A 60,433-nucleotide genomic window follows, 5' to 3' on the forward strand; every position below is an offset into this window, starting at 1 on the left:
TTTATGTATAGTTTAACGTGTCCTAGGCGGCTACAATTCACTGGATCTCTACCGCAATTTGCTATTTGAAGACGTTTGAGTAAACGGCCATGTAATGTACGCTACATTCTTGTTGGTGCTTAGAGTTCGGTCTTTTCAATATACTGCACTATGTATAGTTAAACGCATGCTGGCTTGCTAGAATTCCTTGGATCTCTGCTGCGATTTTATTTGACTGTCAACTGTATTTGGAGACGCCTCACCTAGTCTTGTTGATTTGATTTGCAAATTACACGCCATGGCACGGATCCTTCGATGAAATCGATGTCTGGGGCTCATTCCAATCGCTAGATTTATTCATCTTTCACCCAGGACAATGATTCAAAACGTTCATTGGAATTTAAGCATGCACATTAATTTTATTTAAATAAACATATTTTGAAAAGTTATTTATGCACGTGTATTACCATGAATATAAATCAGCCAATTCTCAAACAAACTAGATTCAATCGGTTAAAAATCTATGAGAATGAGAATGGTATACATACGATTAATTCTGAAACAAATTGATGTAAATCGTTTAAATCTATGGAAATGGTCCACATATGGATTCTTCATAATAACTGCATAAATATTATTTATGTATTTAAAACACATTGAATTTATTTATAATGCACAAACCTTGTTATTGGTTTAATTCATTTTTGAATTATAAATATGCATCACATGAAGTTTATAGTTTGGCATAAATCATTAAAAAAAAAAACATTAGGCCTAAATATTTCTTTGACTGTTGTCTCCTCTTTGCCTGGCCTGGAAGTCAATTGAGGTCCACCATCTTTAATCCCAATCCGTCTAATGCTCCTTGAAGGAGCGAGGAGCAAACGGGCTAAGAAGCTCCCGAAGGATGCATGAGCAAGGAAACACGAGCGTATCCTTTGCGCAAGTACTACTTCGTAACACGTATGTTACGTATGAATGAATCCACCTCTCCCCGTTCGCCACGTCTGTAATTGCAGTGGCTTCAAGGAAGCGCCATTTGCCTAATGCACTCCAGCAGCGCCGATTTGCCTACTGACAAACTCTGTTGATGAATGATTTTTATATTGCGCGGAGGACCGCCCTTGAAACCGTTTGTACCTCTCAAAAGAAAACAAAAATGTTGCCTGAGGAGACTAGATCCTGGTGAAAACCGTACAGGAAAAAAACAAGCCTCCGGGATCTTAGAACCTAAGTGGCGCAAAAAACAGACTTGAGGTCTGCCGTCTAGCCTGGAATGACAGTTTTACTGTCTACAAGCAAGTCCTCTCTAATGCTAGATCTGCATTGCCTGTCTAAGCTGATTGGCAACGATAAAAACAACCCCAAATTTCTCTTTAAAATCACTGCGAAGCTCACAAAAAGTTCCTCCATTTCTAGTGTTACTTTATGCGTGTTTTGGCATTTTCGATAAATGGCCTTGTTTTATAGCCTATAGGTCAAGGGCAGACTATTACAGTGCAATCTGTGAATAACTTTATTTAATCCCAGCAACAGCATACAACTACTTCTGTTTGATATTCAATATTGGACTTGTTTTAACAGGAAAACTGCAAAAATATATTTTCATGATTAAAATTATTTTATTTCAGTGTATGGGGTATGTATTTTATTTCAAAGGGAGCTGCTGGATGGCTCACTTGGCAAAACTTCCACTTGTGGCACACAAATGAGCACACAAATGTCTTCTGGGCTCATTCCAATAGTTTATTTTATCCATCCTTGTCTCCTCGGTCCTTGACTGAACTGGAAATCGGTGGAGTTCAAGCACCTTTAAGGACATTCCAATCTGTTAAATGCGCAAGGATCGAGGAGCTAGGAAGGCTCCTGAAGTAGGCCTGGGCAAGGATACACGGTTGCCTGTACAAACCTGTCATTCAGGTTTGTTTCGTAGCCTCAGGTTGTGCCCTGGTGGAAATGGGGGGGGGGGGGGGGGGGGGGGACGATGCCCATACAGTATTGATTCATCTCTGTCTGTATTTTGATCAGTTAAAACTTTTTGTTACCTCTTTTTATGTAACTGTTTGCTACATAGCACACTAAGCAGAATTTGAACATAGGATTTTTATTCTTCATGTGTTCATGGCATACATAGATATTTCTGACATGGTGTGGCTTAGAAGTGTAAACAATTCATCTTGTCATGAAAAGCACCTAATTAGGAAAAACGAACAGCTTGTTAAACATTTTGGGATTGAATATGTGGTTGGAATGAAAACCTATCCTACACAGGGGTCCTGCGGGACTGAGGTTGGGAACTACTGCAGAAGGACATAAGCTTGATGCCCCTGGTTTAAATCAAGTATCTGCAGCCCAGGTGGTGAAGAGCCACAGGATCTTCTGGTGTTTGTTCACACCATAGCAAGAACAGGCAGGCAGGTAATACATACCCAATAATCTGTGTGATGTGACTTACTGCTGTACGTCCCTGTAAGTTGGGGGTACAAACTTCTGGGTTAAATCAACACATATTGTATTGCTTCCTATTGTACCCATATGTACTCTATTAGGACTTGAATGAACATTGGACATTTTATTATGTACGCATAGCCTGCTCTGGAAGTGAATTTGTGAAATTATGTGAATTTGAAAGTTAATTCATGACTTTCTGTTATATACTTACTATTTTGAAGGAACTACAACTAAGAATGAACACACAAGAGGAGAGAGAACACTTCATCATTTTACTGAGGAACGGAGTTTGAACTACCACAACACACCTAATGTGCATAATGCCCAACCACAAGCCTTGAGGGACAAACTTAATGCAAATGGAAATACAAAAGAAAAAAAAATTCCCTCACCCTTTACCTTGAATGCCCCATTTCTTTAAAAACAAACATTAGACTGTTCTAGTGGTTCCCTGAAGTGTTCAAAACAGCAGGAACGCACTGTGATCTGTTCCAGGAACCATTACTCTGGGAAGATTTTACATTACATTACAGGCATTTAGCAGACACTCTTATCCAGAGCGACTTACACAACTTTTTTTTAACATAGCATTTTACATTGTATCCATTTATACAGCTGGATATATACTGAAGCAATGCAGGTTAAGTACCTTGCTCAAGGGTACAACGGCAGTGTCCTTACCCGGGAATCAAACCTGCGACCTTTTGGTTACAAGCCCAGTTCCTTACCCACTGTGCTACAGACCTAGCTTCAGGGTCTGTACGAACCTTTCAGCTGACTCATTGGTAGATGGGTGATATGGTGCTGACGTAATGTGCTGGATCCCATTTCTTCCAAGTCTAGTTCCTTACCCACTGTGCTACACTCCGTCCTTAAGCTGTCCAAGCTGTGACCATTGTTCTGGATTTATTGACGTTTGTGGTCCGAAGTTCATTGGTGAGCTACTTGCTGTAAAAAGTAATAAATAAATAAATAAATAAACGATTTATCCCTTTTTTATACTCAAATTATGTAGGCCTAGTGTGGTGATGACTGCACGTGTTCACTGAGACTAAACAAAAAAAATGAATGCTGTTTTGTAAATGGTTTACTCTTGTGATCAAAGCGTTGATGTGAGACAGAGTTCTGATGCTGTTCTGTAGTAGGCTACTGTTACTGTGACCAGCAAAATAACAAAACATCGAGGTTGGCTATGATAGTTAAACAGCTGGGCCCCGCCCACCCCTTCAGACGGCCCTGCTCATAGTTCAGCATCGCGAAGACAAACGCGCTCTAATAGCCTGCACGCAGTGGCGCAACAAGGGGGGGTGCAATGCACCCGAGCGCCACATCAGCGGGGGCGCCAAAGAGCGTATGAAAAAACTGACACTCTCAGGACTAACGTTAGGAGAATAACGATAGTTAACGAACGCTACCATCATGGATGGGAGAAAGAAGCCTTCGGGCGCCCAAAACCGAAAAAGAAAAATGAAAAGACAGGATACAGAAAGAAAGATGAGAACATCACTGTCAAACTGGATAACCAAACCAACATTACAGGAGGAGCAGGGTGATCAGAGCAGTTCAGAGTCGAGTCAGAGCTTAGCAAATGGAGGCGGGAATACTAACGTTAGGTAAGCAAGCTGACTAAAGTTAGCTAAGGTTAGCTAGCAACTGAAAGATAGTTTGAAAGAAAGTTTTCATACTAATAAATAATAGGTTGCTGTGGATATAGCTGAAGTAACGTTAACATCTGGCGGTGATAAACAGGCTAACTGAATGCAGGACTGGTGGAAAGAAGTTAGCTAGCTAACTTAACCCGCTCTTTCCTCCAGTCCTGCATTCAGTTGACTTTAGCCTGTTTATCACATGGCTAGCTAACGTTAGCTATCGATAGCTAAATGTGAATAATGCTCTGCTGATAACAAACCAGCGATTACTAACTAACGTTAGTGTATCACATGATGACACATAGGTTGCATTGCGTGTTTTTAAAGAGGTGTTAATTCGCTTAATTTATCAATATCCCCAGCGAGGAACAGATCAGAGAGTGTGTTGATGCCAGCATTAACAGTGACGGAGTGACAAGTAATGCTAGTGGAGACTCGGACGAGGCTGGCAGGTAGGCTGTTACCAGGGACATAAGGTGGTGGGGACATGTCCCCAGCGTCCCCAGTGTAAATGACACCTATGGCTGTTACCTAAAAAGCTGATTACATAATCGATTTACTTTCACTTTCATTCCTATTTTGATAGTGAATGCAAGCGCAATTGCATTTGATCCTATAATGATTGTGATGTATTAAAAATAAAAAAGTAAATAAATCTGTTTCATATTAATCAACACTGTTTTTTTCGGGGGGTGGGGCGCCAAGTTGCGTCTTAGGTTGTTGCGCCCCTGCCTAAACGCGCGAAGTTGGCGGTTCCTTCTTTTTCCTTCGAAGTCAATCGGTTAATTTCAGACTTGAGACTGGCCAGGAGAACACTTTACCTGTATTTTAAAGGCAAACTGGGCGCGTGCTGCTTTTCCTTTAGATGTCCCGATAGCTGAAATTCCAGGTAACGCTGTGGCTAATGACACACAGGTACTGGCCGCATGATCTATATCTGTGAAAAGGTTTCAGGGTCGATTCCCGGGTAGGACACTGCCGTTGTACCCTTCAGCAAGGTACTTAACCTGCATTGCTTCAGTGTATATCCAGCTGTACAAATGGGATGCAATGTAAATGCTATGTAAGAAGTTGTGTAAGTTGCTCTGGATAAGAGCGTCTGCTAAATGCCTGTAATGTAATATCTGATGAAAAACATGTTTTAAACATACAAAAATGCCAAATTACTCACACATGTTGAGTCATTAATTCAAACTGGCAAAATCTACATTACATTACATTACAGGTATTTAGCAGACGCTCTTATCCAGAGCGACTTACACAACTTTTTACATTGTATTCATTTATACAGCTGGATATATACTGGAGCAATTTCGGTTAAGTACCTTGCTCAAGGGTACAACGGCAGTGTCCTACCCGGGAATCGAACCTGCGACCTTTTGGTTACAAGCCCAGTTCCTTACCCACTGTAAAAAAAAAAAAAAAAAAAATCTATGCCTGCCATTAAAAGTATTGATCTCAAAATTCCGCCACGTTACAAGAAACAATATTAGCCATTTTACCTCACACAAATTAAACATGCTGTGTTCCAAAGCATTGCTAACCAATGTTTCCTAAACTGTTTCAAGTAACTTGGCCCTATGTGTACAAGCATGCGGTACATTAATGGGGCAAACATGTGTGGATAGGTTTGCAGGAGTCAAGATTGATTTAAGAGGCATCAATATGTTGAATTTTTATCTGTATTAATTAGTTAAAAAGCTGGTTGAAATGGCAACCATGCTGCCACGACCGCACGTCGGTGTGCCAGCTTAGTACGGGAAATGACCAGACCTTTGCCAAATTCCAGACGGTATCTGTTCTGGATTCCTCTCACTCTCACTCTCACTGGCTCTTAGTAAGTATTAGCGTTGATTAGCACTTCTACTCGTCCACAGAGGTCCTAATGGATTCAGCACCTTTGTGCATTTCGGATTGTCTGTCAGCATACTGTATGTCCCGAGCTGAACACTTTGATCATCGGCTGCTGGATTACTTAATGCTCCACGGATGAAGCTTGAGAAATCTGAGCAGGTGCACACCTGATTCCACTAATCGACTACAACAGTCTTTGCCGAGCATGCACCTTCAATTGGTAGAATCAGGTGCAGTTACGGCTTGGTTGGAACAAAAGCCTGCACCAACACCGAACCTTTCTGGATAAGACTGAGGTCTCCTGCTTATTAGAACGTTATTGCACGTTCCAGGATAACAGTTTGAGAAATTTGATCCTTAAAGAGAAAAAAAAAACATACTTTTTTTTTTGTTTTTAACATACATCCACTGTACCTTTATTTTGGAGTGTACAAAATAAATGTTCCTTTTGAAACAAGTTTTGATGTTATATGACTATTCTTTCTCAAATAAATTGCTTATTTTACTTCTAAAAAACTGAGGTCTGTAGACTACATCAGAAAGAAGTGTAAAACTTGTGATGACTATAAATGAAGCTGGTTTAACGCAACATTAGGTGAAAATATATGCTTTATTATTGTTTATAAATAGTTAAAACGGACTGCCCGATTTAGGAGCAGAACAAAAAGAACAGAAACGGCACAAAACACAACCCAAGGATTAATTTACTTCAGTCTTTCTTGTGTAGCATTTTTTTTTTTGGAGAAATGCAAATGGAAAGTCTAATGTTCCAGGGAAGTGTCTTCAAGGATTCCCTAGAACAATAGCAGCACTTCTGTCAGTTTTTCCAACTGCTGTCAGTCATGACGAAAGAGGGGCTGGACCACAGAGGTGGGGGAGACCAGACGACTCTCAAAGTACTCTCGAGGGTTGGGGCAAGAGCCCCGCCGGCAGCATGGGGAAGAGGGTAGAAACGGCAATTAGTATAGCAGACAGTGGGTAAAGTGGCAGTAGTACGTATTGGGGGCATCTTGGGATCGGAGTGACCTTGTGGACTTATAAGGTAGAAGCAGGTTAGATATGTACACAGGTGCACGTCCATGCAGGGCTTTAAAGGTCAGGAGCAAAACCTTGAAGTCTATCCTATGCTTAATGGGTAGCCAGTGAAGCAACGCTAGTACTGGTGTAATGTGCTCATACTTCTTAGTTCTGGTCAAGACACGAGCAGCTGCATTCTGCACAAGCTGGAGACTCTTCAACGAGTTATTAGGGCAGCCAGAAAGCAGGGCGTTACAGTAATCTAACCTATACGTAACAAACGCATGGATAAATTTTTCAGCATCCCCAACTGACAGGAAATGTCTAATTTTAGCTATGTTGCGTAGCTGAAAGGCGGCAATTCTGGATATGTTTTTTATATGGGTGTCAAACGATGGATCAGGATCAATGGTGACACCAAGGTCTTTAACGACCATATTAGGTTCAGCCAAACAACCATCACAGTTTAATATTATGGGACCTAAAACCAACATTTCAGTCTTATCTGAATTTAGGAGCAGAAAATTTGAAAGCATCCAAACCTTGATATCTACAATACAGGCCTCTAACCGTGAAAGTGGCAGTGCTTCGCCAAGTTTCATTGAAATATAAATCTGAGTATCGTCCGCATAACAGTGGAACTGCCATGCCATGTGCCCGGATAATATCGCCAAGAGGTAGCATATATAGCAAGAAGAGTACTGGTCCTAGTACTGATCCTTGTGGAATACCGTATTTCATTATTGAGGAGCTGGACTCTCCTTTTAATTTGACAAACTGTTTCCTGTCACATAGGTATGATCCAAACCATGCAAGTGCCTGTCCATGAAGTCCAACACAGGCCTGGAGTCCAGTAGAATTCCATGATCAATTGTGTCAAAAGCTGCACTCAGGTCAAGGAGTACAAGAACCAACACAGAGTTACGTACGGCTGACAGTAGTGAATCATTTGTAACCTTGATAAGTGCAGTTTCTGTGCTGTGGTGGGGTCTAAACCCTGATTGGAATACTTCAAGGATACCGTTAGAGCTAAGGTATGCACTTAGTTGCTTAGCAACAGTTTTCTACAATAATTTTGATGGAAATGGAAGGTTTGAAATAGGTCTATAATGTTCCAATTTATCAGGTTCTAGGTTTGGTTTCTTCAATAATGGCTTAATAACTACCACTTTTAGTGACTCAGGTACGTATCCTGTGACTAGGGATGTGCTAATGATTTTTAGTATATGCTGGCCTAGTACTGGAAATTGTTCTTTAATCCAATTTGAAGGAATAGGATCGAGTAGACAGGTCATCGGTTTTGAAGACATAACTAATTCCAATAACTCGACCATGCTAATGGGCGTAAAACAGTTTAGTACCGCTGTCTGTAAATCTTCCTGTTTTAACCAGGTGCGGGGCTGATTATGAACATGAACAGAAATAGTGCACGATGGAGACAGTTTGGAAATCTGGTCTCTAATAGCCTCAATTTTCTGATCGAAAAAGTTCAGGAAGTCAATGCTGCTAAGATTGGAGGGATAAGTTGAAAACTCTGATGATTGTTTTTTAGTTAATTCATCCACAGTACTAAATAGAAATTTGGGGTTATGTCTGTTTTGTTGAATTAGTTTTGGTCTAGATCTAGCAGAAGCAAGAGCTTGCTTATACTGAAGAAAGCTGTTTTTCCATGCAAGATGAAATACTTCTAGCTTTGTTGACCGCCATTTTCGTTCTAATTTTCTAGTAGACTGCTTCAGGGCCCGGGTGGTATCGTTGTACCATGGAGTGCAGTTTTTCGGACTAGGGTTTCTTCTTTTAAGGGGGGCAACAGCATCAAGAGTGTTCCTGAGGATAAGGGTTAGCTGGTTAGTCAACTGGTCCAGTGCAACTTCATCAGCATTTTCATCAGCCTTTTCTTCTGTGGAGAGGAATGACCCCAGAAGCATATTTATAAACTTTGGAATAACCCCAGGATTTACTGATCGGCTGTAGTAATGTCTAGGCTCGGATACAGGAGGATTGGATGCCTTAATATTAAGCGTAATGAGGAAATGATCTGATAGTACAGGGTTATGAGGTGCGACGGTAAGATTTACCACACTAATACCATGGGACAGAACTATGTCTAAGGTATGGCCACGGTAGTGAGTAGGGCTCACAAACATTCTGTACAAAACCAATGGAATCAATAATAGAGGCAAAAGCTGTTCCTAGGGGGTCACCGTTTTTATCCACGTTGCCTTCCGATCCTCTTGCGTTGGACGCACAGGATGGCCGCCAGTACCAGACACAGCAGGCAGAGAACGCAAATGACCGGGATGGTCACTCTGGTCCCATTTACAGGGTCACAGGGAGCTGAAACACACACACCAAGGCAGCTCAACTGTAACAAGGCGAGGCCGTTCAAATGTAACTGACACACACACCAAGGCAGTTCAAATGTAACTGACACACATACCAAGGCCGTTCAAACTGAACTGAAAACACGCCATTGTTCTCACTCTCTCTGCTCAACTGCCATTATCTTATTAAACAAAATAATGAACCAAAACACCTAACCCAGCTGTATTTATGTGCTGATATGGCACAGATAGAAGCTTTCCCAAGGTATTCTGTGTTCAAAATTCAAGGATGCTGTCGCCAGTTTTCAAGAAGCTTGTGAGTAATGGAATGATCTCAAAACAATCATTAGATAGCGAAGAGGAACAAACATGTTTTTGCGTGGGAAACTAGTAATTTAAAACTTCCTGGATTCTTGTTGTTTGGAGCAGGAACAGCAATAAAAACTGGGCAGTTTCATAGCACACAAGCTCCACACTGAGTCACACAGCGTCAAAGTAAAAAAGCCCAAATGCGTGTGTCCGACATTAAATATTGCACAACACTGTTCTTTTGTGGAAAACTGCAGGTAGAAGCATCAGAAAAGACTCGGACAAACACAGCCTTTATCTCTTTACTTTCTGCAGGGCAGCGATTTCTCCATTCTTCACTCCACATTCCCACAGTTCAGTTGCCTAACGAATATGCTGCTCCAAGGTCTAACCGGTTACGCTGAACTATACGTGCACAGACATTTTGAGGGGCTGTTGCTCTAACCTAAAAAAAAAAGGGCAGCCGGTGTAGCTAAGTAGACTATTTAATATATACCCCCCCCCCCCCCCCCCCTACTTGGTTACACCTACACCTACTCTCTACTTGGCTACACCTGGCTGTACCTGGTTGTGCTCATCTCTACTTGGCTACACCCCCAGAGAGACCCTGGCCAGATATAAGCGGGTTAGATAACAGATGGATGGGCGGGATTTAAAATTCAATTCAATTCACTTTTATTTGTATAGCGCTTTTAACAAAGGAGCTTTACAGAGAACCGGCCCCCAAAGAGTAAGCCTAGGGCAGTGGTGTCAAACTCGTTGCCATGGAGGGCCGTGTGTATGCAGGTTTTCATTCCAACCAATTAATGCTGCCTTAATTGAGTCCAATTACTCATTCAGCCATATGCGTTTAACTGCATTGAAGCACAGAATATAAGAAAATTTTTATTTAGACAATGCGGGTCACCATAGACGTCGGGTCACCATTGTGCACAAACCTGCATCCCTAATTCAGCAAATAATTTAACTAATTATATAATCAAGATCTGAGGCTGGAATGAAAACCTGCATACACACGGCCCTCCATGGCAACGAGTTTGACACCACTGGCCTAGGGCAAGAGTGGCAAGGAAAAACTCCCTGACTGATAGCAGGAAGAAACCTTGAGCAGAACCAGACTCAGAGGGGGAACCCATCTGCCGCAGGCAGGCACCTGTTTGTTATGGAAAATCAACAGTGGCAGGAGGCAGGGGTGCCCAGCTGGTCTAGCTGGTCTAGGGCTGGAGCTCCGGGCCAGGGGGGGTGCTCAGCAAACTCGGGCTAGAGCTCCGGGCAGGTGCCCAGAGCCGAGGAAAACGAGAAAGAAAAAAAACCCTGGTAGGGGGTTCAAAAGGAAGATTAGCAAGCAGAGCAGAAGAGACAGAGGTGCCTGCGTGCAATAAGGAAAGCCCTGGCAGAATAAGGCTATGGCAGCATAGGGAAACAGAGGCGGGGGCCAACGCAGCCATGAGGGCAGGCTTGAGACAGTCATCACCAGACCATGACCGATTCAGCTTAACACAGCACTACCAATGATGATCCAGTGACAGCACTAATCGCTCAGTCCACCAGAGACTCTATAGCTATGCCCACCACCCACTCCTGTCCCTCAAATATAGGAGAGACTAAAAAGATATGTTTTGAGCCTAGCTTTAAATAAGGTGATAGTGTCTGCCCCCCAAATATGGGCAGGCAACTTGTTCCACAGGAGGGGAGCATGATAGGAGAAGGCTCTACCACCTATGGTACTTTTAGCTATTCTAGGAATAACAAGGAGGCCTGCACCCTGCGAACGGAGTGTTCGTGAGGGAATATAAGGAAGAAGTAAATCATTTAAGTACAAAGGGGCAAGCCCATGTAAGGCTTTAAAGGTAAGAAGTAGTATCTTATAGTCTATTTGGAATTTAACTGGCAGCCAGTGAAGTGATGCTAGCACTGGGCTGATGTGCTCGAATCTCCTTGTTCTAGTGAGAATACGAGCTGCTGCATTTTGAATTAGCTGGAGCCCTTTCAGAGAGGAATTTGCACATGCAGACAAAAGAGCATTGCAGTAATCTAATCTTGAAGTAACAAAAGCATGAACTAGATTTTCTGCATCATGCAAGGACAATATTTTCTGAATTTTTGAGATATTTCTCAAGTGATAAAAAGCAACCCTAGAGATGTTTTAATATGTATATCAAATGCAAGATCTGGATGAAAGGTAACACCAAAATCTTTGATTACAGCACTTGAAGTAATGGAGATTCCATCAATGTTAAGCATATAGTCAGATAGTTTGCATCTCAGGGACTTGGGCCCCACTACCATTATCTCGGTCTTATCGGAGTTTAGCAAGAGAAAGTTTTGGGTCATACATTCCTTTATGTCTATAAGACAGGCTTTGATCTTTGACAGCTGGACAACTTCATCAGGTTTAACTGATAGATACAACTGGGTGTCATCTGCATAGCAGTGGAAATGAATGCCATGTTTGCGAATAACTTGTCCCAGGGGGAGCATATAAAGAGAGAAGAGCAAAGGCCCAAGCACAGATCCTTGTGGTACTCCATATCTAACCCTGGAATGATAAGAGGTATCATTATTAAAATGCACAAATTATCGGTCTGATAGGTATGATCTGAACAAAGAGAGTGCGTGTCCACGGAAGCGTACAAGATTTTCAAGTCTATCCAGAAGGATGAGGTGATCAACTGTGTCAAATGCTGCACTTAAGTCTAAAAGCACAGAGATGCAGCCATTGTCTGAAGCGAGGAGTAGGTCATTGAGTACTTTGACCAGGGCTATGAAATGGTCTAAAACCAGATTGAAAAACTTCCAATATATGATTGGAGTGCAAAAATGAACCAAGCTGTTTTGAAATGACCTTTTCTAGTATTTTAGAAAGGAACGGAAGGGCCGAGATAGGCCTGTAGTTAGACAGGTCAGTCACATCCAAGTTTGGCTTCTTAAGAAGGGGTTTGATGACTGCAAGTTTAAGAGTCTGTGGTATGTGTCCAGATGCTAAAGATGCATTGACAATATGTAACATTGGTGTTCCAATCACTGGTAGTAGCTCCTTGAAAAGCTTCGTAGGGATAGGGTCTAGAAGACAAGTAGAAGATTTTGAGGAATTAACTATGGCATTAAACTCCATGAGGTCTATTGGAGCAAAAGAGTTCAGATAGGCCGCCCGTCCTTCTGAAGGTTCTGCATCTGTGCGTTGAGCGGATGGAAGGGCAGACCCTATATGAGGGGTGGTAAACTCCCTGACTGATAACAGGAAGAAACCTTGAGCAGAACCGGACTCAGAGGGGTAACCCATCTGCCGCGGGCGGGCAGGCACTGGTTTGCTATAAAATGTGAGCAGGTTTTACCCAGACTGAGGCAGACGGGCCTCTCCAGCACCTGTCCCAGGGCGGCGTTCCTCAGGGTGAAGCTCAGGTTGACTCCGGGACCGGGGTCCTTCAGCGTCACGCTGGTCCTCAGGGACAGGAGCCCGTCCTCCCCGGGCCCGGACAGCTCCTCCCGGGCAGTCAGGTTGCGGCCCACGGAGTCGATCCACTGGACCTGGGGCGCGGGGTACCCCTCGCTCTGATACTGCAGGCTGATGTTGCTGGGGTGGACCTGGATGTTGAGCTTGGGCTCGGTGTAGAACGCTGGGGGGCGGAAAGCACCTGAAGTTAGTGGCATTTACCTGGGGAGGATCATGTGCATTTAATGCAGTGACATGTTGCAGTGAGTCATAGAGGGCATCTGAGGGTAATTAAACTGTTGCTGCAATACTGGGAGAAGTCTGTTAAATTTCCATGAATATTGACAGAATACTTTCACTTTGCCAGATATGTCTGTCTGTGCATGGCTACACCTGATTGTGCTCATCTCTACTTGGCTACACCTGGCTGTACCTGGCTGTGCTCATCTCTACTTGGCTACACCTGGCTGTGCTCATTTCTACTTGGGTGCACCTGGCTGTACCTGGTTGTACTCATCTTTACTTGGCTGCACCTGGCTGTATTCATCTTAACTTGGCTGCACCTGGCTGTGCTCATGTCTACTTGGCTGTACCTGGCTATGCTTATCTCTACTTGGCTGCACCTGGCTGTACCTGGCTGTGCTCATCTCTACGTGGCTGCATCTGGCTGTACCTGGCTGTGCTCATCTTTACTTGGCTGTACCTGGCTGTGCTCATCTCTACTTGGATGCATCTGGCTGTACCTGGCTGTGCTCATCTCTACCTGGCTGCACCTGGCTGTCTGCCGTTCTGGGACAGGAAGTTGTCTCACCCGCGTACTCCAGCTGCACCTCTGCTTTGCCATTTCCCAGCAGGCTGTCGACGGAGCAGAGGTAGCGCCCGGAGTCCTGCGGGCCGACCCGGTCCAGCCTCAGAGAGGCGTTTCCGGCGCCGAGCAGGGGGCGGAACATCGAGGTGCGGTTCCGGTAGCGGGCGTTCTGCTTGTCCAGCTGGTCCTGCCCATGATAGAAGCTGTGCAGGACCAGGTTGTCCTCCGCTTTCTGCCACGTCACCACCAGGAACTCCAGACTACTGCCGAGGCTGGGCGCGTAGCTGCACCCCAAAACCACCGGCCGGCCTCGCACCGCCAGCACCCTCTGCTGCAGGACGCTCACCTCAAAGGCAGCGAGAGACGACCCTGCAAGCGTTTAAAAAAAAAAAAAAAAAAAAAACACATTTGAAAAAGGGGGTAGCTGGCTGGCTTTAACCTGTAACGACGTGGTTCTAGCTGCAGGGGTCTGTCTCGCGGTCTGCCACCAAATCCGTGGCAGTCCAGACTGGCCCCCACCGAGCCGTGCACCCCCAGCTACAGCGCCACTGTTGGGGGGGGGGGGGGGGGGGGGGTCTTAGGGTTTGGCAGGATGTCTGAGTCGCATCACACACCTCACACTCCCCGAGGGCGGCCCCTTACTCTGACTGCACACACTGCATTTAAGGATTCTTCAGGCCCAGGGGGTTTTGTATGACCATACTGTACTGTACTAAGTTACGGAAACACTGAGTGCAAGAAGTTCTGCAGTCCTTCTCCCCACAAACCACACAATCCGCAGGTTTTACTGTGCGCTGGTTACATACACAGACCTGCCAACCTGCACGCATTTTGTGTACCAACCACGCAATTCTTGGTCAAAATACGCAGGTATGAAATGCCAGCTGAAACTACGCAAAAAAAAAAAAAAAAATATATATATATATATATTATTGTAATTTAATTACGGAAAACAACCAATTAATACAAAACAATACCGTACATTTATTCGGTATTTAAACTACATCAAGGCTTGTGTGTGCGTGCAAAGTGAAGTGGTGTGAAAGCATGTGAACTAAGCGTTACACTGACTATTATGGTACTCAAAATATTTTCCTAAGGTTGGCAGGTCTGCATACACTCTGGTACACAAACACAGCACAACACACCCGGTAGGGGAGGGGCTTAAACGCCACGTCTGTCCCATGTGCATCTCTCGTTCTGGCGCCGCGGCCTCGCCGCAGGCAAACCAGATAAAGCGTTACTCCAGCTGCACGTTGCAGTTGTGCAAACTCCTGATCCAGAAAGGGCCAGTGGGAGTGTGTGTAAGACTCTTTTCATTCAACAGGCTTAAAACCTAAATCACTAGACTCAAATTCAACTATGAAGCGATTTAGTGAAAGGGTGCTCAGATAGTAACATATCACGAGCTGCTGAACGGATTTCATTAACTGGATATTTCCTCCCATGAAAAGTATGACGTCAATTTAATGCCAATAATCAGCGCGAGTAGATATTCACTGCGCGAGCACAGAACCACTTTCACCCGTGTAAATTCCAACGCCGCGAGTAAAACAAGCAGCCGCGCGCGCGCAGATATTCACTGCGCGAGCACAAAACCACTTTCACGCACCGAGAGTAAAAAAAAGAGCCACACTGTACGCAATGATGAGTTTTTCTATGCAGGAAAGAAACCGTAAATTATGGTTATTCGTCACACTAACACCTCTTACTCCCACACAACAGTCACAGAGAAATCCAAGTCCTAAAACGACAGCCTTAAAGCGGATTGCCTTTTTTTTCGGCTGGCCATTTTTCCCCTCAGTGTGTGTAAAAAGCAGGATTCAATGACGGTAGGTGGATTCGAAGGACAGAAGTTATCCCTTTGGGGGGGGGGGGGGGGACTATTATCTATTATTGGTTGAAATACATGATGTTCTGTCTGATACGGGACTGTCAGCAAACCCATCGCCCCTTCTCAGCATTAACCCAATACAAATGAAACCCACCACAAGGAGATAATTGCAATGTTACTGAGTGTCAGTCCCACGCAACCCAAAGCCTCTTAATCTCACCATACTCGGCAAAGGCTGGTCTAGACTGAGGCTAGCCATAAATAAGTCCGCAAATCCCTCAGCATTCTCGCAACTATTGCGCCTAAAGTAACAACAAACAAAGGGTCCTTTAAACGGTCATTACAACGTTAGCGGGGGAAAAGAACAGTAAACCTTCGTGGCTTTCGCATCAGAGCTGAAAGAGTCGTTTTACATTAAACACAACTAGGCTATTACCGATTAGATTTCCCTCGCAAATATGCACGCCTGTAGGCTACTTGTGGGAGCATGATATCAACTGCGAAATCAAACGTGCGACGACATCCATCAAGCACTTGGCCTGCCTGACCATCCACGTCTTTAAGATGCGCAAGTTAATGAACTCTTAATTCACTTGTGAATGTTACAGGCATGTACAAACATCATACAGCTATTCGAACGCTATTCCGATTTCTGTGGAGGGAGGACTGTCCAGTGGGAAAGCTTGATAAATATTTCCCTCGAATTAGCAGTCCGTTCACTCGAATTAGTAGTAGGCTAATCATGTCCCCCAAATTACTTACATCGTTCCCTCGAATTAGTCATTCACGCGCTGAAATTATTCTCATTCCCAATATAAAACGAAATTTAGCTATCATACCACAGGTAACAAAGAAACCGACAAACAGTCTACAGCTAGCCTACAGCTGTCACTATCTCGGTAAGTTTACTTGGGCAAGTTTCAGTACGTTTCATTAGTTAGCCTTGTATTTGAGTGTAGGCTACGTCTCAAAAAACATTTGTTCACCTTCCGTTAATTAGGCTTGCCACGGGAAATTTCAAGTCCAAGAAGGAAACTTACCTGTAAAACGAAGTACAAAACACACGGTTGCCAGGAGAAACATGCTGAACGAGCACAAAGAAATAGCTCATGGACGTCGGATCCAACGGCTCGAGGCTGCTAACCAAATTTTTAATGGAGCTGGAGCTGATATGATTCACCAAGTAAACAAACGTACGAAGGTTAGGAATTGTACTTAAAATAAAGTATTTGGAGAACAACGTAGGCTATAGGCATGTACATAAATATAAACTTCTTGAAAACGCGTAATTATAAGCAACACGGAGGCTATGCACAGGCGCTCGAGGTGGAAGTGCACACACACGCAAGCACACACAAAGTCGAATGTCTGTGCTTCCTCACACATGCGAGTCATTAATTCAAACTGGCAAAATCTGTGCCTTCCATTAAAAGTATTGATCTCAAAATTCCGCCACGTTACAAGATACAATATTAGCTATTTTACCTCACACAAATTAAACATGCTGTGTTCCAAAGCATTGCTAACCAATGTTTCCTAAACTGTTTGAAGTAACTTGGCCCTATGTGTACAAGCATGCGGTACATTAATGGGGCAAACATATGCGTGGATAGGTTTTCAGGAGTCAATATTGATTTAAGAAGCATCAATATGTTGAATTTTTATCTGTATTAATGAATGAAAATGCTGGTTGAGACTCCCTCAAGCAAAGAAAGAGAGAAAGAGAACAAGGGAACAGATGTAATGGTAAAGCCCTGGAGCAGTTGGTTGGGTTAAGGGCCTCGCTCAAGGGCCCAATGGCAGAGTTCTTTCTTGTAGGGCCTGAAATTCATCTCTCCAGGTAAGTCAGCATCCCTATTTTCCCACCAGGGGCTCAAACCAGCACAGCGGCCAATAGAACACCCTAAAAACTAGGCTACCCTGCCACCCAGTTATTTTAATGATCCATGCTTTTATTGCAATGTCTTACAATGTTTTATTTTGTCTGGAAAGCACCTTAACCTGCCTTTTAATGTATGAATGGTGCCATATAAATGAAGCTATTATTATTATTATTGCTCCATTAGAGAGCAGTATTTCTCCATGTTTCATCTGAATTAAAAAATAAAAATCTTAACAGTTTTAAGGAAATAAAAAGAGATGAATCTAGAGAACTTTCAAATTTTCCTCAAAGCCGTTCATTTAAATGATGGATCGTAAGGCAGAGAAGTATTTCCAATGACCAGCCAGACACCGCGAGATAAACATGACGGGTGTATTTCTGGAGAAAGAGAACGGTACACGCCCACCAGAATTTCCCGTATTGCACAGACAATGTGGACAACACCTGCGCTCTCCTTATATAGGATGGACAGGGTCTACATGCCCCTTTGCAGTCATTCTATTGGGTTAAACTGCCTATTGCATGCATCATAATAACAATAATAATAACAAGAACAACAACAACAACAACAATAATAATAATAATAATCAATCTATTGGTAACTTTAGCAGAGGTAGCATTGCTATAGACTGGTTTATAACCTCCTTCCTTTTATGGATAACAGAACATCACAGCTAAAAAATAAAATAAAAATACATTCTGGATCCTAACGTATTGCTGTGATGTTGTTTTGTTTTTTTCAGAGTGCTTTTTGGACTGTTGTTATTCTACGCCTTCTAGAAGAATGCAGGCGGGAAAGGTCGGGGATAACCGCTGCATGGAACGACCAGATAAGGACATCTGGGCTGGTCACGCTCCAAATCCCTGTCCTCACACTGCAAGTGCTTATCCAATGGAGAACAGATGTTCTAAACCAGTCTATAACAATGCTGCCTGTCAGGGCAGGGCGTGGGAATGGACCCAAGCGCAGAGTGCAAAACACAAAAACTCCAAAATGGGGAAAACAAGACTTTAATGAACAGAACGGGGAACAAAGGGAACAGAAAGCCTTGCTAGGCAGCTATAACAAAGACAAAGAAAATCCTCAAAAAACACGAGAAAACAAAAATACAAAAACCCAAAACGTGGGAAACAGAGCAGGCAGGGAACAGGCAACGGGCAGGCAAGCAACAGGTAACAGGCGACGGGCAACAAACACGCAGGCAGGTAGCAAGAACCACAAACAGGTATCAAAACCGCAAACAGGTAACAAAGCCACAAACAGGCACACAGGTAACAGAACCAAAAGAATCCAGCACCTGAGTGAGGGAAGAGGGAGACTTAAATAGAAGCGACGCAGACGAGACACAGGAGGGCACCATGAATAATCAGGCCACAGAGAGGGAAGGGAACACGAGACAATCAGTAACTAATAATGGAATAATGGGAAACGATAAAACAATTAACTGGACACAAAGCAGGGGTGCCGCCATCTGCCGGCCCAACCAGGAATAACAAGGGGGGAGGACACAGAACCCTGACAGTACCCCCCCCCCCAAGGGACGTCCCAGGAGGCCGACCCTGGGAGGGGGTGAACTGGAGGGCGGGGACAGGGCAGGGCAGGAGCACAGGGCAGGGCAGGAGACAGGAACACAGATCCCAGCTGTAGGGAACCCGGCTGGGCCGGAGACAGGAACGCGGACCCCAGCCGTAGGGAACCCGTCTAGGCAGGAGGCCTCTCCTGGGCGTGGGGCGAAGCGTGAGGCTTCTCCAGGGCGCGGGGCCAAGCAGGCGCCTGCTCCCGGGGAGCGGCGGGCCGAGCAGGCGGCGAAGGCCCCTGCTGGGCGACAGGCAGGGCAGGCGGCGAAGGCCCCTGCTGGGAGACAGGCAGGGCAGGCGGCGAAGGCCCCTGCTGGGAGACAGGCAGGGCAGGCGGCGAAGGCCCCTGCTGGGAGACAGGCAGGGCAGGCGGCGAAGGCCCCTGCTGGGAGACAGGCAGGGCAGGCGGCGAAGGCCCCTGCTGGGAGACAGGCAGGGCAGGTGTCAGAACCCTGACACTGCCTCTACTAAAGTTACGAATAGAGCTATAATTAGTACATTTTCTACCATTTTTTTCTTTTCTTATTTTTTGGTTTCGCGGATAAGTAATAAACAAGCGAAATACATATAAAAGAGCACCCATCTACGGTGTACGTGTGGTGACGTAGTTCTGCTCATTAGTGGGTGGGCACTGCGTAAAAGGCCTGTGTGTGTTTCCCGTTCGTCGTATTAACTGAGGTATCCAACGGCCCGTGCTGAGAAAAAAGCTGGAATAAAAGCCGTCTGGTCCCCTTCCCTTCTGACGCAATGTAAAACAACGAAACTTTCTCTCCTTCCTTAGAACTTTGTCTTGCAATCGTGTCCGAGGGTGGTTGTGCTTTGTGTAATAGGATTTCCAAAGGATGTCAGCGCAGTGACACGTGCCAGAACTGCTGTCATGCACGGGGCTGCCAGTAGATCTGGGTAATGTTGCTCTGGGGAGTTTGTGAAGGCATTCAAGTCTTTTGGGCGTGTGCGAACGTTGTGTAATAATGTGGCATGCGACTGGTTATGATTCAAGCAGAGTTCTGAGGAACCTTTATTGAGTGTTTTTAAAAATATATATATATTACATATCAACGGGGAGAAGACCGGAAGAATTTCCATTATGACCTTTTCACTTTTATCCCACATTTTCTGGGAAGTGATGCTTTACTCCCCAATGGCTGACGGCCAGCGTTCGGGTAAAACTACGGTGTCCAGTCTCATTAAAAAACGTCGATTCATGTTTTTGTTTTAGCCCAGCACTACGAAACCTGAATCAGCTGATTAACTAATGAAGACCTTGATGGGTAGAATCAGGTGTCGTAGTGCAGGGCTAAAACAACAACTTGCACCCACACCATCTTGGCATAAATTAACCCTCCGGTGTGGGCTTCTGTCCTAGGACACGTGTCACCTGTATGTTTGGCCCTATCAGTGCCTGGCCTGGGCATGCTGCAGCCAATCAGTGCTGGGACTGAGTGCATCCTTCTCCCGCAGTGCACACTAAGGGCTCCATCTTACACCCGGTGCAAAGTGGTGCCAAGCGCAACGCAAGTGTCTTTGCTAGTTTCGGACAACGCAGTTGTCATTTTCCTGTCCAGCGTCCACGTTGTTTAAATAGCAAATGTACTTGTGCCCATCTGAGTGAATCATCATGAATGTAAGCTTCAATACCTGTTTGTTAACAAAATTTCCAGGAAGCTCAGTTTCTGAGAAATACCTTCCAACTATGAATGAAAGCATTATATGTATCAGTTCATGCCTGGAATTTTGGTCTCATGTATATGTTACATTTAAGATGATTTGTGTTCTTTATGTTTTTTTTTTCTTCTTCTGTGCACACTGATTGATTGTGTCTCGAAAGGCCATAGGGGCTGGTCACCTTTCTGGTGTTTGACATGAGAAATAATTAAACGAAACTAAATCTACACAGAGGACTGTGGGAAAATTCACAGGGAAAATGAAGACGCACATTGTAGTGATATAATAGAATCATTGTTGAAAATCCAGACATGAATGAAACAAAACGCTGAGATTTTATTTTATTCACACACGCACACACACACTCACTCACACACGCACACACACACACACACGCACACTGGATAAGAGCATCTGCTAATTGCATAAATCTCACGAGGTCAGAGGTGTGGCCCTGTTCATTGGCCAACAAGGTGGTAAAGCAACTCAGGAATTTATGGTTCTGAAATTGGGTGATGTCTTTCGGCTGTTAGAACTACAGGCTCATATGATTCGCTTGCTTGCTTTTAGACCCCCCCCCCCCCCCCTTTTATCCGCCAGCCCAGTGATAAGTTTGAGGTCATTTGTTCTCACAAACCACCTTCTCTTTACACATACATGAAGTTACTGTGGATGGGCCCCTGGTCCCTTCCAAAGGTCTCTGCCCCTGCAGACAATTACATGCCAAGAGCCAGGGAAACACGGCATAAAAATGTGGCCAGCATGCAATGCCAGGACCAGCCATTAGGGGAGCAGGATTTTTGTCCTAGTACCAATTTTTGGTCTCCTCGCCTCCTCGAAATAATGACATCATAAACATGCAACCTCGAAGGACTGTGCTGCAATGCTTGAAGAGTACGCTCCCTAAAAATCCCGAACCTGAGGGAGGTTGGAAAGTGGGAAACTATCATCCAGTGGGGAGCTGCTGTTTGGAACCGTCCAAATGAATACGCCCAAGGCTCCCCCAGCTCTGCTATCAACAAAAGATAAGGGCTCGATTCTCCGCTGAGCGCTCTCCTTCACATAGACCACGTTCCTCAGTCGTATCCAGAAAGGGCTGGTGCAGCTGCAAGCTGCATTGTTTCAACCGAGCAGGTGCACACCTGATTCCACTGATCGACTACAACAGTCTTTGCCGAGCACGTTTGACTGGTAGAATCAGGTGCGGTTACTGCTTGGCTGGAACAAAAGCCTGCACCAACACTGAGCCTTTCTGTATAAGACTGAGGTCTCCTGCTTATTAGAACGTTATTGCACGTTCCAGGGTAACAGTTTGAGAAATTATATCCTTAAAGAGAAAAAAAAAAACCATACCTCCACTGTACCTCTATTTCTGAGTGTACAAAATGAATGTTCATTTCGAAACACGTTTTGTTGTTATGACTATTCTCTGAAATTGCTTATTTTACTTTTTAAAAATGAGGTCTGTTGAGTATAAATATCAGAAAAAAGTGTAAAGCTTGTGATAATGACTGGAAATGAAGTGGGTTAAAAGGTGTAACACAACATTAGGTGATATTCTATGCTTTATTATTTTTTTATTTAAGTAAGCAAAAACAAACAAAACAAAAGGGCAGAGGAGGTAACATAAAAGGTAAGTCATAAAATAAAATGACCTAATCAAACCAGAACAAAACAGAAAAAGAGGAAAGAAAACCAATAATCAAACAAAGAAGAGAAAGAGAGAAAAAAATAAAATAAAATAAAATAAATTTTTAAAAAAAGTAAAAAAATAAAAATAAAAAAATATATATATAGTGGTCATCAATGCTATTCACCTCCCACCCCCCCCACCCCACAGCACAACCGCCAGCCCCCCCAACACAACACCACCGGAGCTGATCGCGAACCCACCTCCAACTCCACCACCTCCAGCTGCTTAGGCTTCATTGCCTGGGGTATTCTCAAGTTGCTATGGGGGGGACCCTGGAGACTGGGAGCCTAGAGTCACTGGAGCCTGCATGATTCCTGGCTTCTCAAGGGTCGGGCGGGCCTTCACAGGGGCCTGGGTGTAGCCGGGTCCCCCAAAGGTCAGGCAGGGAGTCACGGGAGCCCGGGTGTGGCAGGGTCCCCCTAAGGTTGGGTGGGGTGACGAGGTAGTCTGGGTGTAGCAGGGTCCCCCAAAGGTCAGGTGGGGAGTCACGGGAGTGTGGGTGTGGGTCACAATCAGCCCCGAGCGGGGTGCGCCGGAGGGGGCGGGGGCCACACCGCGGAGGGGGAGGGGGAGAGGAAGGGGGAGGAAGACACCGAGCGAGCGAGCGAGAGGGAGAGGGAACGCCCGGCAGGCGCGCGCGCCTGCTGCACCCACAACCACCACTGCCATGTCCTCCAAAACTCTTGATAACAACAAAATAGTAATGAAAGTAATAACAATAATAGCAACAAAAGTAACAGCAACAACAGTACAAATCAGTCAGAACCTTTATTTAAATTCTCGGAGGTACAATTGAGGGCCAGGCCCTCATTTTCAACGTAGCCGAGATTACAAACATAATTAAAACACAATAAGTGTAATAAAAGATCACAGATTATAGCAACAGTAACTAACGTAGTAAATAATAAAATAACTAGAATACAATACCTGGGAGCGCACCAGAAAACTTTTGTTTGTGCAAAATAACTTAAGTCGGTTGTTAGCAGCTGGGGAGAAAGTAATCAGCATCCGATTTTCAGGAAGTGTATATATATATATAAACTGTTAAAGACAAACAGAAGTAATTGTAATTGTGAAAACGATTGAATCTGTGGAGCTCAAGGAGGCCTTTGTGACTTTATATAATACTGGGCATTTGCCCTGAGAAAACAAAGAACGTTGCAAAATATTTTTTAAATCCATGCCCCCGAAAAACTGCCTGAGCTTCAGACTTTGACATTTTTTGGCCGAAGGCCTTGGCGACGCCCAGCTCAGCTCGCGGTCCAAGATAAGAGGCAGAGGTCCCGCAGAACAATGCCCAAAAAGTGTCCTCTTGAGCTGGAAATGGCCTGGCTGGACAGCGACTGTTGGAAAGCAGTCTGACATCAGTCATAAATCCAGGAGCCAGAGTCTGGAACTGGATCAGGCACCACTGGGTGGAGCGGCTGGTGGGGGGGTGTGGGGTGGTGACGGGGGTGGCAGGGGGGTTGACCTCTGGAAATGAGGCACTCCCAGGCCTGGTCTGACCCTCCCAAACATCTGTGTCCCTATTTCTCTCTCCGTCTCACTTTCCCTTTCCTTCAGTGTCATTCTCTCCATCTTTATTTTTCTCTTGCACTCTTAACTTCGCTCATACACACTCAGACACTCACTCACTCACTCTCTAACCCTCTCTTTCATGCATGCACTCTTTCTCACACACTCTATTTCTTTTGCACACACACACACACACGAACGCACACACACATGCACACACAGAGAGAATCTCACATACACACACATTCTCTCTAATGTACCAACACTTCCTCTTTGTTTCTTTCTCTCCCTTATCATCCCTCCGTACTTCTCCCTAATTGTAAACCCCTCTGTTGCTCCCCCTACAGGTGGCCGAGGGCATGGCATTCATTGAGCAGAAGAACTACATCCACCGGGACCTGCGGGTGGCCAACATCCTGGTGTCTGAGGACTTCATCTGCAAGATTGCCGACTTCGGCCTTGCCCGCCTCATTGAGGACAACGAGTAGAGCCAGAGAAGGTATCAAACCCCCATCATTTAGTGAGGAAACAATATTATTAATGTAAATGGTGAAAAGGAGAGGGGGTGCTGTATATTAATTTTCAAATAAATGCCCAGCCTCGGCAAAGTGCTTGTTGAAAGCTAGGCAAACCTCATTATGATCAGAGATCAAACAGTCACCAGAAGCAATGTGTGAAGGTAGGGAAGTAGTGGGTCTGTTTTTGATGGAGTTCACTGCCTTCCAGAGTTTAGCCGGGTTAGCATAGGAGCAGGTAATTAGATCTAGGTAATATTTGGATTTGGCTACTCTTACCGAAGATGTGCATCTATTCCTGATTTGCCTGAGAGCTGCCCAATCTGAAGGGTCACCGGAGTGTCTGGCAAGAGACCAGGCTCTATTCCTTTCTTTGAGTAAAGCTGCTAGCTCAGGTGAAAACCAGGGGGTGACTCTATCTTTAATCCTAAGTTTTTTTAGTGGAGCATGTCTATCAATGACAGAAAGAAGAGTCTTTGTGAAGAAATCCAGAGCCAAGTCGACATCAGTAATCTCAGATGTGTATTGTATATTACTATGGGAAACGTCAGATAAAAAGGCTTGCTCATTAAAATGTCTTAGATTTCTCCTTATAACCTTGTGAGATTTTGTTTTCATTAGCCGAGTACTTCTAATGCAGCCAACAGGGCAATGATCACTGATTCCAAGCTCAAAGACACTCCAGGCACTGATATTATCAACCCTATTAGAAATAATAAGGTCAATTAGGGTAGATTTTGAACTGTCTTTCAGATTTTGCCTAGTGGGTTCTGTTATTAGTTGGAATAAGTTAAGGCCAGCACTAACCTCCTTGAAATTATTGGAAGTATCATTCAGCCAGTTCAAATTAAAATCACCCATAACAATCAATTCAGCATCGGAATAATGAGACAGTAGATACGCTATTGCATCAATGTAGCCTAACTCAGCAGATGGGGGTCTATAGACCCCAACCACAATTACTGAGTTAGGCCCCAGCTGAACCTTCAGTGCAAGGAATTCAAAATTTCTTGGAATTGTGACAGCTTTTAAGATTGTTACAGAGAAACCTGTTCTGACATATATACTCACCCCTCCTCCCCTACCAGTTCTATCCACACTGTATAAATTGTAACCCATTAGAGCTACATCTGAGTCACTGATGCTATTTTTAAGCCAAGTTTCACTTAAAACCAGTATATCAAGGTCAGTCTGCATGACTAGTATATTTACATCATCTAATTTCTGAAGTAAACTTCTTATATTTAAGTGAATAATTCCTAATCCTTTTCTGTTTTTGAAGGCAGTTGGATTAAATAGAGTGGGAACAGAGCTGGTGATAGGAGGCTGAAGGGGAATTGTAATTAAATTGGAAACAGTAACAGCACGGACTGGATAATGAGTCAGATATCTAGCAGAGATTGGGGTAGGAATGATGGGAGGAGAGATATACTGTTGAACATTAAGTTCAAGGATAGGAGAGTAGGGAGAGCCAGTGGTACAGACCGGAGGAGAAGGAAAGGGAAAGGCCACTGAGGACGAAGGAAAAAATTGCACTCCTAACAGATAGGGGGTGCTAGTACTGGAAACAGTGGCCTGGGGTAAAACCTGAGAAGAAGAGGGGAATTCGGGGGTGTGTGTAGGAGAGGTAAACAGTCAGTCACGTGGAGAGGACTGTACAGCGTGCTGCAAGTTAGCCGCTAGCATTCGGCTACCCTGCCTGTTTGGGTGGACTCCGTCGGACCTATAAAAGGAGAAGCGGTTCCAAAACAAATTAAAATAGTCAATAAAACCTATATTGTTCGTTCTGCAAGCGGAGAGGAGCCAAGTGTTGAGGCTGAGGATTCGGCTGAAGCGCGCTGATCCACGGGCCATCGTAGGGAGGGGACCGGAGATAAAAACAGACTTTCCACAGCTGTTTAATAAGTTTAAAAGTTTGCTAAAATCCTTCTTGGTCAGCTCAGACTCCTGACGAGCTGTATCGTTTGTTCCCACATGCACTATCACTCGTTTAATAGAGGACGGGAGTGAGTGCAGTAGCCCCGGGAGCTTTCCCAGGATGACCGGGACCGTGGCTCCAGGGAAGCAGTGCTTGGCTACGTTGAAGAAACTGATGTTTCTGATTATGGAATCCCCCACTATTAGAGTGGTCGGGGGAAAAAGGGGACAAGGAATCTGTGACCGGGCAGGCGAGTGTTGTGGCGAGGCGGCAACATCAGACCTGAGAGTAGGATTCCCTACCGGCATAAGGTACGGGAGACTTCCAGAGCGTCTGAGCACAGCCTCCTTTAGGGATCCTACGCCGGGAGGCGGAGGTCGTTTCCCGGGATGGGGGCCGTTGAAATGGCGACACAGTGGAGCGGTGACCCACCCGAACACTGCCAGCCACCAGCGGTGGGAAAGCTGCAGAGACGGCAGGCGCTATTTCTGGAGTCCAGATCGGGACGGGTCGGAGCCGCAAGAGCCACAGCTGGTTGGACCGGGGCATCAACTGGGTGGACTTGAACATCAGCTGGGCGCACCTGAGCGTCAGTTGGGTAGATCGGAGCATCTTCAGATAGGGCCGCATAGCGGGTGGAGAGGTTTAGGCGAGGGGATAAGGCGATCCCATTTGTAACCCCCCTGGGATCGCGGACCACCACCTCAGCCCAGGACGACCGGTGGTTTGGTGTCGAGCAGGATGAAGGCCGAGGACAACTGGGGGGGTCCCACAGAGCTGTGTCCTGCACGGCTAAACCAAGGGAGGAGATCTGCTTGGACTGTTCGGAAGCAAGGTCCATGTAGCTGGATAAAAGCAAATTCTTCTTTGTGCGGTTAAAAAATATAGTAAAAGATGACCAAGATTTAAAGGGTGTAATTGTTTTTACGACCGCCGTCTGATTTTCAATATCGATAAAAGGTTCATGAAAATTAAAAGATAAAAGTGAAATGTAAAAGGCTAAGAAGGCTGATAAAATAAAATAAAATTATAGTAAAGTTATAATAAAATAGCAAAACAAAAATGGATAGAATAGATAACAGATAAAACTGAAAAAAACCACGGGAGCTCATAGGAAACCGCCTCACCTTGATAATAAGTAATAATGATATTGTTACAAGAAGTGATAAAAGCAGGTTATAGGGAGAGTGCATGAGGACAACAAAACAACAAGAAAAAAAAAAAGAAAAAAAAAAGAGGGAAGTGATAGATTAGAGAATGCTGGGAGGGGTCTGAATGTGTGTATGTTTGTTGGGTGTAGGTGTGTGATGCCTGTGTGTGTGCACGTGTATGTCAGATTCTAAATTTGGTAGGGATTGTGGTGTAGGTGTAATGGCGGATATGTGTATGTGAATGACGGTGAGCATGTTTATTGTGGATGGTGGACAGTCAAAAAGGGGTGATGAGTGAAGTCAGTTCGGGAATTAAGAATGCAGGGTATTAATGAATGGATTCCAGATTATGTCACAGTCAGCGGTTTGTTTTTTAATGGAGGCAGATAATTTTTCCATTGATAAGTATTCGATTAGTAGATTTTTCCAAAGTGCAATATTGATTTTTTTCCTTGATTTCCAGTTCATGAGGATAGTTTTCCTGGCGATGATTAGGGCTATGGGGAGTATTCTACTGGATGTGTTGTTTAGGTTGATGTTGGACGTGTCTCATAGTAAGCAGAGTGGAGGGGATAGTGGGATGTGGCAGCCTAAAAGAAGAGAGAGGTTGTCAGTGATGTCCCGCCAGAATTGTTTGATTGGTGTGCAGTCCCATGTGGCATGCATATAGCCGTCTGTGGTGTTTTGTGTGCAGTGCGGACAAATTTCAGAATCTATAAAGCCCATTTTAAACATACTTTTCCCTGTGTAATGTACTCTATGAATAATCTTGTATTGTATGGGTTGTATGTTTGTGTTGGTGGGTATAGAGAAGATGTTTTTGCAGATTTGAGTCCAGAAGTCTGCACCAGGGATGATCTGTAGGTCTTGTTCCCATTTATTTGAAGGGAAGGATATTGTTAAAGCAGATGTGGAAATTGTCTTGTAGATTTTGGATAGTAGTTTTTTAGTTAGTGATGTTGATCAGATCTGATGTTAATGGGGGAAGATCTAAGTTAGATGATTTAATGTTGATTTTGGTCTGAATAGAAGATTTCTAAAAAGTGATTCTGCCCAATGCCGTACTTCTGGACCAAATGAGAGAATGAGACCAGAGTGTTATTATGGAAGATATGTTTGAGGTGTGTGATACCTTTTACTAATCTAGAAAGGGAAGTTTAGTGGTTTTCTGTTAACTAAGAAATCAGGATTGTTCCAGATGGAAGTGTGTTTGGTGGGTGAGAATGTGGTGTTAGTTATTTGGTGAAATTTCCACCAGGCTGTCAGAGTTGTAGCTATGGTAGGGTTTTTGAAACAAGGATGGTGTGCAATGGAGCGACTTATGAATGGTAAGTCTGATATATGGATTTCATTACATAATGTTTGTTCCATGTCTGTCCAGGAGTTGTCGGATTGATTTGGATTGGTCCATTTATGAATGTATTGGAGTTGGTGGGCAATTATGTAATGGAGAAAATTTGGTGCTTCCAGACCTCCCTTAGTTTTGGATTTTTGTAAAGTGGCTAGTTTGATTCTAGGTGTTTTGTTTTTCCAGTAGAATTTTGTGATGATGGAGTCTAGGGATTTGAACCAGGAGGGTGGGGGCTTGCTGGGGATCATTGAGAATAGGTAGTTTATCATCGGTAGTATGTTCATTTTGATTGTGGCAATTCTGCCTATGAGGGATAGTGGTAGATTCATCCAGCGCTGAAGGTTGTCCTCTACTGTTTTGAAAAGTGGGTTGAAGTTGAGATTAACTAACTCTGACAGCCTAGGGGAAATGTTGACTCCTAAATATGTGACATTACCAGTGTGCAGAGGAAGAGGTGGTGTTTGGACTGCCACATCCCAGCTATTAGGGCTATGCTTTATTATTGCTTTATAAACAGTTAAAACAGACCGATTTAGGACCGGAACAAAAACAACCGATGGATTAATTGAATTCAGACTTACTTGTATAGCATTTTTTTTTTAACTGAGAAAGGCAAATGGAAAGGCAATTGTTACAGGGAGGTGTCTTCAAGGAATCCAAGAACAATAGCAGCGCTTCAGTCTGTCAGTTGCATTGTTCCAACTGCTGTAGTCGCATAGCTTTGGCCACAAAAATTTAACAATAGATTATCAACAGGGGTGTGTATGTAGCTGCCAGAGAAACAATGAAACACATACAGTATAATCAGTCGATGGAACAATACCATAGGACCAGGGGGTGTCGAGCTGAATCCCACAGGGGTGTGCAGTGTCAGCAGGTTTTTGTGGGTTCCTTTCAATCGGCTGCCAATCAAGGCCTTGAGGAGAAGGTGTGCGGATCCCTTAGCCAATCAGACTGGAGTCTGACACCTGTGCTGTGATCTGGACAGTGAAGGACTACGACAAAGTTCAGTCAATCTAACTTTAAATATGTGATGCAGAGCATAAATGAGCACAATAAGGTCAGGGTAACATTAAAATCAGACGCATAACGGGCATGACGTGTACATAAATTACTAGACGAGTATAAAAAATATTAATTTAATGTATTTAGCTCCCACCCCCTGGGGTCACCGTTGCTCTTAACTGGCACCAGTGGGACGTTTTACCGCCAGCCTTTTTGCGCAGCTTGTCTCTGGTCGACCGTCTCCGTTCCTCTTGTGTCGGAAGTATGCGAAGGCCGCCAGTCCCAGACACAGCAGCAGCAGCAGCAGCAGCAGGCAGAGAAAGCAAATGAGTGGGATGGTCACTCTGGCGCAGTCTGTGCAATGCCCGGCACGGTCTAGGTTCGAACCGAGACCGCGAAAAAAACAAAATTACAAATGTATGTAAATTACATTTTAAATCAAGCGATAACAAAAACTCAATAAAAGTCAACACATAAATATAACAGGAAAAAACATAAAAGAGATGAAAAAACTTAAAACCCTCTGGTTTTCCTCCCACAGTATAAAGGCATTCAGATAAGTCTAATTAGAGGCTCTAAATTGCCCATGAGTATGAGTGTGTGAGTGAATGGTGTGTGTGCCCTGCGATGGACTGGCAACCTGACCAGGGTGTAGTCCTGCCTCTCGCCCAGTGCATGCTGGGATAGGCTCCAGACCCCCCTACCCCACCCCCACCCCCACCCCCACCCCCACCCCCACCCGAGACCCTGGCCAGATATAAGCCAGTTAGATAACGGATGGACGGGCAAGATTTTAAATGGGAACAGGTTTTTTACCCAGACTGAGGCAGACGGACCTCTCCAGCACCTGTCCCAGGGCGGCGTTCCTCAGGGTGAAGCTCAGGTTGACTCCGGGACCGGGGTCCTTCAGCGTCACGCTGGTCCTGAGGGACAGGAGCCCGTCCTCCCCGGGCCCGGACAGCTCCTCACGGGCAGTCAGGTTGCGGCCTGTGGAGTCGGCCCACTGGACCTGGGGCGCGGGGTACCCCTCGCTCTGATACTGCAGGCTGATGTTGCTGGGGTGGACCTGGATGTTGAGCCTGGGCTCGGTGTAGAACGCTGCCCGGGGGAGGGGGGGAACGCACCTGAAGTTAGTAGACCGATATATCGGTTTGGCCGATATATCGGCCATTATTTGACTTTTTTGACGACATCGGGATTGGCAGTTATGCAGCCGATGTGTCCCGATTTTTAAATAAGTATAATAAACAAAAAAACTTTGATTATGTATCTGTACTTGTCTGTTCGAACGTTGCTATTTACTAGAATTATCCAGTAGAGGAAGCTCTAATACAAGTGTGAACTGCAGCAGCTGACGCGCTACTTCTGTAATAAGACGTTTGTCACTCGTGCCTCATCCAATATTCTTCACTGCAAGACTTTTCTGCACAGATTCGATTGCCGCAATAAAGGTATGTATATTTAGTGAACGTTTTTAATTAAATGCGTTTATACGACCACTATGTTTATCAATCCTCATTATCAAGCGAGCGAGCTAGCTAAAATATTTGGTTCACTTTAGCAAGCTAGCTGGCTAGCAAGCATTTATGAAGTGGCAGTGAGGACATTTCCAGAGGACATCACTGTATTCTCAAATAAATAACCAGTCAAAATAAAATGGTGATTGAATGCATCACACATTTGTTTTTTTATCTGAGATAATGATATTAGCTACTATATGATGTTGTGTCAATAGCCAGCGCGTTATTGTAAGCGAGTGTGACATCTAGTCACGCCTCATCGTAGCAAGCTAACCAGACAGTAAAAACGCCGATAAAACACTTCTAACGTGGATCATTTTAAGCCATGTTATCTAGCTTTGTCGCGATAACGTGAGAAGGATTGCTGTTGCAGAAGTGAATCAACACTTAGCGCGGGTAACCTGCACGAAAGCGCATTGTAGTTTTTTTCACCACCGAATTCTTATGGACAAGCCTCACGTTACGTATTTCATCCAGTCAATTTAGTTTCATCTAACGTTACACTTGAGTCACTCATTAGCTCCGCTAGATAAAGTCTTACTCTTTGAGATCATGTAGTAGGAATAAAATAAGAAAATATTATTCATTTAACTTACTGAGAATAAATAATAAGAAATAATGAGGCTATGTCAACAGCTAATGCGTTAATGCAAGTGAGTGTGTGTCATCTAGTCACGCGTCAGAGCGCATTGTAGTTTTTTTCACCACCGAATTCTTATGGACGGGAAAGCTCGCTAGATAAAGTCTTACTCTTTGAGATCATGTAGGAATAAAATAAGAAAATATAATTCATTTACTGAGAATATATACTAAGAAATAATAATAACAAATTAATAACAACCACAATAACAATAATAATATTCATAAAATATTCATACATGTTTGAAACTGTAAAACTGATTTTTAAAAATATAAAAAATAAAAAAATAATCTTTATCTGGCATCGGTCGGGCTCTAGAAGTTAGTGAGATTTACTAGGGGGGGGGGGGGGGTCATGTGCATTTAATGCAGTGATATGTTGCAGTGAGTCATAGAGGGCGTCTGAGGGTAATTAAACTGTTGTTGCAATACTGGGAGAAGTCTGTTGACTAAATTTCGATGAAAATTCACAGAATACTTTCCACTTTGCCAGATATGTCTGTCTGTGCATGGCTGCACCTAGCTGTACCTGGTTGTGCTCGGCTGCACCTGGCTGTGCTCATCTCTACTTGGCTGCACCTGGCTGTACCTGGTTGTGCTCATCTCTACTTGGCTGCACCTGGCTGTACCTGGTTGTGCTCATCTCTCCTTGGCTGCATCTGGCTGTACGTGGTTGTTCTCATCTCTACTTGGCTACACCTGGCTGTACCTGGTTGTGCTCATCTCTACTTGGCTGCATCTGGCTGTACCTGGTTGTGCTCATCTCTAATTGGCTACACCTGGCTGTGCTCATCTCTACTTGGCTACACCTGGCTGTGCTCATCTCTAATTGGCTACACCTGGCTGTGCTCATCTCTAATTGGCTACACCTGGCTGTACCTGGTTGTTCTCATCTCTACTTGGCTACACCTGGCTGTACCTGGTTGTGCTCATCTCTAATTGGCTACACCTGGCTGTGCTCATCTCTACTTGGCTACACCTGGCTGTGCTCATCTCTAATTGGCTACACCTGGCTGTGCTCATCTCTAATTGGCTACACCTGGCTGTGCTCATCTCTACTTGGCTACACCTGGCTGTGCTCATTTCTACTTGGCTGCACCTGGCTGTGCTCATCTCTACTTGGCTGCACCTGGCTGTACCTGGCTGGGTCCTTTGCAATATTTTACATATGCCGATGGAGGGGGGGGGGGGGGATTCTGGGCTAAAAACAAAAACCTGCACCCACGTCATACCTCTTCAGACAAGACTGGACATCCCCGATTAACAGCAAAGTTAAGATATATGTATCTTGGCGTAAATTTGTATTTTTAGCACCGCCCTACTGCTGGCGCTGCTTACATCACTTCCTGTCTGCTGTTCTGGGACAGGAAGTTGTCTCACCCGCGTACTCCAGCTGCACCTCCGCTTTGCCATTTCCCAGCAGGCTGTCGACGGAGCAGAGGTAGCGCCCGGAGTCCTGCGGGCCGACCCGGTCCAGCCTCAGAGAGGCGTTTCCGGCGCCGAGCAGGGGACGGAACATCGAGGTGCGGTTCTGGTAGCGGGCATTCTGCTTGTCCAGCTGGTCTCGCCCGAAATAGAAGCTGTGCAGGACCAGGTTGTCCTCCGCTGTCTGCCACGTCACCACCAGGTCCTCAAGGCTGTTGCCGAGGCTGGGTGCGTAGCTGCACCCCAAAACCACCGGCCGGCCTCGCACCGCCAGCACCCTCTGCTGCGGGACGCTCACCTCAAAGGCAGCGAGAGACGACCCTGCAAGCGTTTAAAAAATAAATAAAAAAAACAACACATTTGGAAAAGGGGGTAGCTGGCTGGCTTAACCTGTAACGACGTGGTTCTAGCTGCAGGGGTCTGCCTCGCGGTCTGGCACCAAATCCGTGGCAGTCCAGACTGGCCCCCACAGAGCCGTGCACCACCAGCTACAGCGCCACTGTTGGGGGGGGGGGGGGGTTAGGGTTTGGCAGGATGTCTGAGTCGCATCACACACCACGCACTCCCCGAGGGTGGCCCCTTAATCTGAGTGCACACACTGCATTTAAGGATTCAGGGGTTTGTATGACCATACTGTACTGTACTAAGTTATGGAAACACTGAGTGTAAGAAGTTCTGCAGTCCTTCTCCCCACAAACCACACAATCCGCAGGTCCGGGACACACACGGGTTTTACTGTGCGCTGGTTACATACACAGACCTGCCAACCTGCACGCATTTTGTGTACCAACCACGCAATTCTTGGTCAAAATACGCAGGTACGAAATGCCAGCTGAAACTACGCAAAAAAAAAAAATATATATATATATATTATTGTAATTTAATTACGGAAAACAACCAATTAATACAAAACAATACCGTACATTTATTCGGTATTTAAACTACATCAAGGCTTGTGTGTGCGTGCAAAGTGAAGTGGTGTGAAAGCATGTGAACTAAGCGTTACACTGACTATTATGGTACTCAAAATGTTTTCCTAAGGTTTTGGCAGGTCTGCATACACTCTGGTACACAAACAGCACAACACACCCGGTAGGGGAGGGGCTTAAACGCCACGTCTGTCCCGTGTGCGTCTCTCGTTCTGGCGCCGCGGTCTCGCCGCAGGCAAACCAGATAAAGCGTTACTCCAGCTGCACGTGCGTAATTCACTGCAATTAGCCTACAGCTGCGGAGGCAGGCCAGCTAAACGCCTGCAGATGGCGCTCTAGCCTACACCACCCCTCCACACTGTTTCTGAATGCGGCGCATCCATAAACTGAGCCAGTGCAGTGCACCGGGCTGTCATCACGCATCGCTAAAGAGAGAGAGGGTGCACGTGTTCGTCTGCGCTCGCACCAAATCACAGAGGAGGCAGGGAGAGCGCTGGGGTGACGTAACGATGAAAAGTTTAAGGCATGAATGCAGGAACCCTGGTGTATCTTACTGGCACGCCTGGTTGAGACACGAATTTTCACAAGTGGATGTGACTGCATAAATACCTTGCAGTTGTGCAAACTCCTGATCCAGAAAGGGCCAGTGGGAGTGTGTGTAAGACTCTTTTCATTCAACAGGCTTAAAACCTAAATCACGAGACTCAAATTCAACTATGAAGCGATTTAGTGAAAGGGTGCTCAGATAGTAACATATCACGAGCTGCTGAACGGATTTCATTTACTGGATATTTCCTGCCATGAAAAGTATGGCGTCAATTTAATGCCAATGCGCGAGCACATAACCACTTTCACCCGTGTAAATTCCAACGCCGCGAGTAAAACAAGCAGCCGCGCGCGCGCAGATATTCACTGCGCGAGCACAAAACTACTTTCACGCACCGAGAGTAAAAAAATGAGCCACACTGTATGCAATGACGAGTTTTTCTATGCAGGAAAGAAACCGTAAATTATGGTTATTCATCACACTGACACCTCTTACTCCCACACAACAGTCACAGAGAAATCCAAGTCCTAAAACGACAGCCTTAAAGCGGATTGCCTTTTTTTCCGCCTGGCCATTTTCCCCCTCAGTGTGTAAAAAGCAGGATTCAATGACGGCAGGTGGATTCGAAGGACAGAAGTTATCGCTTTCGGGGGGGGGGGGGGGGGGGGGGGGCGGGAACTATTATTGGTTGAAATACATGATGTTCTGTCTGATACGCAAGATGCGCAAGTTAATGAACTCTTAATTCACTTGTGAATGTTACAGGCATGTACAAACATCATACAGCTATTCGAACGCTATTCCGATTTCTGTGGATGGGGGACTGTCCAGGGGGGACGCTTGATAAATATTTCCCTCGAATTAGCAGTCCGTTCACTAGAATTTTAAAATAATGCCCCCGAAATGACTTAAATCGTTCCCTTGATTAAGTCATTCACGCGCTGAAATTATTCGCATTCCCAATATAAAACGAAATTTAGCTATCATACCACAGGTAACAAAGAAACCGACAAACAGTCTACAGCTAGCCTACAGCTGTCGCTATCTCGGTAACTTTACTTGGGCAAGTTTCAGTACGTTTCATTAGTTAGCCTTGTATTTGAATGTAGGCTACGTCTCAAAAAAAACATTTGTTCACGTTCCGTTAATTAGGCTTGCCATGGGAAATTTCAAGAAGGAAACTTACCTGTAAAACGAAGTACAAAACACACGGTTGCCAGGAGAAACATGTTGAACGAGCACGAAGAAATAGCTCATGGACGTCGGATCCAACGGCTCGAGGCTGTTAACCAAATTTGTGTGTGTGTGTGTGTGTGTGGGGGGCGTGTTATACATTAAATTGATATAGCACTTCTCGTCACATTAACCCCTTAGCGCACAAGCCAAATCGTGCCAATCCTTGCCCATTTAAGGGGTACCCGATTTAAAGCTTTATAACTCCAGATGTGAACACCACAGAGACTTGAAAAATGGCTTAAATGAAGCAAGACATTTGTACAACTTACAATACTAACGCAGATTAGTTTATATTCATAATTTTGGAAGAAATAAAGTGCCACAAATGCAATTGTTTTGAAAAAAATCAAAAATAAATTTGCACTTTTTAAGTGAGAAATACTGAGAGACTGCATATATACAGGAGGTTAAACTATACGTGTGCTAGATCAAAAACTTCTTGACCACAAGTTCATAAAATCTAAGGGTGGATATGTAGAACTACTATAGATGTATGAAGCAAAAAGTAAGCAGTGTACCCAGCGTCTCCAAATATATCCAAAATGTCTAAATTATGCATTGCTGTAAATCACAACATATTCACGTATTTCACTACAAATCAACTGTTTTGACTCAAGAAAATCACAGTTGCATAGTTTTCAAATGGGAATTACAAGCTTTCAGTCAGTACAGTGGTCTAAAATAGCTAGGTGTCCAGAAACATATCCAAAATCTCTCCAAAATTGAATAAAATGCTTTTTGTCCATTATAAAGCATATAAATGAGCCCCTTGTGAAGGTTTAAGATGAAACATTGCTATCAGATTAAAAAAATTATGCAAAAATACTGTCACACAATGCGGTACAGTACCTAAATGTGTAATAATTAACTCTGCATTTCTATACTCTGTACTCGTATGTTTTCTTGTATGGGGATGGGACAACATGAAAATAATTTTCAACCGTCCACCACGTTTTGGCAATGTTCCAACTCTCACGTCATCACTGTTGCATGCTTCACAAAAACTATCACACTACCATCTAACGCTTACGCCGGGCACCCACCGCACGCGTAGCGTGAGCAGCGCGGCGAAGCAGCGCGGCGCGTAGCGTGTCTACACTGGTTCCGTTTGTGTCGCGCAAAGGCTTGCTTAAAGCTCTATATTCCTAGTAGCTCTCGCAGTCTGCAGTGGGATTACATCCTGTATTTCACGTTTGTTCACGTATGTTGATTATGGGTTAAGTGAATACTTGGCGAGAGACCTTTTTCAGTTTGTTAATTTGGTAATATTTCGTTAACTCATGTAAATACGTGAGAAAGTAAACGCTTTCAAGAATTACCATAAGATTAAATCGCAACGTAGCCTGCATAATAATAAATCTCAAACTGTATTAATTTATTTGCTTGGTTAACAAGCGTGCCAATTTAATGAAGAATATGTAATGATCATAATAAATAATCCGTAATCAACCATTGGGAATTCCCGTGTCGTCTTGTCATTCACGTCAAAACATTTATAGGATCAGATTTAGTAAAATCAGCTAATCATCAAAAAGATAGTGTAACAGTTTAATCTTGAAGGGATATGAACACCACAACGCCATGAACACCGGAAGCTTTGAAGTACAAGTGCAATAAAGGCTTGCTTACAACTTCATTTATAAAATAGGTGCATTTTCATCGGCAAGCCCACTAAATAATCTGATTTTTTAAAGATCTGTGGATTATCTGATTTTTATTAACAAGCCCTTTTTGAAAGCACGGCGAACGAAGACATTGGAGAAGTCAAATAGGCTGAGCAGTGGTTGGTTCCGAGCTAACAAACCGCTGCTCGGTGCATTCGCTTCTACATCATCAAATAGGCTACGTCTTTCTGTGGTGTATTTTCAAATATATTTGCAAAATAAGATAGCGAAACTAAGTTTTTATTTTATTTTTTTTCTGCAAGGACAATACAAAAACGAAAAGGCTTGTATTTTTTTAGCTGCTTATAAAATATCTGGGAGGGAACTATGGACACACCCCCAGTAGCCTAATATAAGGATGAAATATAAATCAGAGCATATATACCTAGCATTTTAGAGCATATTTCTGTGTATAAACAGGTCATCGTGACGCGCGACAAGCCGAAAAAATAGAACAGAAGCTACGAAAAACCACGCTTCAGTTCGCTTGTGTCGCACAAGCTTCGCAGCCGGTTCGCGACGCGTTCGCATCTGGTGTAGAGGACGTCGCCCGCTGCCGTTGTAATAACAGTACTTCAACTACGCTACGCGTTCGCGGTCGATACGCGTGCGGTGGGTGCCCAGCTTTAAACGCGTGCTGGCTGGTTAGAATTCCTTGGATCTCTGCTGCGATTTTATTTGACTGTCAATTGTATTTGGAGACGTCTCACCTAGTCTTGTTGATTTGATTTGCTGCAAATTACACGCCATGGCACGGATCCTTCGATGAAATCGATGTCTGGGGCTCATTCAAATCGCTAGATATATTCATCTTTCACCCAGAACAATGATTCAAGACATTTATTGGAATTTAAGCAAGCACAAACATATTTTGAAAAGTTATTTATGCAAGTGTATTACCATGAATATAAATCTGCCAATTCTCAAACAAACTAGATTCAATCGTTTAAAAAATATTAGAATGTATATATACGGCTAATTCTGAAACAAATTTATGTAATTCGTTTAAATCTATGGAAATTTTTCACATATGGATTCTTCATAATAATTGCATAAATATTATTTATGTATTTAAAACACATTGAATTAATTTATAATGCACAAACCTTGTTATTGGTTTAATTCATTTTTGCTTTATAAATATGCATCACATGAGGTTTATAGTTTGGCTTATATTAAAATTGCTTAATCTAAATGGATGGAAATTTTATATGCATCTAAAATGCAGAAATCAATAAAAAAAATTAGGCCTAAATATTTCTTTGAGTGTTGTCTCCTCTTTGCCTGGCCTGGAAGTCAATTGAGGTCCACCATCTCATTTGTATCACATATGATACATGAGTTTTTGAGACTTCTAGGTCATCAACATACTCAATACTTTCCTGAAAAACCTGTTGTAGACAACCTAATACATGTATTCTGCCCTCTGGTGGATTATCTGTGCACTGCAGGTAGTAGGGGGTCTTTCAGTTGTAATACCCAAAATGGCTAACTCCATGTAGGGAGCGGCGTGTGTTTTGCTGGGAAATCTTTTCTAATTTTGAAAAAGTTACGGTAAGAATAACATTTATTTTGTTACTAATATTTCAATATGAATATTCACTGTACTGAAGAAACTTATAATTGCTTAATATTTTGTACATTATTTTATAGTAAAATCGTGTTGAAAATGTGTGTATTAAATATGATACAGCAGGTATATAAGGTAATTTATCTGTAAATTCCTCAATCGTCATTGTATTGCATTTCATGATGCAGTATGCATTATGCCTACCACAATGTAAAATACACTATTTTGATTATTTAATTTAACTAATTAAAGATTGAAATGAAGATATATTTGGAGTGGAAATTGAGATATTTAGATGTATTTTTTATATCCAACCGGCAGTGGCTTTCTTTATGATTTTGATGTTTGTCAAGGTGCAGAAAACCCAGACAAAGAGAAATCTGATGTTGGTGTTACTGGAGATGTTGTCCTGAAAATGACATCATGACATCAACCCTTCCAGCAGGAAAAAATCACAAGGTTTTTGCTGACAACTATTTTACATCAGTTCCACTGGTGGAACACCTGAAAGAAAGAGGAATCTACTACATAGGCACAGTACGAATGAACAGGGCAGGCCTAAAAGAATGCAACATGATGGATGAAAAAGATTTCAAGAAAAGGGGAAGAGGGTCACTGGATTTTAGAGTAAACCAGGAAAACCTTGATATGCTGTCTGCACTTTACAAGTTCAGCTTCAAATCCCGAAGATGGTATTTGTACATTTGGTGGCACACTGTCACAGTGGCAGTCATCAATGCATGGAACCTCTACAGAAGAGACCAGAAGAAACTGGAGCCCCAGAAGAAACCCATGGCCCTGCGAAGGTTTCAGGCTTCTGTTGGCACTTCTCTCACAAGCGCAGGAAAGGACATAATCAAGTGTGGCAGACCACTATCCTCTCCAGTACCAGAAGCAGCACCCCCCCGCAAAAGGCCAACTGCTAGTGTACCTGCTGATGTGAGAAAGGATGGCATTGATCATTTCCCAACATGGGAATTGCACAGGCAATCACTTCTCGCATGTCTACTGTGGGAAATGTAAAGTCCATCTTTGCCTGAACAAGGACAGAAACTGTTTTGTTGCCTACCATAATGCGAAATAAAAAGGTTGTAAATGGTTCGTGTTAGAAAAAAAAAGAACAAAACCAATTGAAATGTTCCAAAGGATCCAAATGCAATGAAAAATGTATGTTTTTGTTAAAAAAAAAAAACTGAAAATCAATAAATTTCCTTAAATGCCTGGCGAATCAAATATGATACGTAAAAAATATTATATATGAAAATTAGTTTTTGAATTTTTGATTTTTGATTTTGTCAAAGGATCCAATAAACTCTTCAATTTCAAAAAATTAGAATTTTCTGGCTATTATTTGATATGTCAGGCTTTACAGGGTTAATCCCAATCCGTCTAATGCTCCCTGAAGGAGCGAGGAGCAAGCGGGCTAAGAAGCTCCCGAAGGATGCTCGAGCAAGGAAACACGAGCGTATCCTTTGCGCAAGTACTACTTCGTAACACGTATGTTACGTATGAATGAATCCACCTCTCCCCGTTCGCCACGTCTGTAATTGCATTGGCTTCAAGGAAGCGCCATTTGCCTAATGCACTCCAGCAGCGCCGATTTGCCTACTGACAAACTCTGTTGACGAGAGAACACTTCATCATTTTCCTGAGGAACAGAGTTTGAACTTCCACAACACACCTAATGTGCATAATGCCCAACCACAAGGCTTGAGGGACAAACTTAATGCAAATGTAAATACAAAAAAATTTTTTTTTTAATTTTTTTAATACAACCATTAGACTATTCTAGTGGTTCCCTGAACATACTGTTTAAAACAGCAGGAACGCACTGTGATCTGTTCCAGGAACCATTACTCTGTGAAGATTTTAAACCTAGTTTCAGGGTCTCTGCGAACCTTTCAGCTGACTCATTGGTAGATGGGTGATATGGTGCTGACGAAACGTTGTGGTAGTCCAAATTGGCTGAAGATAGCTCCTTGATGGTAATCTCTGATTAAGTATTTTTCATGATGGCTACCTCAGGCCATTTACTGTGAGCATCAACAACTAAGAACATGTGGTCTTCAAATGGCCCGGTGAAGTCTATGTGGACTCTCTGCCATGGTTCTTCCAGCCAGCTCCAGCTGTGGAACATTTCTCAGCTTCTGGAAAGACTGAAGAAGCTTTGGGTTTTTCTTCAATAGCTGCATCCAATCCTGGCCACCAGAAGTAGTTATGTGCAATCTCTTTCATTCGCACCGCACCACAAATGCCCAGACTGGAGCTCATCGACCACATTCTCTCAGAGGTGGTGGAATAATTACTCTATAACACCCAAGGAAAAACAAAACCAGGACTGAACTGTGAGCTCTTCCTCCTCATCGGATATGGCTTCAAACTCTGTTTAACCACTTCTCCCCTTCTAGAAGTGATGTTGTCCATAACCTCTGACATGACAGGCTCAAGGTGTATGTGTTTCTTCACATGCACTGAGGAGGTCACTGGAGCAGCCGCCACTTCTTTGAAATAGAAAATCTCAGCTTCTGCTGGTTCAGGGCATGCCACAGGCAATGGGAGTCTTGAGAGTCCATCCGCATTCTCATTCAGTTCAGACTTCCTGTACCTCATATCCTGTTGGTGGGCAGACTGTTGCAGAGCCCATCGTTGCATGTGACTCAAACAAATGGTTGGAGAGTCTGTTTTTGCTATATGCAAGTACATTTTTTTTTTCTGGAAGCATTTTTTGGCTACTGTATTGTGTGTGTGTATGTCAAGGAATCTAAATGTATATAATTGTAAAAAGAGTCTTTTATTGGCTAACAGATTGCTTAGTTTTGATATAGCAGAATAAATACATCTCAGCAGGCCCAGCCCTATAGTCTTATCTGAAAAGTTTCAATTCCACCGGTGAACTGGCCTGGCTGCTCTGTACCTGTACAAAGTTTGCATGATCATTCACCTGTTAATTCCTGATTTCAATTTTCATTTACATAGCTCCACACAATTGGCTGGCAGATAATTTATTTGTGCCGTCTTTAGTCAAAGAAGTTGTTCCTTCATTGATAAAACTTTGAAGTACATTAGGTTAAGCGCAGAAGTTTTATTTTCAGCATTTCTCCTTTGTCTCTGCAGGTAGTTTTGAAACCAGTTTCTTAAATAGAAGTAAAAGAACCTGCGAGACCATAAACTCTTACACTCCAGAGGAATGTGACTTCTCTTTCCTGGAGGAGGGGTTTTACGCCTGTGATGTTGTTGAGCAGAGGATCAACGAGTCGTCCATGTCGGTGAGTGAGTGTGTGCAGTGAAATCTCAAATGTTCCTCCAAAGCTGCAGTGTTTTCAGAGGTTCAGAGGTTTTATTAAGCAGTCAGTTTAGGTCTTTTAAACAATGTGTGTGGACTCTTTTGCCATTCAGTCTCTTGAAGTGAATACCTGAAACCAGCAGACAGCAAGCATACATAGATATTTCTGACATGGTGTGGCTTAAAAGTGTAAACAATTAATCTTGCCATGAATAGCACCTAATTAGGAAAAACAAACAGCTTGTTAAACATTTTGGGATCGAAAATGTGGTTGGAATGAAAACCTATCCTACACAGGGGTCCTGCGGGACTGAGGTTGGGAACTACTGCAGAAGGACATAAGCTTGATGCCCCTGGTTTAAATCAAGTATCTGCAGCCCAGGTGGTGAAGAGCCACAGGATCTTCTGGTGTTTGTTCACACCATAGCAAGAACAGGCAGGCAGGTAATACATACCCAATAATCTGTGTGATGTGATTTACTGCTGTATGTCCCTGTAAGATTATCAAAGTTGGATGTAAAAACTTCTGGATTAAATCAACACATATTGTATTGCTTCCTATGGTACCCATATGTACTCTATTAGGACTTGAATGAACATTGGACATTTTACTGTGTACACATAGCCTGCTCTGGAAGTGAAATGATGTGAATTTGAAAGTTAATTTATGACTTTCTGTTATATACTTACTATTTTGAAGGAACTACAACTAAGAATGAACACACAAGAGGAGAGAGAACACTTCATCATTTTACTGAGGAACGGAGTTTGAACTACCACAACACACCTAATGTGCGTAATGCCCAACCACAAGCCTTGAGGGACAAACTTAATGCAAATGGAAATACAAACCCTTTACCTTGAATGTCCCATTTCTTTAAAAACAAACATTAGACTGTTCTAGTGGTTCCCTGAACATACTGTTGAAAACAGCAGGAACGCACTGTGATCTGTTCCAGGAACCATTACTCTGGGAAGATTTTAGACCTAGCTTCAGGGTCTGTACGAACCTTTCAGCTGACTCATTGGTAGATGGGTGATATGGTGCTGACTTAATGTGCTGGATCCCATTTCTTCCACGAAGGTTTTGAATTTGTCAGATACCAGCTGTCGCCCATTATCACTCACTAATTGTTGTGGTAGACCAAATTGGCTGAAGATAGCTCCTTGATGGTTATCTCTGATTAAGTACTTTTCATGATGGCAACCTCAGGTCATTTACTGTGAGCATCAACAACTAAGAACATGTGGTCTTCAAATGGCCCGGTGAAGTCTATGTGGACTCTCTGCCATGGGTCTTCCAGCCAGCTCCAGGTGTGGGCCATTTCTCAGCTTCTGGAAAGACCGAAGAAGCTTTGGGTTTTTCTTCAATAGCTGCATCCAATCCTGGCCACCAGAAGTAGTTATGTGCAATCTCTTTCATTCGCACCGCACCACAAATGCCCAGACTGGAGCTCATCGACCACATTCTCTCAGAGGTGGTGGAATAATTACTCTATAACACCCAAGGAAAAACAAAACCAGGACTGAACTGTGAGCTCTTCCTCCTCATCGGATATGGCTTCAAACTCTGTTTAACCACTTCTCCCCTCTAGAAGTGATGTTGTCCATAACCTCTGACATGACAGGCTCAAGGTGTATGTGTTTCTTCACATGCACTGAGGAGGTCACTGGAGCAGCTGCCACTTCTTTGAAATAGAAAATCTCAGCTTCTGCTGGTTCAGGGCATGCCACAGGTAGTGGGAGTCTTGAGAGTCCATCCGCATTCTCATTCAGTTCAGACTTCCTGTACCTCATATCCTGTTGGTGGGCAGACTGTTGCAGAGCCCATCGTTGCATATGACTCCAACAAATGGTTGGAGAGTCTGCTTTTGCTATATGCAAGTAAAAATAATAGAAGCTTTTTTTGGCTACTGTATTGTGTGTGTGAATGTCAAGGAATCTAAATGTATATAATTGTAAAAAGAGTCTTTTATTGGCTAACAGATTGCTTAGTTTTGATATAGCAGAATAAATACATCTCGGCAGGCCCAGCCCTATAGTCTTATCTGAAAGGTTTCAATTCCACCGGTGAACCGGTCTGGCTGCTCTGTACCTGTACAAAGTTTGCATGATCATCCACCTGTTAATTCCTGATTTCAATTTGCATTTACATAGCTCCACACAATTGGCTTATCATTAGGATAATGGCAGAAGTTTTATTTTCAGCATTTCTCCTTTGTCTCTGCAGGTAGTTTTGAAACCAGTTTCTTAAATAGAAGTAAAAGAACCCGCGAGACCATGAACTCCTACACTCCAGAGGACTTTGACTTCACTGTCCTGGAGGAGGGGTCTTGTGCCTGTGACGTCCTTGAGCAGAGGATCACCGAGTCATCCATGTCGGTGAGTGAGTGTGTGCAGTGAAATCTCAAATGTTCCTCCAAAGCTGCAGTGTTTTCAGAGGTTCAGAGGTTTTATTAAGCAGTCAGTTTAGGTCTTTTAAACAATGTGTGTGGACTCTTTTGCCATTCAGTCTCTTGAAGTGAATACCTGAAACCAGCAGACAGCAAGCATACATAGATATTTCTGACATGGTGTGGCTTAAAAGTGTAAACAATTAATCTTGCCATGAATAGCACCTAATTAGGAAAAACAAACAGCTTGTTAAACATTTTGGGATTGAATTTGTGGTTGGAATGAAAACCTATCCTACACAGGGGTCCTGCGGGACTGAGGTTGGGAACTACTGCAGAAGGACATAAGCTTGATGCCCCTGGTTTAAATCAAGTATCTGCAGCCCAGGTGGTGAAGAGCCACAGGATCTTCTGGTGTTTGTTCACACCATAGCAAGAACAGGCAGGCAGGTACTACATACCCAATAATCTGTGTGATGTGACTTACTGCTGTACGTCCCTGTAAGATTATCAAAGTTGGGGGTACAAACTTCTGGGTTAAATCAACACATATTGTATTGCTTCCTATTGTACCCATATGTACTCTATTAGGACTTGAATGAACATTGGACATTTTACTGTGTACACATAGCCTGCTCTGGAAGTGAAATGATGTGAATTTGAAAGTTAATTTATGACTTTCTGTTATATACTTACTATTTTGAAGGAACTACAACTAAGAATGAACACACAAGAGGAGAGAGAGCACTTCATCATTTTACTGAGGAACGGAGTTTGAACTACCACAACACACCTAATGTGCATAATGCCCAACCACAAGCCTTGAGGGACAAACTTAATGCATTACATTACATTACATTACAGGCATTTAGCAGACGCTCTTATCCAGAGCGACTTACACAACTTTTTTACATAGCACTTTACATTGTATCCATTTATACAGCAGGATATATACTGAAGCAATGCAGGTTAAGTACCTTGCTCAAGGGTACAACGGCAGTGTCCTTACCCGGGAATCGAACCTGCGACCTTTCGGTTACAAGCGCAGTTCCTTACCCACTGTGCCACACTCCGGCAAATGGAAATACAAACCCTTTACCTTGAATGTCCCATTTCTTTAAAAACAAACATTAGACTGTTCTAGTGGTTCCCTGAACATACTGTTGAAAACAGCAGGAACACACTGTGATCTGTTCCAGGAACCATTACTCTGGGAAGATTTTAGACCTAGCTTCAGGGTCTGTACGAACCTTTCAGCTGACTCATTGGTAGATGGGTGATATGGTGCTGACTTAATGTGCTGGATCCCATTTCTTCCACGAAGGTTTTGAATTTGTCAGATACCAGCTGTCGCCCATTATCACTCACTAATTGTTGTGGTAGACCAAATTGGCTGAAGATAGCTCCTTGATGGTTATCTCTGATTAAGTACTTTTCATGATGGCAACCTCAGGCCATTTACTGTGAGCATCAACAACTAAGAACATGTGGTCTTCAAATGGCCCGGTGAAGTCTATGTGGACTCTCTGCCATGGGTCTTCCAGCCAGCTCCAGGTGTGGGCCATTTCTCAGCTTCTGGAAAGACCGAAGAAGCTTTGGGTTTTTCTTCAATAGCTGCATCCAATCCTGGCCACCAGAAGTAGTTATGTGCAATCTCTTTCATTCGCACCGCACCACAAATGCCCAGACTGGAGCTCATCGACCACATTCTCTCAGAGGTGGTGGAATAATTACTCTATAACACCCAAGGAAAAACAAAACCAGGACTGAACTGTGAGCTCTTCCTCCTCATCGGATATGGCTTCAAACTCTGTTTAACCACTTCTCCCCTTCTAGAAGTGATGTTGTCCATAACCTCTGACATGACAGGCTCAAGGTGTATGTGTTTCTTCACATGCACTGAGGAGGTCACTGGAGCAGCTGCCACTTCTTTGAAATAGAAAATCTCAGCTTCTGCTGGTTCAGGGCATGCCACAGGCAATGGGAGTCTTGAGAGTCCATCCGCATTCTCATTCAGTTCAGACTTCCTGTACCTCATATCCTGTTGGTGGGCAGACTGTTGCAGAGCCCATCGTTGCATATGACTCCAACAAATGGTTGGAGAGTCTGCTTTTGCTATATGCAAGTACATTTTTTTTTTCTGGAAGCATTTTTTGGCTACTGTATTGTGTGTGTGTATGTCAAGGAATCTAAATGTATATAATTGTAAAAAGAGTCTTTTATTGGCTAACAGATTGCTTAGTTTTGATATAGCAGAATAAATACATCTCGGCAGGCCCAGCCCTATAGTCTTATCTGAAAAGTTTCAATTCCACCGGTGAACTGGCCTGGCTGCTCTGTACCTGTACAAAGTTTGCATGATCATTCACCTGTTAATTCCTGATTTCAATTTTCATTTACATAGCTCCACACAATTGGCTGGCAGATAATTTATTTGTGCCGTCTTTAGTCAAAGAAGTTGTTCCTTCATTGATAAAACTTTGAAGTACATTAGGTTAAGCGCAGAAGTTTTATTTTCAGCATTTCTCCTTTGTCTCTGCAGGTAGTTTTGAAACCAGTTTCTTAAATAGAAGTAAAAGAACCTGCGAGACCATAAACTCTTACACTCCAGAGGAATGTGACTTCTCTTTCCTGGAGGAGGGGTTTTACGCCTGTGATGTTGTTGAGCAGAGGATCAATGAGTCGTCCATGTCGGTGAGTGAGTGTGTGCAGTGAAATCTCAAATGTTCCTCCAAAGCTGCAGTGTTTTCAGAGGTTCAGAGGTTTTATTAAGCAGTCAGTTTAGGTCTTTTAAACAATGTGTGTGGACTCTTTTGCCATTCAGTCTCTTGAAGTGAATACCTGAAACCAGCAGACAGCAAGCATACATAGATATTTCTGACATGGTGTGGCTTAAAAGTGTAAACAATTAATCTTGCCATGAATAGCACCTAATTAGGAAAAACAAACAGCTTGTTAAACATTTTGGGATTGAATTTGTGGTTGGAATGAAAACCTATCCTACACAGGGGTCCTGCGGGACTGAGGTTGGGAACTACTGCAGAAGGACATAAGCTTGATGCCCCTGGTTTAAATCAAGTATCTGCAGCCCAGGTGGTGAAGAGCCACAGGATCTTCTGGTGTTTGTTCACACCATAGCAAGAACAGGCAGGCAGGTACTACATACCCAATAATCTGTGTGATGTGACTTACTGCTGTACGTCCCTGTAAGATTATCAAAGTTGGGGGTACAAACTTCTGGGTTAAATCAACACATATTGTATTGCTTCCTATTGTACCCATATGTACTCTATTAGGACTTGAATGAACATTGGACATTTTACTGTGTACACATAGCCTGCTCTGGAAGTGAAATGATGTGAATTTGAAAGTTAATTTATGACTTTCTGTTATATACTTACTATTTTGAAGGAACTACAACTAAGAATGAACACACAAGAGGAGAGAGAGCACTTCATCATTTTACTGAGGAACGGAGTTTGAACTACCACAACACACCTAATGTGCATAATGCCCAACCACAAGCCTTGAGGGACAAACTTAATGCATTACATTACATTACAGGCATTTAGCAGACGCTCTTATCCAGAGCGACTTACACAACTTTTTTACATAGCACTTTACATTGTATCCATTTATACAGCAGGATATATACTGAAGCAATGCAGGTTAAGTACCTTGCTCAAGGGTACAACGGCAGTGTCCTTACCCGGGAATCGAACCTGCGACCTTTCGGTTACAAGCGCAGTTCCTTACCCACTGTGCCACACTCCGGCAAATGGAAATACAAACCCTTTACCTTGAATGTCCCATTTCTTTAAAAACAAACATTAGACTGTTCTAGTGGTTCCCTGAACATACTGTTGAAAACAGCAGGAACACACTGTGATCTGTTCCAGGAACCATTACTCTGGGAAGATTTTAGACCTAGCTTCAGGGTCTGTACGAACCTTTCAGCTGACTCATTGGTAGATGGGTGATATGGTGCTGACTTAATGTGCTGGATCCCATTTCTTCCACGAAGGTTTTGAATTTGTCAGATACCAGCTGTCGCCCATTATCACTCACTAATTGTTGTGGTAGACCAAATTGGCTGAAGATAGCTCCTTGATGGTTATCTCTGATTAAGTACTTTTCATGATGGCAACCTCAGGCCATTTACTGTGAGCATCAACAACTAAGAACATGTGGTCTTCAAATGGCCCGGTGAAGTCTATGTGGACTCTCTGCCATGGGTCTTCCAGCCAGCTCCAGGTGTGGGCCATTTCTCAGCTTCTGGAAAGACCGAAGAAGCTTTGGGTTTTTCTTCAATAGCTGCATCCAATCCTGGCCACCAGAAGTAGTTATGTGCAATCTCTTTCATTCGCACCGCACCACAAATGCCCAGACTGGAGCTCATCGACCACATTCTCTCAGAGGTGGTGGAATAATTACTCTATAACACCCAAGGAAAAACAAAACCAGGACTGAACTGTGAGCTCTTCCTCCTCATCGGATATGGCTTCAAACTCTGTTTAACCACTTCTCCCCTTCTAGAAGTGATGTTGTCCATAACCTCTGACATGACAGGCTCAAGGTGTATGTGTTTCTTCACATGCACTGAGGAGGTCACTGGAGCAGCTGCCACTTCTTTGAAATAGAAAATCTCAGCTTCTGCTGGTTCAGGGCATGCCACAGGCAATGGGAGTCTTGAGAGTCCATCCGCATTCTCATTCAGTTCAGACTTCCTGTACCTCATATCCTGTTGGTGGGCAGACTGTTGCAGAGCCCATCGTTGCATATGACTCCAACAAATGGTTGGAGAGTCTGCTTTTGCTATATGCAAGTAAAAATAATAGAAGCTTTTTTTGGCTACTGTATTGTGTGTGTGTATGTCAAGGAATCTAAATGTATATAATTGTAAAAAGAGTCTTTTATTGGCTAACAGATTGCTTAGTTTTGATATAGCAGAATAAATACATCTCGGCAGGCCCAGCCCTATAGTCTTATCTGAAAGGTTTCAATTCCACCGGTGAACCGGTCTGGCTGCTCTGTACCTGTACAAAGTTTGCATGATCATCCACCTGTTAATTCCTGATTTCAATTTGCATTTACATAGCTCCACACAATTGGCTTATCATTAGGATAATGGCAGAAGTTTTATTTTCAGCATTTCTCCTTTGTCTCTGCAGGTAGTTTTGAAACCAGTTTCTTAAATAGAAGTAAAAGAACCCGCGAGACCATGAACTCCTACACTCCAGAGGACTTTGACTTCACTGTCCTGGAGGAGGGGTCTTGTGCCTGTGACGTCCTTGAGCAGAGGATCACCGAGTCATCCATGTCGGTGAGTGAGTGTGTGCAGTGAAATCTCAAATTTTCCTCGAAAGCTGCAGTGTTTTCAGAGGTTCAGAGGTTTCAATAAGCAGTCAGTTTGGGTCTTTTAAACAATGTGTGCGGACTCTTTTGCCATTCAGTCTCTTGAAGTGAATACCTGAAACCAGCAGACAGCAAGCATACATAGATATTTCTGACATGGTGTGGCTTAAAAGTGTAAACAATTAATCTTGCCATGAATAGCACCTAATTAGGAAAAACAAACAGCTTCAGTGAATACCTGAAATCAGCAGACACTTGCACATCTCTCTGACAAAAATTTGAGATCTACGGTTTGGCGTCTTGCCTCACCGTTGGTGCTTTGATGATGTCGTTGAATTTTGTGCCCGTTGTGTTTCCTACTGAGTTTCTTTGATGTCACCTCTCACCCTTCCCCAGGATGACAAAGACGCCTTTTATGTGGCGGACTTGGGGGAGGTCCTGAAGAAGCACCTGAGGTGGGTGCGTGCCCTGCCCCGCGTCACGCCCTTCTACGCCGTCAAGTGCAACGACAGCCGCGCCGTTGTCATGACGCTTGCCACTCTGGGGACGGGGTTCGACTGCGCCAGCAAGGTACTGCCCTACACTAGCGACTATTTTTCTCCAGCAGGAGTTCGTGTTTGCATGCTTGTGTGCAGCAACCTTTCCAATAGGATGTTGTGATTCGAGGCTGCACTTAGACTGGGTAGGATTAGGATGCTGAGGGTGCAGCAATCAGCAGACACGAGTACATCATTCAGAGCTTTGACTAGGCCAGTTTCAGTGCTGTCATGTGGGCAGAATCCAGATTGGAGGGGTTCAAAAAGATTACAGCACAACATGAAGGCTTGAAGTTGGGATGCAACAATGTATTCCAGGGTCTTGGTGAAGAAAGAGAGGTTGGAGATATGCCTCTAACCTCTAATTGTTGAGGTAAGAGGTATCCAGTCAAGGTTTCTAGAGGGAGAGCAGCAGTTTTGTCAAACTGAGGGGACTACACCTGTCAGGTTATCTTACACGGTGAGGGTAGGAAAGACTGCATCCAGGGAAAGGCAACATTAGCCTGGGCAACACAGGTGGATGGTAGCTGGGACTGATCTGAACTAAGCTGAGGGGGAAACTGAGTGCAAGCAATGGTGCTGGTTTTTCCACAGAAGATATCGTTAGTAAATCAGTAGTCGATGGAACGAGAGAGGTAGCGGTGGTCCAGAGATTCAGTGCAGTTTCAACAATTATCAAGAAAATAGACGCGGGGAGAAGTGGCAGTCAAGCAGGATGCCAGCAGTACTCTCACCCGGAAGTGACACAGACGGGACAAAATAAATCTCAGTTTGTTGCAGAAACTGTCTGAATTCCACCAGAACTGTCTCTCTCTCATATCAAGCACGAGCAATCAAGTAAGAGCAATCATAAGTCTTTTTTTTCAACATTATTTTATTATTTTAGTGTGCAGGAATATCAGATTATGAGTCCTATATAGGAGTATTTTTCTCATGCCTGCTTATTAGTAGTGTGCCAGTTCATTTGTAGATTAGATGGCAGTTAAACATGTCTTGTCCTAATTTGAACTAATCAGGATGTCCCGTGACCCTGTTTTGCCTGCACCTGTCCCCCTTTTTCAGAATGAGATCCAGCTGGTGCAGTCTCTCGGGGTGGACCCCAGCAGGATCATCTACGCCAACCCCTGCAAGCAGGTGTCCCACATTAAGTACGCCTTTGCCCACGGGGTCCAGATGATGACCTTCGACAGCGAGGTGGAGCTCATGAAGGTCGCCCGTTACCATGAAAACGCCAAGTGAGTGACTGGCACTGACTGCCATATTCTTTCGCTCTTTTCAAGAAAGTTCTGTCCACGGACTGCAAGAAAGGGGCTGGACTTAAGAGGCATAACTTGTAGCAGGAGGCACAACTTGTTGGTTTTCTAATCACACCAAAGAATCACACGAGATGTCATGAAAGAATGAGAGCTTGGCATGATCGGCAAGAGGGCACATCATTATGAGAGTGCAGAATTAACAGCACAATTGAAGCATTGTTTTGATATTCACTGCCTTCCAGTCTTCGGGAATATAATTTGCCTGAACTCATTTGTGTAGGCCCAAACAAATATAAATGCTAATTTTGCAGCAGGGTGGGAGAGTACCCTGGTCTGTTGGTGCACCTGCAGACCCATGAGTTTGTAGTAGAGCCCGACCAATATATCGGTGTGGCCGATATATCGGCCATTATTTGACTTTTTTGACGACATCGGGATCGGCAGTTATGCCGCCGATGTGCCCCGATTTTTTAATAAGTATAATAAACAAAAAAACAATGATTATTTATCTGTACTTGTCTGTTCGAACGTTGTAATTGCTATTTACTAGAATTATCCAGTAGAGAGAGCTCTAATACAAGTGTGAACTGCAGTAGCTGACGCGCTACTTCTCTAATAAGACGTTTGTCACTCGTGCCTCATCCAATATTCTCCACTGCAAGACTTGTCTGCACAGATTCGATTGCCGCAATAAAGGTATGCATATTTAGTGAAAGTTTTTAATTCAATGCGTTTATACGACCACTATGTTTATCAATCCTCATTATCAAGCGAGCGAGCTAGCTAACATATTTGGTTCACTTTAGCAAGCTAGCTGGCTAGCAAGCCTTTATAAAGTGGCAGTGAGCACATAAGCAGCGTAGGATCTACATTTCCAGAGGACATCGCTGTATTCTCAAATAAATAACCAGACAAAATAAAATGGTGATTGAATGTATCACACATTTGTTTTTTTTTATCTGATATAATGATATTAGCTACTATATGATGCTGTGTAAATAGCCAATGCGTGATCGCGTGACACGCGAGTGTGTCATCTAGTCACGCGTCATCGTAGCAAGCTAACCAGACAGTAAAAACGCAGATAAAACACTTCTAACATGGATCATTTAAAGCCATGTTATCTAGCTTTGTCGTGATAACATGAGAGAAGGACTGCTGTTGGAGAAATGAATCAACCAACAGTTAGCGCGGGTAACCTGCACGAAAGCGCATTGTAGTTTTTTTTCACGTATTTCGTCCAGTCAATTTAATTTCATCTAACGTTACACTTGATTCACTCTTTAGCTCCGCTAGATAATGTCTTACTCTTTGAGATCATGCAGTAGAAATAAAATAAGAAAATATAATTCATTTAACTTACTGAGAATATATAATAAGAAATAATGAGGCTGTGTCAATAGCTAATGCGTTATTGCGAGCGAGTGTGTCATCTAGTCACGCGTCAGAGCGCATTGTAGTTATTTTCACCGCCTAATTCTTATGGACAGGGAAGCTCGCTAGATAAAGTCTTACTCTTTGAGATCATGTAGTAGGAATAAAATAAGAAAATGTATGTAATGTACTGAGAATAGATACTAAGAAATAATAATAAATTAATAACAACAACAATAATAATAATAATATTCAAAAAATACATGTTTGAAACTGGAAAACTGATTTTTTTAAATAAATTTTTTTATAGATGGCTGGAAAAGAAAGGAGTAAAAGGAAGTGTGTTGGGTAGTTTCCTTGTTTGCATATGTCCTTTGGAAAATCTCACCCTTGTCCTGCACCACCCTCCCCTCCTCCTCCTCTTCCTCAGGCTGGTGCTCCGCATCGCCACGGACGACTCGAAGGCATTGAGTCGAATGAGCGTGAAGTTTGGGGCGGCGCTGGAGAGCAGCCGGCTGCTCCTGGAGCGTGCGCGGGAGCTGGGCCTCGACATCATCGGGGTCAGCTTCCACGTGGGCAGCAGCTGCACCGACCCCGAGACCTACAGCCAGGCCATCTCAGACGCCCGCTGCGTCTTCGACATGGGGGTGAGCGCCCGGCACTGTGTGAAACACTCCACTCACACGGCAGTTGGAGCTTGAGCTAGTAGTTAAGTGTTGAAAAACTACCCATTTTGACAATAAACCCTTTAGCTCAGAGATCTCAAATTCCAACCGTAGAGGGTTTCAGTTTTCTCATTTATTTTTTTTTTTTTCTGATCTTTAATCAGCAGTAACATTTTGCCCCTGGAAACAAGGTGAGTGGACCTTAGACAATAAATGACTTCAACGGAGCCTTTAAGTGCTGAAGCACACCAAAATCCAGTAGATGTGACAACCTATCAGGGAGTGGACTTTCAGATTCCTGTCATAGCTGATCATGTGATGTGACAGTCTGCAGAAGCATGTGGTGATGTGGCTTGATGCGCAGTGATCTTATCTGTGGTAGTAGGAGTCTGCATTGTGTTAAAGATGTGGTCTCATGATTGACATCTGGCTGTTTTGCAGGCGGAGTTGGGCTACAATATGACCCTTCTGGACATTGGCGGGGGATTCCCTGGGTCCAACGACTCCGAGCTGAAGTTTGAGGAGGTAATTTCTCCACTCTCTCTCTTGGAAATCACACAAAATGTACAGACGAGATTCAGATCTTTTCTGGTAAGAGGATGATGTGGGTGCAGGCATTTGTTTCAGCCTATCGCGTAAAAGCACCTGATTCACCCTGTTTGTAAATCATGATCAGCTGATTATTTGAATCAGGCTTCTAGTGCCAGACCTGTATCCACTGGAAAAGACCTAGGGTAGAAATTAATGTGTAAATGATCCATTCACAAATCTGGTCCTGGAGGCCAGTAGTTCTGCTGGCTTTCAATTTTTCATCTCCAAACAGGGAATGGTTTTGACCTCTATTGCCAAGTGAGTGGAATCTCTGGCCAATCGGTGACATTCATCAATCAGCCAGTTAATTGTAAGGTCGAAGAGAGATAAGCAGTGCTGCTGACCGTCTGGGCCAGACTAAGAGTATCCATTGTGTGAATGGAGGTTGTATGAACATCCTTGCTTTGTTGGGTGAGCTTGAAGAGCTGGGTTTTAATCTTGGCTGATCTGACCTGTACGTCCTCGTCCCCAGTTCACAGCTGTTATAAACCCAGCGCTGGACAAGTACTTTCCAGCCGACTCTGAAGTCCAAGTAATCGCTGAGCCAGGCCGCTACTATGTGACTTCAGCCTACACGCTGGCGGTTAACATCATCGCCAAGAAGGTGGTGATGAAGGAGCAGTTAGCCTGTGATTGTAAGTGTGGTGGGGTCAGGAAAATGGTGTACAAGCCACATGCTCCATCATTAAGCTCTTTAGCCAGTTTTAGCTCTGTCTGCAGAAAGTCAGAACATACTACATACCTCAGAAGATCTGAAGTATAACTAGGTCACCTGTCGGATGGCACCTGTTTCTCCTCACACAGCTCTAACTCCACTTCCCCCCACTGTCACAGATGAAAATGATGGGGCCAACAACAGGACCCTGATGTACTACGTGAACGAGGGGGTCTATGGTTCATTCCTCGCAGTCTTTTTGGATCACACCTATGTCCTGGCAAGTCCGCATAAGGTGCGAGCACAAAGACCGTCAACTGGCACGGTGCTTTCATAATCCTGGCAACACTGCCAAGTTGCAGTGCCGTATCATATTTGTTTGTGTGTCCTCATAAGTGCCCTCGTCCGGTTGCAGTGCCAGGTCATGTTTGCATTTGCTCGTAAGTGAGTTCTCTCTGCCTCATTGCAGAAACTCAAGCCGGGTGAGCGCACCTACCCCTGCAGCATCTGGGGCCAGACCTGCGACGGGCTGGACTGCATTTTGGAGCAGTGCATCCTGCCTGACCTGCAGGTGGGCGAATGGCTGCTGTTCCACAACATGGGGGCCTACACCATCATCTCCTCCTCCACCTTCAACGGCTTCCAGAAGCCCGACATCCACTATGTGATGTCCCGGAGTGTGTGGTATGTGCCTAAGTTCCTTAAGTTTTCTGTCGTGTTTTGCCTTATTTGTAACATTTAGCTTTATGGGGAAGATTCAGAATGATCCCCAAAAACATGTGTATCAATGCAAAGGTGCCAGGTGTGGCTGAACAGCTTATTTTGGTCTCGTGGTCTTTAGAGGTAAATGGTAAATGGACTGCATTTATATAGCGCTTTTATCCAAAGCGCTTTACAATTGATGCCTCTCATTCGCCAGAGCAGTTAGAGGTTAGGTGTCTTGCTCAAGGACACTTCGACATGCCTAGGGCGGGGTTTGAACCGGCAACCCTCTGACTGCCAGACAATCGGTCTTACGTCCTGAGCTATGTCGCCCCCTAGAGGTGCAGTGTGGTTTTTGAAATCCTAACCTGTTTTAGGTCCTAACCATCAGCGTATCCACATTCAGTGTATTTTGTTAAAAGAACTGAAAATATCAGGCCCTCTGGGTAGTATAAGGTATAAGCACTCGCCTACCACCGCAGAGACCGGGGTTCAATCCCCGGCAGCGGTACTTCCGGCTTGGTCAGACATCAGATGTTCCTGCGAAAACAATTGGCAGTGTTCGCGGGTGGGAAGCTGGTGAGGGTATGAGTCCTGATCGTTGCATTAGCGACTCCTACTGGTTGTTCGGGGCCTGCTCAGCTGGGAGGGGATCTGGGCGAGATGGCGTGAACCTCCGCGCGCGTTACGCTCTCCCAGTGAAACTCCTCGCTGTCAGGTGAAAAGAAGTGTCTGGCGACTCCACATGTGTAGGAAGAGGCATGTGGTAGTCTACACCCTCCCCAGGCTGAGAGAGGATAGTGCATCAACCAGGACTGTGATGCACACGGGGAATTGGTATAACGACTAAATTGGGGAGAGCATGGGAGAAAAATGGCAACAAAAAAAAAGAACTGAAACTGTCTCAAACATTCAGTGACATTGGCTTCAAAACGACATTTTAAAAAATACATAAATCAATCCACATTAAAATTCATCAACCGACTAGGAACATTCCATCAAGAGGATCTTAATACCTATGATGCAAAGAGGGAAAACTGCCATTAAAATATAATATGCTGCTTGAAATAAAGGATTGAAATGTTTCTGTGAACACAACTGTGGCTTTGAAAGCCATTGTTGGCCCTGACCTCCAGTGACCTGCCCACCCCCCCCCCCCCCCCCCCCTTCTTTCTTGTTTCCAGGCAACACATTCAGCAGATCTCCACTCAGGGGTTGCATGGCCCCATTGAAGAGGCCTGTCCCAGCGACCTGCCGTCCTGCTGCAGGAAGGAGAGCAGCCTGGAGCTGCCAAGCCCTGCCCACGTGCAGCCACTCCCATGATGCGCAGCATGCAGTGCACTCCCTATGAAGTGGCGATGTGTGGTGAAGAACTGAATTGAAGATACTTTAACAAAATTATTGTGTGAATCTAAGCAAAATTATTAGGTTTCTCTGCAGATACGGGCCCAAGAAGACGGAGAAGCAGACGACCTTGAGCAACTATAAACAGATTACACAGTGCAGCAGCAGCACAAGCCAAGGCCAGCTGGGGTGGCCTACATTAAGAATTAAACCAAAAAGCTCTTTGAAATAAGTTTCCTGACTTTTTCAAATTACTTTTCCGGCTCTTTATTTTATACAGACTATGTTGAAGTAAAACACCTTTTTAGGGATGGCACTGACGGTGACAGTGACTGTGACAGTGATGAGAGTAACAATTTGTGTGGACAAATGTCATTTGTGGATTGCTCACAAAGAAAGAGTAAACGGATTTGATGCGTTCGGATTATAAAAACACGGTGGTGACATTTAAGAGCAGATAAACTTATATTAAGAGCAAATAGTTTATTATTTCCAGTTTAAATGATGCCTGCAGGTACAAATAAATCGGCTCAATTTCACCCGGTTCTGCTACTGACATGGGGGGATTGTCATACTTTCCTCAGAGGTGGATTGAACGACAATAATCAAAGACATAAACGAAGCTACTGATTTAATCACTATCACCAGGTAAAAAAAAAAATATAAATAAAAATATGCAGAGGATTTAAACATTTCTGATTGCTGGGTGTGAATTCATCAACCACACAGTGCAGCAGGTCTTAGCTCTGCATATGCTTGCTAGGAAGATGCTGGAATTCCAGATAGGTGTTTGAAATAGTTTGTACTATTTATTTTAAACTACAGAAAAGATGCATTTGACATTTCAGCCATAACAATAGTTCATAGTGTCTCAGCGACTGAAATACTGCCTCATTATTTCGTGTTATGTTCTGCCGTGTTTCTACTGATTGGACCAAGGTCAGGGTCTGTGTATCTGAGTGACTTCAGTGTTATCTGTAGCTGTTTTATAAAAAGACAAGGCTGAACCATTAGAAGTAGTGGAAATTCATCAAACTCCTTCTTGGAATTGGGATGTGTTCAGGTGGTTGAAAAATGGCCTGGGGGGAATGGGTACTGTTATCGTGTAAGGACTTTTGATGGTCTGTTTTGCCCTGATGCTAATAATAGTTGTGCTTTTAACCTTTTCACCCGATGTGTTCATAAGGCTACCCCAATTGCAACCATTATATCGGAGCCCAACATTACACAGGAATGGCCAGAAGCAACGCAAGGGCTTATGGCTGATGATGATATTGTGATCTGAACCACAGATCGCAGAAGGAGGTTGACAACTGAGTGTGTTGTGACTCGCTCCAATGACGGGTAAGACCTCCGCAAAGAGACAACCTAAGGCAGGGGAGAGTCGACCCCTCAGGTCACCGAGCAACATAACATATGTGTCGAGGCTTATCGCTGGAATAAGTACTGAAGGGAGACGAGTTTTCTCTAGCATAACTAGAATTCTGAGCAACACTAAGTTCCTAGGCCTTGCAGCAGAGCCCGTCTGTCTCCAGGCACATAACCTCCCAAGGACAACAACAAGTTTGACATATAGTGGGAGGAGGATAAGAGAGTGTGGGTAACCTACAACAGGATGGCCGAAGGGAGTACCGGAGGAACATGAGATAATGAGTAAAGCGCCCATAGATTACGGTGCAGCATTGCTAACCTGGGGACAAACACACAAGAGTAGTCACTGAATAAACCATCTGTGGTATAACCAACAGAAGTTTATCAATTACACCATTCAGGCCCTAGCTGGGGTGAAAGAACAACTGCATGCCACTTCATTTATGACAATACAGAATAAGCTAGTTCTTGACACGATGCTAGCTGAGAAACAGGGGGTATGTGAACGGATTGGGGAAGAATGTTGTACAGTCATTTCAATACACACAGGAGAGGGGGTAACATAACAACAGTATTAGAGGCATTGGAAAACCTGAGAGACGAACACGTTAGAAACACGAAGAGAAAATCTAAGGGGTAGTCATGGTGGGACTGGTTTAACATGTCAACATGGAAAACGGCTCTGGTAAAAATAAGGGTGATCATAGGGATAGTATTGTTGGTGTGGTTATTTGCCTCATGTTGTGTAGTTCCATTAATTCAGTCCCTGGTCAAAAGGTTGGTAACTTCAGTCACTGGGCAATTTCTGGTTACAACTAACCTGGAAAGGGACATTACCAATGTAGATAAGTGTGAGAAAATGATTGTAGAAGAACCAGTGTGGCTAATCAATAATGACCCCTCCATCGTTGGGTGTGGTAAATTGACCCCAAGAAAAGAAAATGAACCATTACATGAGACGCACAACGGTGCAAGGAGGGTGGGGTGTTTTGCTGTAACTGTCATTCAAACAGGACCAAACGAGTATCGCAATCAATATGGAAACCCTCTTTGCGAATGGGGTGTGAGAGGAGGTGCTGGCTGGGAATGCTGGAACGTCCATCCACAAGACCACCAGCGCTGCGAGGAAAAGAGCGACCAGAGTCACTGTGCATCGAATGTTCTAGTAACCTCTCCACAGTGATAACCCTCTGCGGTGCGTAAAGTACCTGGGCTGAAGAAACATACACCGACTGCACAACTCGCGTGACGATAAAGAGGATCGAGAGCAGCAAGAGTATCTGAGTGATGTGCTAGCAACCTCTCCTCAGCATACAAAGAGCCAGGCTACGACTCGCGAAGAGCCAAACTGGACGGAAGTAGATGACGGCGCCGAAAATGAAAATATGAGTGAAGCAAAAGTAGAGGCTACAATCAAGAAACCCACATAACCAAGTAGAATTGACTG

At 43.9% G+C, this 60,433-nt stretch overlaps 3 protein-coding genes and 1 long non-coding RNA gene across 9 annotated transcripts; 2 read left to right on the forward strand and 2 right to left on the reverse strand.

The window, feature by feature from the left end:
* The first annotated feature begins 3,698 nt into the window (after positions 1-3,698).
* Positions 3,699-57,847, forward strand: LOC118234221 (ornithine decarboxylase-like). 4 transcript variants are annotated; one of them, XM_035430634.1, is made up of 11 exons: positions 48,152-48,292; positions 48,549-48,640; positions 50,309-50,460; positions 50,889-51,062; positions 52,091-52,263; positions 54,089-54,305; positions 54,765-54,848; positions 55,387-55,549; positions 55,749-55,864; positions 56,039-56,253; positions 57,456-57,847. In XM_035430634.1, exons 3-11 carry the CDS (start codon positions 50,359-50,361, stop codon positions 57,592-57,594), a joined length of 1,383 nt encoding a protein of 460 aa, XP_035286525.1. In that variant the 5' UTR covers positions 48,152-48,292; positions 48,549-48,640; positions 50,309-50,358; the 3' UTR covers positions 57,595-57,847. The 4 variants fall into 4 exon arrangements, with proteins under 4 accessions (XP_035286520.1, XP_035286540.1, XP_035286525.1 ...); XM_035430629.1 differs by lacking the exons at positions 48,152-48,292; positions 48,549-48,640; positions 50,309-50,460 and adding exons at positions 3,699-4,531; positions 42,576-42,727; XM_035430649.1 differs by lacking the exons at positions 48,152-48,292; positions 48,549-48,640; positions 50,309-50,460 and adding exons at positions 39,115-39,445; positions 42,576-42,727.
* Positions 8,669-17,031, reverse strand: LOC118234262 (CD276 antigen-like). Of its 2 annotated transcripts, XM_035430681.1 has the most exons (5): positions 16,699-17,031; positions 13,774-14,193; positions 12,919-13,200; positions 9,155-9,287; positions 8,669-8,777 (listed from the first exon to the last, which is right to left on the reverse strand). In XM_035430681.1, the coding sequence occupies exons 1-4, from the start codon at positions 16,739-16,741 to the stop codon at positions 9,160-9,162; spliced, it is 873 nt and encodes a 290-aa protein (XP_035286572.1). In that variant the 5' UTR covers positions 16,742-17,031; the 3' UTR covers positions 8,669-8,777; positions 9,155-9,159. The 2 variants fall into 2 exon arrangements, with proteins under 2 accessions (XP_035286572.1, XP_035286581.1); XM_035430690.1 differs by lacking the exon at positions 8,669-8,777 and having other exon boundaries at positions 13,828-14,193; positions 16,699-17,030.
* LOC118234247 (CD276 antigen-like) lies at positions 29,081-36,286 on the reverse strand. Of its 2 annotated transcripts, none has more exons than XM_035430659.1 (5): positions 36,178-36,286; positions 33,471-33,836; positions 30,748-31,029; positions 30,134-30,306; positions 29,081-29,906 (listed from the first exon to the last, which is right to left on the reverse strand). In XM_035430659.1, exons 1-5 carry the CDS (start codon positions 36,218-36,220, stop codon positions 29,868-29,870), a joined length of 903 nt encoding a protein of 300 aa, XP_035286550.1. In that variant the 5' UTR covers positions 36,221-36,286; the 3' UTR covers positions 29,081-29,867. The 2 variants fall into 2 exon arrangements, with proteins under 2 accessions (XP_035286550.1, XP_035286557.1); XM_035430666.1 differs by having other exon boundaries at positions 30,086-30,306.
* On the forward strand, positions 45,447-47,824 carry LOC118234273. Its single transcript, XR_004766640.1, has 3 exons — positions 45,447-45,587; positions 45,844-45,935; positions 47,680-47,824. It is a non-coding gene; the product is annotated as an uncharacterized LOC118234273 (long non-coding RNA).
* Positions 57,848-60,433: the final 2,586 nt, after the last annotated feature.

The sequence above is a fragment of the Anguilla anguilla genome, chromosome 1 (genome assembly GCF_013347855.1).
Source record: "Anguilla anguilla isolate fAngAng1 chromosome 1, fAngAng1.pri, whole genome shotgun sequence".
Classification (NCBI taxonomy): Eukaryota; Metazoa; Chordata; class Actinopteri; order Anguilliformes; family Anguillidae; genus Anguilla; species Anguilla anguilla.

Excerpts from the sequence above, each read along its gene's own strand:
- LOC118234221 (XM_035430629.1), top strand. The coding sequence starts at position 4,501 with ATGCTAGTGGAGACTCGGACGAGGCTGGCAG. Across the intron at positions 42,728-50,888 it reads TCAACGAGTCGTCCATGTCG|GATGACAAAGACGCCTTTTA; the intron begins GTGAGTGAGTGT and ends ACCCTTCCCCAG. Across the intron at positions 52,264-54,088 it reads CGTTACCATGAAAACGCCAA|GCTGGTGCTCCGCATCGCCA; the intron begins GTGAGTGACTGG and ends CCTCTTCCTCAG.
- LOC118234262 (XM_035430681.1), bottom strand. The coding sequence starts at position 16,741 with ATGTTTCTCCTGGCAACCGTGTGTTTTGTACTTCGTTTTACAG. Across the intron at positions 14,194-16,698 it reads TTTTGTACTTCGTTTTACAG|GGTCGTCTCTCGCTGCCTTT; the intron begins GTAAGTTTCCTT and ends AAACGCTTGCAG. Across the intron at positions 13,201-13,773 it reads CCAGGTGCAGCCAGGTAGAG|CGTTCTACACCGAGCCCAAG; the intron begins ATGAGCACAGCC and ends TCCGCCCCCCAG.
- LOC118234247 (XM_035430659.1), bottom strand. The coding sequence starts at position 36,220 with ATGTTTCTCCTGGCAACCGTGTGTTTTGTACTTCGTTTTACAG. Across the intron at positions 31,030-33,470 it reads GGTGCAGCTGGAGTACGCGG|CGTTCTACACCGAGCCCAGG; the intron begins GTGAGACAACTT and ends TCCCCCGGGCAG. Across the intron at positions 29,907-30,133 it reads GCTGCGCAAAAAGGCTGGCG|ATCACAGCACAGGTGTCAGA; the intron begins GTAAAACGTCCC and ends TTCACTGTCCAG.